Genomic DNA, 72,089 nt, shown 5'->3' on the forward strand with positions numbered 1-72,089 from the left:
GCTGGCCCAGTCTCGATCTATTTGGTATAATTTCTACAGAAAAAGCGGGCCATACGAACGTGTGCACCATTTTCAGAAGACTCATAGGGGTGGCGTAAGAAGACATTTAATACAATTCAAATAATATCAAAGCGGTAAATGACAATTAGCACATTAAGTCCACAAAATACAGTAATATCGACAATAAAGCCAAATAAAAATCGCATTAAAAAGCTCGAATTCTTTAACCCTGAACCAGAGATTCTGAGTTTGATCCCCAGCAGAGTCGCCAGAGCTGTCATACCTCCTTTTTACACCCCGCAGGGGTATATGAGCGAGTTTTTCCAATTAAAGTGACATTATTCGAAATGGGATTATTTAAATTGTCAGAGTCGCCACTTGGAATAGTTTATTTAATGTCCCAAGTCACCGGTTTATTTTAAAATCCCAAATCGAGGAAATTTTGATTTTTATTTAAAGGTCTGCGATCCAGAAATTCTAGATAAGGAATTATGTTAACCCGGGAGAAGGTGTTAGGCATTTTCGGGTTTCGTGGTTCTAGCACGATTGCTTAGTGATTATTACTTGGCTTAAATTGTTTAACTACTCATTTTAGAACCTATGTGCATTTAACTTTTTACCGCTTTTAAATCACTTCAATTATGCGTAATTAAAGAATTGAGTTACGCATATGTATACTCTTTTCTTTTTGCGTATCAAAATCATGTCACGCGAACGTGTCCATGATTAATAACGTTTTTGTTGATTTATTAAGAAAATTTGGTTGAAGTTGAGTGAACGTACACATAATCACAATACTAGTCTAAATCGAGCCTAAATCAAACTAGGAGTATTTGATATTTATTAGATCTAAATTATGAATCTAATATGAGGGCCATGTATTTGAGATTTTATTTGGCTTGGCACACCTCGATTCCAATTTTAAAGGACAACTCAAACTAAACTTTGAGGGCCATAAACTATGTCTTATTTAATATGGCATGCCCCCAATATACTTTTAAAAGCCCAACTAATTAATTAAGGACGGTTTAAAGGAATTATAATTATTCTAAACTAAAATCCGGACTTGATTTATTTAAACAAACGGATCAGTATTAAACGAAGTCCAGTCTATTTCAAAGCCTGGGCCTGAAGTGAAGCTCAATAGCCTATCAAACTTGTAAGGCTGCCCAGTCGCTGATTTCACAATAGCTTAAATTAAGCCCAACTCTGAAAACAGACCACTGTCACAAAGCTGGGACTCAGGATTGAGTCCCCTCATAGACCAAAACATCATTCGAATTCAAAATTACAAAACATGTTGTTTCATGAAAATTAAAACAACTACTGATTGTCATTTAAACAAATACCAAAGCACATTTAGTGTCAATATATCTTTGTGCAGAAGATACAATCCCACAATGACTCATTCTTGTTATCTAACATTTAATACTATCAACTTTTAACCAACATCACTACACAACCTCAAGATAACAGAAAACATCTACTAATCTAGACTCCAAAGGGAGGTTTTATATTCTAGCCTGTGTTTGTCATTCTAATAAGCTCAAAATCGGAAATAAATACCAAATGAACAACTGACTTCAGCTGAACTAACATAGATTAAACACGTGTAACTTGACTGAAAATTTTGCTGCAAAAATCTTTAATAATTCCTTTTATACAAACATCAAACTCAAACTCATGTAAACCAAATGGCCAACAACAACAACAACGACCCAGTATAATCTCACAAGTGGGGTCTGGGGAGGGTAATATGTACGCAGACCTTACCCCTACCCTGAAGGGTAGAGAGGCTATTTCCAGGAGACTCTCGGCTAAAAAAAAAAGCAACAGGAGCCGATATATTAGTACCATAAAAAATGCATAATACAATAACAGCAATATAAGAGATATGAAATACAGAATACGAAATACGAAATAAATGGCTGGTATAGTAAAACTAGCAGGTAAAGCCCTGCATCAATAGACGACCAATTATATTCTTAGTCTAACTCCTAACTAGCTAGTCTCACTCTATTGTGCTGTAGAAATATTCACAACTTTCCCTTAACCTACAACCTTAATGCTCGACCTCCATAATTCCCTTTCAAGGGCCATGTCCTCAGTAATCCTAAGTCGCGTCATGTCTTGTCTGATCACCTCTCCCCAATACTTCTTAGGTCGCCCTCTACCTCTCCGCGTGCCCACTACAGCCAGTCGCTCACACCTCCTCACTGGTGCATCAGTGCTCCTCCTCTGAATGTGCCCGAACCATCTGAGTCTTACTTCCCGCATCTTGTCCTCCATGGGGGCCACGCCCACCTTCTCTCAAATATCTTCATTCCTAATCTTATCCATCCTTGTATGCCCGCACATCCACCTCAACATCCTCATCTCTGCTACTTTTATCTTCTGGGTGTGTGAGTTCTTTACCGGCCAACATTCAGTTCCATATAACATGGCAGGCCTAACCATTGCTCTATAAAACTTACCTTTTAGTAAGGTGGCACTTTCTTGTCACACAAGACTCCCGACGCTAACCTCCACTTCATCCACCCCACCCCTATACGGTGTGTGACATCCTCGTCAATCTCCCCGATCCCCTGAATAACTGATCCAAGGTACTTGAAACTACCCCTCTTGGGAATGACTTGAGAGTCAAGCCTCACTTCAACTCCCGCTTCCGTCGGCTCAACTCCAAATTTGCACTCGAGGTATTCCGTCTTCGTCCTGCTCAACTTGAAACCTTTAGACTCAAGAGCATGTCTCCAAATCTCTAACCTCTCGTTGACGCCGCCTCGTGTCTCGTCAATTAGAATAATGTCATCAGCAAATAGCATGCACTATGGCACCTCCCCTTGAATGTGATGAGTCAGTGCATCCATCACCAAGGCAAATAGGAATGGGCTGAGCGCAGACCCTTGGTGCAACCCCGTAATAACTGGAAAGTGTTCTGAGTCGCCTCCTACTGTCCTAACCCGAGTCTTAGCTCCAGTATACATGTCCTTAATCACCCTAATATAGTCAACCGGGACCCCTTTATCCTCTAAGCAGCTCCATAAGACCTTCCTAGGAACCCTATCGTACGCTTTCTCCAGATCAATAAATACCATGTGGAGATCCTTCTTCCTATCCCTGTACTGTTCCACCATCCTCCTAATAAGGTGGATAGCTTCTGTGGTAGATCGTCCCGGCATGAACCCGAACTGGTTGTCTGAAATAGATACCGTCCTTCGCACTCTCATTTCTACCACTCTCTCCCAAACTTTCATGGTATGACTTAGTAATTTGATGCCCCTATAGTTGTTACAACTCTGGACATCACCTTTGTTCTTATACAACGGGACCATTGTACTCCACCTCCACTCTTCAGGCATCCTATTAGTCTTGAATATAACACTAAACAATGCAGTAAGCCATTCCAAGTCTGCTCTACCCACACACCTCCACAGTTCAACCGGAATTTCATCTGGCCCGATAGCACTACCCCCTCTCATCTTACGCATTGCCTTCATGACTTCATCGATCTTAATATCCCTACAATTACTTAATTCATGGTGACTGTCGGCATTCCTCAATTCCCCAAGTATAATATCCTGATCCCCTCCTTCACTTAAAAGTTTATGAAAGTAGGTCTGCCACCTCCTCTTAATCTGGTCATCTCCCATCAAAACTTTGTCGTCATCCTCTTTTATGCACCTTACTTGGTCCAGGTCCCGAGTTGTCCTCTCTCTCGCCTTAGCAAGTCGGAATAACTTCTTCTCCCCACCTTTCTTCCTTAGTTCCTCATACAGACGAGCAAAAGCTGTTGTCTTAGCCTACGTCACTGCCATCTTCGCCTCCTTCCTAGCTACCTTATACCTTTGATTGTTCTCTCTCTTCTCCTCCTCGTCATTGCTCCCTACTAACCGCAGGTAAGCCGCCTTCTTTGCTTCCACTTTACCTTGGACAACTGCATTCCACCACCAATCTCCTTTGTGGCCACCATTGTGGCCCGTAGATATCCCTAACACCTCTCTCGCTGCCTTTCTTATACAGTCCGCCGTCTTCGACCACATTGTGTTTGCGTCCCCACTACTTCTCCAAGCTCCCATTGCCGACAACCTTCCTTCCAACTCCTTAGCTTTATCCTTAGTTAAGGCGCCCCACCTAATCCTGGGGCGTCGTTGCCCAAATGGCCAAAAGTCATAATTTATCCAATATTACAAGCCAAACTTAAAACCAAAACAGAAAATCGAGCAGAACATGACAAAGAAACCAAACTAACTACAGAGATTGATGATTTGTAAGAGGCAACATTTAATAAGATGATATACTCTAGATTTTAACTCAATCAAACAAATTGTGTTCCTCCATTTCACATGTCAAAGAGGTGAGAAATACTTGGAAATAAGAAAGGAAATAAAAGAAGTGAGGAATCAGTAGACAGCAGAAGCAGAAAAGAGCCCAGCCACAGGAAACAACCAACAAAAACCAGCTCAAAAGCAGTCAATGGAACAGTAGAAGAACAATGACTCAGAACCCAATCTTCAAGCCAAATTCAAGCCATTTCTCGAACCAAAAATATAACTATGGAATTTTCAAGAGTTCTAACTAATGCAGGAGAATCAGAAATCCAAAACAAGCAGAGCTTTTGTAGTTTTTTTAACAAAGAAATGCAAGAAATTCAAGATTATTTTCAGAATCAGCCGTTCAATTTTTTTCAGTATTTTTTTTATCTCTAAAATCTAACTTGCTAAAGAAGAAAAGATGACTTTATGGGCAAGCTTTTAGGGCAGCAGAAATGAGCTAAGTTTTGCACTTTTACCCTTTTGAAATTTTCAATTTTGCTGTTCAATCCTTAGTTTAAAATTAGCCTTTTCAGATTAGTCCCAAAGCCAGCTTCTAGGAAGCTTCCCTCAGTCAGTTACACAAATATTCCCTAGCCTAAATTCCTAAATTACCCCCTTAAACCCTGCTATTTACTTCTGAGACTGAATGGGTCAAATTAACCCAAAGGTCTTGGGCTACTGTACTAGCAGACTCTACGGCCTTTGGGCTTCTGAACCCTTGAAGCCCAAATTGCGATCGAAAAGACCATAGGCCGCAAATAAGTAAACCTAGAAGTTCTGCCATTTTCGGCATCAAAGGAAAAACGAACGGGGTAGAACAAAAGAAGAAATGCAAATGACAACAGGCAACAAATGAAATCAAAGAAAATAATAAAGAAGATAATGTTAATTACACTAATATGCTGATAGTTACTAATATGACCTAAACCGTAAACATGCAACATAGATCAATTCGAACTAACGAAATAAGAAGAAACAGACAAATGCAACTTGAAATACATATAAAGACGGACAGAAAAGATAGAAGATAAAAGGGGAAGAAAACAGAGAAAGATGAACATGATAAAGGAAGAACAAAATGATGAGAAGCAAAGAGATACCTAAACTAGTAAAAACGGGACAAGGGCTTGAACGGACTTCCAGTGTTCTCCGATTTGATGCGAAAAGAAGTGTTAGTCGATTTGTTCTTGCGAGAACAAATGTCTATCACTCATTTTGGCCCGAAATCATCTTCGAAAGTTCAGAGAGTAACATGGTCGGACCTCTTAAATGAAGGATCGAAGGAGGGCACAAGTCTAGGGTTCCTGTTTTAAGATCCAAAATTAAGGAGAAGTGGAGAGGATTTAGGGGAAATCGGTTGTGGTTTAGTGTTTAAGGGACTATGGGGATTATGTGGTTGAAGTTTGGTGGCGATTTAGAGTTGTCTCGCCGGTGAAAATGGCAGATCGCTCAAGGGCGCGCTAGGTTGAGGGAGATGGTGAATCTCTGATGAAGGAGATGAGAGACAGGAATCGTATGGTGTACTAGATTAATGGGGATTTTCGGACAACTTTATTTAAGATGAGGGAAAGTTCTTGGGCCGTTGGATGAAGTAAAAAAGGATGGCCAGGATTAAATTTAAACAAACCAGCTCCAAACGACATAGTATCGGCCCATACTACGTCGTTTGGATTGTCTACACAACTGATATTTGGACTGGATAAAACATGATTCTGGGCCGGGTAATTGAATGGGAAATGAGGGTATTCAATTGGGCTTGGGAATTTAAATTGATTTGGCCCAAAATTTGATCCTTCTCATTCTTTTTTATTTCAAAAACCTTTTTCTTTTCAAAATTAATTCCTAACACAAATTATACTACCATAATAAATTAATTAACCCTAAATAAACATTACCACAAATAATTAGATACCAAATTAAAAAAATTATCAAAATTCAAACTCAAAAATTAGAAAATGCAAACATGAGTTATTTTTTATGATTTTTCCATTTTTGTAAAGCACTAATTTACTAATTAATCTAAAAATGTAAAACTAAATCCTAAATGTAAACGCAATGTATTTTTATATTTTTATGAATTAAATAAAATTAAACGTGCATACAAAAATGCAAATGATTAGGAAAATTCTACAATAATTCCTAAAAATGACCAATAATTAAAGAAAAAATCTAATTTTGGGTATTCTGTAGGAGTAATTCATGTGAGGCAAAAATCACGTGCTCGTAATAGCCTTGTACTCTAACTCAACCAGAAGATGGCACACCTTCCCAAATGCCAACCGGTACGGAGATATATCAATTGGAGTCTTATAAGCAGTCCTTTAAGCCCACAAAGAGTCATCCAGTTTCCTTGACCAGTCAGTTCTATTTGCATTGATAGTTTTTGATAATATGCTCTTTATCTCCCTGCTAGAGACCTCAACTTGTCCACTAGCTTGAGGATGATAAGGGGTTGATACCTTGTGATTGACACCATACTTTGAAAGCAAAGTGTCAAATGCCTTATTGCAGATATGAGAACCCACATCATTGATGATCGCCCGAGGAGTGCCAAACCGTGTGAAGATATTTTTCCTGAAAAATGCCACCACACTTCGGGCTTCATTGTCGGGCAAATCCACGGCCTCAACCCACTTGGAAACGTAATCAATGGCCACCAGAATGTAAGTGTTGCCACACGAACTCAGAAAAGGCCCCATGAAGTCTATGCCCCACACGTCAAAAATGTCAACCTCAAGAATAATGGTGAGAGGCATTTCATCCTTCTTAGAAATTCCACTTGCTCTCTAACATTCATTACATATCTTGATAAGCTCACCATCATCTTTATACAGAGTAGGCCAATAAAAACCACAGCTGAGAACCTTTGAAGTAGTTCTCGCCCCCACCATGATGACCACCGTAGGGAGAGGAATGGCAAGCATCAAGAATAATCATTTGCTCCTCTTTCGGGACACATCTCCGGATCACACCATCATTACAAATCTTAAAAAGATAAGGTTCGTCCCAGTAATAATCCAATTTGTCCCGTTTAAGCTTCTTCCTTTTGGTTAGAAGAGAGCTCACTCAGAACAATGCCAGTCACAAGAAAATTGGCTACATCGCTAACCAAGGCATATTATTCATAGAAACTGAGAGGAGTTGTTCATCCGAAAATGCTTCATTAATTTTGAGACCATCTTTGGGTCTCCCTTCCTCCTCCAAGCGGGACAAGTGGTCCGCCACTTGATTTTCATAACCTTTCCAATCAACAATCTCTAGGTCAAATTCTTGAAGCAATAAAACCTATCTCATCAATCTAGCTTTAGAATCCTTTTTGGTCATCAAGTAATGGAGTGTCGCGTGATCAGTGTGAACAATCACCTTGGCACCCATAAGATAAGGCCTAAACTTCTCCATTGCAAACACAATTGCTAGCAACTCTTTCTCCATCACAGTATAATTAACATGGGCATCATTCATAGTTTTTCTTGCATAGTACACTAGATGAAACATCTTGTTCACCCTTTTCCCCAAGCCCTCTCCAACCGCAACGTCACTAGCATCACACATGAGCTCAAATGGCAAGCTCAAATTGGGTGCGGTGATGATGGGAGTTCTCGTCAATCTATACTTGAGAAGCTCAAAAGCTTTCAAGCACTCATCATTAAACACAAATTTTTCATCCTTCAGTAGAACCCCGCATGCCCAAGAAAGCTCCTCACTCCTTTGACGGAAGTAGGAGGAGGGAGTTTTGATATCACGTAAATCTTCGCTTTGTCCACTTCGATACCGTTCTTTGAGATCTTATGGCCGAGGACAATGCCCTCCTTGATCATAAAGTGGCATTTTTTCCAATTAAGCAGTAGATTTGTCTCCTCACATCGGGCCAACACTTTGTCAAGATTACACAAACATTCTTCAAAAGAGTCACCCACAACACTGAAATCATCCATCAACACTTCCAAGAAGTCCTCCACCATATTAGTAAATATAGCCATTATACGTCATTGAAAGGTAGCCGGTGCATTACACAAACCAAATGGCATCCTGGAAAATGCAAAGGTGCCATACAGATATGTGAAGGTGGTTTTCTCCTGGTCCTCTGGTGCAATCATAATCTAGTTGTAACCTAAGTACCCATCCAGAAAGTAATAGTAGGAACGCCCGGCAAGTTTATCCAGTATTTGGTCGAGAAAGGGCAATGGAAAATAATCTTTGCGGGTCTATTTGTTTAGTTTCCGATAGTCCATTCATACCCTCCATCCGGTGATAGTCCTAGTGGGGATCAACTCATTTTTCTCATTTGTGACCACAGTCATACCCCCTTTTTCGGCACACATTGGACCGATGAAGTCCATGAACTATCTGAGATGTGATACACAACCCCTGCATCTAGCCACTTGATAACCTCTTTCTTGACAACCTCTTGCATAGATTCATTCAACCTCCTTTGATGTTCCACGGAGGGTTTGACATCTTCCTCAAGTATAATCTTGTGCATGCAAAAGTCGGGGCTTATCCCCCGAATATCATCTAGAGTCCATCCAATTTCTCTCTTCCTTTCGTTGAAGCACCTCAAGGGTGGCATCTACCTGCACGTTAGTAAGGCAAGAAGAAAGAATAACAAGTAAAGTTGAACAAGGGCCCAAGAATTCATACCTGAGGTATGGAGGCAAAGGCTTCAACTCCAATACGGGAGGTTCTTCAATTGAGGTCTTTGTTGGTGAAGTCTTTCTATTCTCAAGATCCAAGGAGAGTTTACAGAGATCATAGGAGTAAGAACCCATTCCGTGCAAGGCGTTGACACACTCGACCAAGCCTTCATCCTTGGTCATATCATGGTTCAACAATACCGCTTCCAAATGATCCTCTACATTGATCATGGCACTCGTTTCATCAATATCACCTCAATCACCAGATCCACAAAAAAATAAACCTCAGTATTATTCGACTACCTCATTGATTTTCACACATATAAGAAAACTTTTTCGTCATTCACCCAGAAGGTGAGCTCCCCTGCTTCCACATCAACCAATGCCTTCCCTGTTGCAAGGAAAGGTCTTCCCAATATTATCGACACCTCATAGTCGACTTCACAGTCTAGAATCACAAAATCAATGGGCAAAAAAAACTTGTCCACCCGGACAAGAACATCATCAATAATACCAAGCGGCCTCTTCATTATTCTATTGGCAATTTGCAATCTCATGGAGGTAGATGTCGGTTGACCAATATCCAAAGTTTTGAAGACAGAGTACGGCATCAAATTTATACTTGCTCCCAAATCATACAAGGCATTAGCAAAATCTGCACTCCCAATGGTACATGGAATGGTAAATGCACCAGGATATTCAAGCTTTGGAGCCATCGAGTGTACAATAGCACTCACTTGATGAGTCATTTTAATGGTCTCACAATCCATAGATCTCTTTTTAGTTACCAAGTCTTTCATAAACTTGGTGTATCCCGACATTTGCTCAAAAGTTTCCACCAAGGGCACATTTATTGACAAACTTTTCATCATCTCAATAAACTTCTTGAACTAGTTTTCACTTTTCTGCTTTGCAAGTCTTTGAGGGTAAGGTGGAGGAGTCTTTAGCAAAGAAGCCTTGTCTTTAGGCATCACCATTTCCGGCATGTCTATCACGTGTTCCCTAGATGGGTTTACGTCATTTTGAGTCTCCCCCTAAACATCCTGAATATCAGTTCTCACCTCACCATCCAACTTCTCTTCACTCACTTGCTCAACAAATATATGATCATCATCATTTTGCACTTCAACCTCATCACTCACAACTCCCTTTTGCTTGGAGGTACTTGTTTCACCACCTCTATCGCTCCTAGTGGTCACCGCCATTGCATGGTCGGTATTGTTCCCAACCTTCAGGTTTACTACCGTGTCACTAGGCAGTGCCCCCTTAGGGCGAGTGTTCAAAAATTGTGAAATCTTGCCAAGTTGGACCTCTAGATTGCGAATAGAAGTATTATGGGACGCCAATTGGGCATTGGAGTCGGCGTTCTTTTACATCATTTGCTCAAACATTAACTCAATCCTTCCATCTCATTATTTGACGAGCTAGGACCTTGGGACGGAAATGGAGGTGAATTATTTGGTTGTTGAAACATTGGAGCCTTTGAAAACCCGGCTCCCGATTACCTTGATTACCATTATTCCAGCCTTTTTGGTTGTTGTTGCCACCCCAATTGTTGTTGTTTCCCCAGTTCTGATTATTGTTCCCCCAATTGTTGGAATTGTTGTTGTTATTGTTCCAATTTTCTTGGCCTTGGTTGCCCCAATTCTAATTATTCCCTTGCGATTTCCATTGTTGATTTGGAGCATTACTGCGTTGTCCTTGATAGTTGTTGGCATACAAAACCTCTTCACTTTGCTCACAATACCTATCATCCTAGTTGTAACCACTACCACCTTGATCAAATTGATCTTGATTGCTTTTCACTTGTTGCCCAGACTGACTCCTCTTCTTTACCAATAAATTAACTCATTCCATTGCGTGTACTTACTTTGGTCCCTGAATCTGCTGAAGCTGTGCTTTGCCTAACTGGTTCATGGTTGTTGTCAACTTAGCTATGGCTTATCCGTGGTCTTGAAGTTCCTTGTGAAGATTTATGACATGAGGATCCCCCTGAGGAACATTCGCCCGACTCTGCTAGGCTGATGAAGTGTCATCCATCTCATCAAGAATCTCGCAAGCCTCATCATAAGATAGCTTCAAAAAATTACCCCCTGCTAACTGGTTTACCACAAGAGGGGTTGCTCTAATGGTAAGCTACCTCCACTTCCAACCAAGAGGTTATGAGTTCGAGTCTTCCCAAGAGAAAGGTGGGAAGTTCTTGGAGAGAAGGATGTCGGTGGTCTATTTGGAAACAGCCTCTCTACCTCAGGGTATGGGTAAGGTCTGTGTACACACTACCCTCCCCAGACCCCACTAAGTGGGATTATACTGGGTTGTTGTTGTTGTTGTTGTTGTTGTTGTTGTAACTGTTTAAGATATTGACTATAATTTTTACACCTCGATAAAATGTCTGTTGAATCATTGCTTCAATCATATCATTGTTGGGGCATTCCTTGACCATAGTTCTATATCTATCCCAAATTTCATGAAGGGGTTCATTTAGTTCCTATTTAAATGCTAAGATCTCATCCCTTAATGCAGCCATATGTCCTGGTGAGAAAAACTTGGCTATAAACTTGTCGGCCAACTCATCACAAGTAGTGATGGAATGGTTGGAGAGTCTTTAGAGCCAGTCCAAAGTTTTCCCTCTAAGTGAGAAAGGGAACAATCTCAATCTCAATGCATCCTCCGACACATTTGTTTGCTTGCTACCCCAGCAGGTATCCACAAATCCCTTGAGATGTTTATATGCATTCTTATAGGGAGCACCTGTGAAGTACCCCCCTTTGCTCCAATAAGGTCAGCATGATATTTGTAATCTGGAAATTGCTCGCCCGGATCCGAGGTGGGACAACTGCACTTGCGTACCCTTCATTTGGAAGCACCCAAGGAGCCACTTGTAGAGGAGCTGGGGGAGGGTCAGGAATGTTTTCATTGGCCTGGAGGCCTCTTCTTTGACCTTGAGGTACTAGAGGCACCTCATCGTCACCATTATCATCTACCTCCTCCCCCGGGATAACATTTCCGATAGGATCATTGTTTGCCATTTTGTACCTAAATCGATTAACTCACACAAGTTAGTAAAATAGAAGGAAAGAAAAATGAAAGACGCCACTAGTTAGATAGATAGCCAAAAATCATTTAACTCCCCGACAACTGCGCCAAAAGGTGATCGGCTCTAACCCTACACCACAATATAATGGCGAGGAGTGGTCGATGCGGCTTTTACCCGAAAGGTCGGGATTGAATCCACAAAGAGTTAATATTGGTTTGGAATCGGGTTTCTATCTAATCTAGCTGTGAGTTGTTCTTAATTGCACTTCTAAACATGTTTGGGTTTGTTACTATTCTAATTTAATGCTAATGAATGCTGAAAAGAATCTAAGTGCAATATTTTTTTGTAAGGGGCTTCTCAAGTAATAAAAGGCACTAGGGAAGTGACTTACACCTAGGCGAGTATCTAATGGGATCTAAAATTTAGGACAAGCTTGTTATATTTGGGGTCGTGATATAACCATTACACATAATTATTCACTCTATACCTCTTGGTAGTTTGAGTGATTTTGCCCTAATTGGCTTTCTCAAGCCCAATTGGGTGTTCAAACAATACAAGCAAAATTGGCTCAAGTCTGGTATTACTATCTCTAGATTTAACCCTTTAATTAGGGCTATCAATCTGTGAGTGCACCCCAATTCCTTGTTAGCCTAAATTTTCTAGACTTAGTCCCTCTTTCTCAAGAAGAGTCTAAGTCATAAAGGCATAAATCAGTGTTTGCAACCACCAATTCTACAATTAAAGCATGAAACAAGCTAAATATCACTAACCCATAAATAATTAAGTCCTAAAATAGAATACCCATTAAATACCCACACTAGGGTCGGGTCACAACCCTAGCTAATGGGTTTAGCTACTCATAATAAAGGTAGAATCAAAGATGGAGATGAAATATAAGCCATAAAAGTCAATTATAAGAAGAAAATCTAAGATTAATGACTAAAGATGTTCTAAAATTACTCTAAGTAGTAAAATATGGCTGCTCACGAGCTCCACGGTACAAAAGATAACCTAAAAATCTGAAAAAGATCTATTTATATACAGCTGAAATTACTGAACAAAAATGCCACTACGGAGATTTTGCTGACAGTGGAAAATTGGTCGCCTCAGTGCTTGGACTTTTGTGGCCGCGCAAAATCAAGCGCGGACCGCAGTTCTTCTCTTCTGAGCTTGGTCTGGATTTGATTCTGCTAGGAGCGGAAAAGAAACCGCCTTAGCGTTATTTTCAACCACGGCCGCAAAATATTTTTGCGGACCGCACTTTTCAGTTAAGCTCCAATCTCCAGTTCTCTGATTCTCAATTTCGCTGAGGGCAAAATTTGGACTGCGGTCGCGTCAAGTAATTCTTCTACCGTGCTACTTCACCGTGATCAGCAGCCTCTGATGCCTTCAAAACTCCTTCTCTGAACCTTACTTCCGCTGGGAGCGTAATTGTGGCGCCCCAGCAGTTGTCCTTCCGCGGCCGCACACTTTCATCGCTGTCAGCGCTTTTTCTCTCAGCTTTGAACTTGTGCAGATTTTACTCCTTTATGAGCTGGTTATGACTTTCTTGCCTCATTTTGACCAAATCCTGCAAACAAGCACAATAAGTCAGTTTTCGAAAATACTTTTACATATTTTTTATCCATAACCTAAGCAAAAGAGAGCATAAGATAGGCTAGAATCCATAGTTATTAGTAATGCAAATGGAAAGACTGTCTCATGAAAAGTTACATCTCTTGAAACATGTATTTTTCTTGTGGCGCTAGGCTGAGACCCTTATATCCTTCTGTTGTGGAGTGTATGGGCAGGTTTTCTAGTGTGAGATCCCTTTGGTTTGGAAAAACATGGTTATTTCAGTATTCACAAACTCTAAGCCATTATCAGTTCTGATGGTCTTTATGGAGGTATTGAATTGGTTTTGGACCATTGTAAAGAAAGACTTTATAACATGTAAGGCATTGCTTTTGCTAGTTAGAAGATGTGTCCAAGTACATCTACTATAATCATCAACTAGGGTAATGAAGTATTTGTGATTATCATGAGTTGGTGGATGGTAAGGACCTCACATATCCATATGTAAGAGTTCAAATATCTTGTTTATGGATGTAGTTCTTTCTAGGAAATGAGATCTATTGTTTCTGCCATAGGGCATATGGAACATAGAAAAGGTGGTTTGTTTGCAAAGCTTATTGGTATAGAATTGATGCCCTTCATCATGATAAAAGGTACATGGCCCAGCATGTTATGCCACAAGAGATCCACAAGATTTTCATTAGAAGTACATACACTGCACATTGAGTTTATCTTATTAGAAGAGTGTCACACCCCAAAACCGAGGAGCACGACCGACGCTCAACCGAGTAAACCCGATTGAGCAAGCCTGTTAGGTTTCATTCTACCCAAACTAATTCATGAACAAATAGGAGATGGACTCCATTAATCATACTTAGTAAGTATTTCATTAACAACTTCCATTTTATTTCCATTAGCAGCTTAAATCATAATTATCAAAATATTACAAGTTTTATAAATCCTTGCCAAACATCAAGATTTCTAACTCAATTTTCCATTATCAAACACCACCCACAACCTGTCTACGGAGCCTCTAAACACAACTGAAGAGTAATGTAATATGGAAATGATGGTAACAAGGCTCCGGCTATACCTCAAAATACAAAGTACAAGATAAACAGATGAAACAGGACCCCGAAACAAAGTGGGGCTCACCAAGTCAGCTGAAAGGATGATGCGACACTAGCTGCGACCAACACTGCCTGCTATAGAAATACCTACATCCATTTTAAGACGTAGCGCCCTCTGCAAAAGGGACGTTAGTGCCATCGAATAGCACTAGTATGTATAACTAAACACCATCTAGTTATAAAGAACTTTCATACAAAAATAAGAAAATCACAAGTATAACTCCAAAGCTTTAAACTATCACAACATTATCAATATAAAAGAATCATACAATTTTCACATCATGTTTCCGTAGCCTTTAGTTTGGGGCATTTCATACTGTTCAACATTGTTCACATTACCACCGCTATCTTGAGCGGAGTCCGATCTCGACCCGATCGGCTAGGTTGCCTCATTTGAGACATTCACTTCAATCACAAACACATTACCACCATGAGCGTAGCATGGCATTCGATCTCGGACTGATCGGCTAGGCCGCCTTACCAAGGTGTTTCCCTTTTCCATCAATCATCTCATTTCAATCTTTGTTTCCCATAAATCATTTCATAGGCACTTAGGGCCAGAGATGTCACATCATATATTTGGCACTAGGCCACATCTCATATCATTCCCCAATTTCAATGTTAGATTTGTAATTTAGGAAAATATGGGCATACAAGAGCAAATAAGATTGTAGGCGTAGATGAGACTTCACATAGATGGCACAACAACGCAACTTCAATCTCAATTTAAGGTCTAAGCATTTCAATACATGATTCATAGTCCTTGCACCTTTTCAAGTTACCAAGAATAACACATTGACCATATTGAGACATACCCTCCACGCATATAAGGTTGCAACACCAATTCAAGTGAAATAACAATCAATATAACAATTCAACTTTAATCTTATCGTATTTACACAAACACCGATGAAACTCAATTTCTAAAAGACAGGGTTTTAGACATACATACCTCAATAAAGCCTTCCTTAATTCTTACAAAATTCTGGGACTCTTAGCACTTCAATCTTTTTAGGGAGAATACCTAGCAACTCTCTTGACAATCTTCAAGATTTTGGGGTGAGAGTTGGGTGGGGATTAGATGAAGGTCACTCCCTCTCTCTCTAGAACTCCTTTTCTCACTCTATCTTCAGTAAAAATAACATAGAGAAGGTCGGATGGGGTGTTTTTAATGGGATGGGGTCGGGTTTTAAAATTAGAAAATAGGAGACCCTACTCAGATCTGCGATCGCATATCTAACATGCGGCCCGCAAAAATGGTCCTAAAAACTGGACACACAGCCCGAATATGCGACGGAAATGCAGTTCACATACTTGTTCTGCGGTCGCATAATGCACCGCAGAACTGCCTTCACAAAAAATTTAAGGGAATTATGCGATGACTATGCGGCCCGCATACCGATTATGCGATAACATAACTGGCCGCATAGTTAACCTCAAATTGACCAAAACACTGACTGGTTTTGCGGTGACTATGCGGTTCGCATACCTATTATACGACCGCATAATGGATCGCATAATCACACATTTTCTAGAAAACTTAATTTCTTAACTTTCTAACGCACAGATCAATCCAAAAGGTCCGAACCACAGCTCGCAAGCTTTCTGCAAAGAATTTAATGAATTTCTAACATATGATCCTAACTTGGTACCACAAGACTCGGGTTATTTTGAGCAGAAATTTCACGGGCCTTACAAAGAGATTTTGTTGGAACTCAAAACAATTTGTACACCTTTATTATCACAAACATAGGAAGAAATGGATGCACTAGGAGCAAAATCACAAGTGTGGTGTAGACAGTGTACATTATTGATATTGTGACTGCATGAGATGGGTGCACTAGGTGTAGAACTGTATGTGCATGATATGGTGGAAACTTTAATGACAGCAGAAGAATTGTTTTTTCCTGAACTTGAGCAATGAAAGTAGAGACTGCACTTAGCTTTACCAATCTCCAGGGGCCTCCTCAATGAAAGATCATGTAGAAGAATACATGAGAATTTAGTGAATATGATGATGCAATCAAGCTGAACTATCAATGAGTGTATAGAAATCAGATTAAATCTGAAATTGGACATATATAGGACTCTTTTTAGAGTGAATTGAGGACTGAGAATGACATCTCCAATTATTTTCACCTTTACTTTAAATCTATTTGGTAAAGAGACCAAAAAGGGGTAAACTAAAGTCTTAATATTGCTTACGGAGGCCTTGTTATATGTCATATGGTTAGTGGCTCCTGAGCCAAGAATTCAGGAATCAGTATTTTCTTTAAAACTTTCATAAGACTATTTATTGGGCTCAACAGAGGTGGTACAAGCAGTCATACCTGCAAAGTTAATGGCTCCACCAATCATGTTAATGTTTTTCGAGTTGTCTACATTGTTTCCATTTTTAAAACTCTCCAATATGCTCAGCAGTTTCCCATATTGTTCCTTGCTCAATTGTTGCATGGCTCGACCTTGCTCCTGAAGGTTTCCTCCTTCATCTATCATATTCATCCTATCATTTGTTGTATCAAATACATTTGTTGCTAGTTTCTTTCCCTTGTTACCATTGTTGTACTTCAAATTCTGAGGGTATCCATGAAGTTTATAACACTTGTCCTTGGTGTGCCCTGGCCTCTTGCAGAAGTCACAGAATGGTCTGGGTCTATTTTCCATATAGCCTCTTCCATAGCTATTGTTCCCAGAAGTATTCATGTGTTGGTTGTAGTTTGTTCTAAAATTGTTGTTCCCTGGACCATTGACATTCAGTGATATGGATTCAATCATGAGTTGTTGATTGTGTGGTTTAACTTCCCTTTGTTTCTCTTCTTGTATGTGAATAGAAAAGGCTTGTGCAATGCTCGAAAGAGGATTCATCATCAGTATGATCCCTCTCACAACAGTGTATACGTCATTCAACCCCATCAAAAACTGTATCAGTCTTCTATTTTGCTCAGCCTTATGCATATTGGCTTTAGCTCCGCAAGTACACTAGCAGCTGTATTGTGCATGTGCATTCAGTGTATTTAGCTCTTCCCATATCTTCTTTATTTTTGTATAATAGCCCGTTATGTCAAAAGTTCCTTGACTTAGGTCATTAATTTTCTTTTGAAGTTGATAGAGTTTTGCACTGTTGGTTTGATCATACCTATCTTCTAATTCCTGCCATAATTCCTTTGCATCATTCACATATTGTAAACTATCTGCTAGGTCTTTTGAAAGAGAATTTAGAATCCATGAAGTCACCATATATCATCACATCGCTCCCATTGATCAAAGGTCGCATGTCCAATTATTGGTTTTTGACATTTTCCTATTATGAAGCCAACCTAATTCTTTACTGAGAGGGCTCTAAGTACACCTCTTCTCCAAGATCTGTATCATGTGCCTTCAAAAGCTACAAGAACCAACACTGACCCTGCACTCTCCAATGGGTGCATGTACATGGGACTCGAGGTATCCAAGGTATCCTTGTCTATAGCACTTTCCTTATCTCTAGCCATCGCTCAAATCGTAAATCACAATTGATTGAACCGTCAATCGAAAGCAAAAACAATTCAACAGAAGCAACACCGAAAAACCACACAATTTCAAGAGAATCACAAGCTGAAATTGCTATAAGTCGTTGCTATCAGACGAAGTCACAAAGAATTACAGTTTCGAACAGAACTTCAAAATTGATTAATGATCTCGACGAAAACCTAGATCTTCAATTCAAATTTGAAGAGAAAATAAAGTAAGGAACCGTGAATTACCTTAATAGATGAAGCCTACGCTCTGATACCATGTTAAAACTAAGAATTAATCGAGAGAGATTTGAGCTGAAGCTCAACTGCCATGGCTGAAAGCCATAGAGCTCAAAAACGGTGAAGAAGCTTCGAGAGAATATTAGATTGAGAGAATCATTTTCATTAATTAGAAAGAAGAAGTAGTGCGCCTATATACAAGATATTGTACCTGTACAGCTGTTATCTACCACTAACCGCCTAAACTACCACTAACTAATAAGTTGACATCAACTAACAACCTAACTAACTAATTGCAATAATAGCCATAGCCAATCCTAACAAATGTGGCTACTAGTTAAATAACTTAACAGTATGAACATTCAAGACATGTCGATTGTAGCAGCTGACTATGCGTGTTACTTTGAGACTGTTATCTCAAACGTTCTGGCCAAATTTTGCCTCGTGCAAACTGAAAAGCTGGTAGCACATTTTGAAATCCTTTCCTGTTTTTTTTTTTTACAATGATGGACTCAAAGCAACGAAGCGAAGCATACAATGATACGACAAATAAAGAGAGACACAATTGACAAGAAATGCCCTTGTAGAGAAAGGACAGAAGGAAAAGACTCTTTTGAATGCGATGATCAGCTATAATGATTGAGACATGCATTTTGGATTAAGCAGCCTAATTTTCAAACCAATTTAACTTTTCTCTTTATCATTCCTCCTAAACTTGGTTTTTGTGTTAACCCTTGGATCAGGCTCGGGACCCTTTAACTAATGGTGCTCCAAGAGGTTTTCACCACAAGCTTCTCTTATTTATTTATCTTTATTTACCATCGTCTTATAGTGTCTGTAAGTATTTTCACCAATAAGACTCTCTTATTTATTTTTTATTTTTTTGCTTTCACCATAAAGAGCGAATTCCTTTCTTCTTTTATTTGGACGAAAATGAGGTTATGAGTAACCTGGACTACGGATTTTTCCATTGGTTGATCCTCGAAATCACATCTTTGTAGAAGAAAAGAAAAAGGCCCTTGTGTCCTTGTAATAATTTGGAGACCTCCGCTATTTTGGAAACTCGTTACTTGCATAAATAAATTTAATGCTGTAATAATGATTTTCCCATAAAAGATGGATGCCCTATATATTTTCCTTATTGAAATTTGTCACAACAGGGTCAAAGCCTGTCATTAGCTTTATATATCGACCATAACAAAGCAAATACAAATCATAAAACTCAAATGGCTTTGTGCAGATCCTCCTACTCGTGTCTTCTCATTGTATTTCTAGCTATCATTGGTTTGGCTATTGCAAGGAATCATGGTAACACTTTTTCCATTTATCTTGCTCGTTCTTAACATTTCATACTGGTTCATAGCATTTAGAATTAGTTAATTAAAAAAGATTACATATTTTTTTTTTTTAATTGTTAAATGAACAGGTCGAAAACAAGTGAGTTCACTTTGCTATGAAGAGTGCACGACATCATTTTATAACGACGAGTGCTTGGCATTTTGCATAAAGAGATCGTTTAACGATGGCTCTTGTGTTATTGCTGGCACGTGGGACTTTTATTGTTGCTGCAAGATGTGATATCCCATAGTTCATCTCTCTTTTTCAATGTCACCTACAATGATAATGAGAACTAACTTTCTAGGAGAGCAGTTCTTCTATCTTTCTCTTTTTTTTCTTTTTCTTTTTTGTTGCTTAGTTTGCACAATTTTACTGGGTTATATTTACTATTTGGTTGTTAATACTGTTTCTTTCTTTAGTATTTTTTATTATATCTTTTTTACTCTTGTATTTCTCAAACATGTTTTGAAAACGCTTTTCTTGAGCCAAGGATCTATCAGAAACGGTCTCTCTATTACACACAACGGTAAAGGTAAGGTCTGCATATATCCTATTTTATTTTATTTTGAGACCGACGAGCAAACTCACACAAACGGAGTGAAATGATAAAGAAAGAGAGAGAAAAATACCCATCGTTTTATCATCTTCCCTTTTTTTTCACAGAAAAGGAAAGAAGAAAGACTAGATATTGGTGTAATTCCCACCTCCACCGATGCTGTTTGAAATTCAACCTCGTATTAAGTAGATGCCACTTTTTATCGAAATCGAGAATTGACAATTTTGTGTTATTTTTTTCTCGTTCGTCATGTCAAAATGAAAAATTCGATAATTCTAATGGTGGTACTTTGAAAGGTGTACTGTAATAGGTTTGAGTAAGCAATCATTGTTATGTTGGGTTTCATCAATGTATATTATTGGTTATTATCAATTCAATATAAGTGAGGCGAATCTATGATTTGATATTTATACAGTAAGGTATTTATAAATATTTATTTTTTAAAATATATATATGATTAGAGTAAAAGTTACTAGGCTCTGACACCTATAGATTGTGGTCTAGATCCACTACGTTGTATAACATTTTAGGGTGTACGAGAAGCTTAAAGAGGAGTGTCTTGCAGTTACAAGATTTTGTGGAAGTTCATATGGAGCGACGACTCTTAAATTGATAGTTTAGTCCTTACTTATTTTGTTAATTTCACAAATACCATATTAGTTAATTTGTTATTTCTCACTTATTTTTTTTAATCTAAAGTTAATATACCACTAGGTAGAGTGTCCTGCCTAGTGGCTATTTTTATTTATAAAAATCATATGCTCCTTACATCATGTAAAAGATATGAACATGGCAAAAAATTTTAAAAGCTAATACCAATAGTCGCTCACTTATTTTTGATTTCCATTCTACATCTTTTCTTAAACATTTTAAACGGAGAATTGTTTTCAGCTTGTAAATGTTGTAGGAATGAAATTCCTTCTCTTTCCCATAATCTACCTTAGTCAAAGCAAATCCATATTTTGTCCAAATAAAATTCAATCAATTATATTAGTACCATAAAACATATTAATCCTATCTTTTGTAAGAAGCAAATCATTCTATGGTTTCATGAACTCAAACTGATCACAAGACTATAATCTGTTTGAATCTTTAAACAAACAAATCTCGTAAACAAGAAACCAAATACTATTAGCTATAAGTCACAAGCTATTAGCTATAAGTCACAACCACATCTGCCCCCCATGTACACAATCTTTAATCACATTCTTGATTTTAGTTAGTAGATTCGAATCAAACAGATGAACTACATCACACCAACAGCAGCAACAGCAGCCCAGCTACCACTGCATCCCTTAGCTGCAGTATCGACTGAGCACCAGATTTCATCGGTGGGGTCCACGATGGGGTCGGATTATTAAAGCTTCCACTCCTTACTGGCTCTGCTGGTGGCGGAAATGACATGACAGGAGGAGGGTCTGCCACTACAAACGGTGGGATTGTGACATTGGGACAATGGGGCGGAACAGGTAAAAGTGTAGAGTTATGATAATCAGATGACAAGGTGGTAGGTTCCAGGACTTGATCAATGCCATGGCAAATGATAGAACCAGATCCAGTACATATATTGGGACTAACTATTCTGGCATTGTTGAGGAAGAAACTTTTCCTACCAGAATTGTTCGCCTTAAGTACAATGTCAGGTTTGGAAGTTGGTATAATAGAACCTGTAGGAAAATGTTCGAGGTGTTCGAAAAGTAAAGGGGAAGGGATAGAATGTTGGAGCAAGAAATCTGAAACATCATTTTGTGAGATTAAGGTTTGGGAAAGTGTCTTGTCTTTTGGCATCAAGAAAGTGATGTTTTCTTGAATGAAGTCAGGAGGGGCCATGTTAATGAGCATGACAAAAGTGAAGTAATTGGCTTTTCTCATTTCATCAATGGCTTGTAAAATGTCTATGGTTTTTGAGCTAGTGTTTGTGGCAGAAACTGAAGAAATCACTATTGTTATGAGTAAGAACAAGATCATAGGATTGTTGGCCATGCTTGGTTTATTGTGTGTCAATTGAGTTGATATGACTTAGGATTCTTTAAGGAGGAGCATTAGATGATCTTATTTTATCCCGCATAATACAAATTTTAGGTGTTCTACTTAGATGGGAAGTTAGCTAAAACATGCAATTTTGCTGCTCCAACAACTTTACCTCATTCCGCCGGCATGACACACACACACACACACACACACACACACACACACATATATATATATATATATATATATATATATATATATATATATATATATATATATATATATATATATATTTTATTTTATTTTTTGTGTATTTGAGGAAATTGAAGAATTTAGGTTATTTCTACCATCTAAAGTCCTCTGACTAACAAGAGAATTAACCAATATCACATGATTCAAGTTCTCAAACAGAAATAAAGAAGAAGACAAAAGAAAAAAAGAAAGATGAAGAAAGAACTCAAGTTTTAGAGAAAAATTAAAAGGTTTTTAATCATACTTCGGAACTCTAGTCAATTTACTCCAGTCTCAGTCAGCTTTTATGCCAGAATTTCAAATTTTTATGATTAACAGAAGAAAGAAGTGAAGAGGACTCTTCAATGACAAAAATGTCTATTGCAATTCCTTAACCATCAATGGTATTGTAAACTAAACAATTAAATGAATATTCCGGTCCAAGATGATACAAAAAATGCTGAATGTTCTCTATCCAAGTCCAACTCAACTAAACTTGCTTAGTTCTGCTTCCACTATGCTAAAAATAGTTGAGCAGCTTGTATGACACCAATTTCATTGGTGAGATGAAAAAAATATAATTCCAATTGATATGTAGTGAATCAAACATACCAGCACTTTTTGCCACGATATTAGCGCTGCTTAAACTTCCGAAAGCAAGATGATCAAGGGAACTGGAATGATCCTCCAATTTGAGTAGTGCCTGCTGGAGGATTAATTGCCACCCAAAGAAGGGAAATGGTGATAGCAATAAGTCCTGACCATACAAAGACAATGGTTGGTGTCCTGCCTCTTCTGCCCATAAGCCCTTTAGCGAAGGGATAGAGATGTGCCAAAACCCAAAAACTGAAGAATACACCCCCTAGTAAACGGCTCCACTGTGGTATAACACTATATATTGTCCTGCTAAAACCAACTGCTATTGCTATCAAGTTTACCATCATGATTGTAATGGGTGGGATCATGAGGGATGTCCACTTAACCATATAGAGATCAGCAAATTCATCATCTTCGTCATCACCAGCTGATTTTGACGTCAAGGTGAAAGAAATTTCGATGCCAGCAACAACTTTCAGGAGCCCCTGAAGCACAGCAGCTAAGTGAGCACTTGTCCCTCCAATCAGCCAGAACTGCTCGTTTCTCCACAACTCTTCCAACTCGATGCCTGACCACTTGACCTCGAGCACTGCAAGCATGCAGAGGGTGACTGTAATAGTCAGGAGGTACACAAGGAAGGTGACATTTAGTGTTTGGACAATGAACTGACCGGAGAACAGGGAGAGTGCTGGTAAGAAGCAGTAAACAATTAAGAAGATTGATGTGAAGGGGTAGATTCCACAATTGAGGTAAGCAATTTTCTGTAAGAATTTCATTTTTGAGCTGGCCAGAAGGGCATTGTTTCGGGAGAAAAAGATTTCAACTGAACCAGTAGCCCATCGAAGGACCTGATGGAGCCTATCAGTGAGATTAATAGGGGCTGTCCCTCGGAATGCATCGCGTTTGGTAACACAATAAACTGACTTCCAACCCCTGTTGTGCATCCTGTATCCTGTGACAACATCTTCAGTAACTGAACCATAAATCCATCCGACACGTTGTCCCCACTCTGTCTTTTCCTCGTACCAGCAGGAGATGACACTGATGGCCTCTGCAACAGTTGATGCATCAAGATGCTCCCGAGGAATTGTCAAAGCACCAGGCGGCCGTCCATTCTTCACAGCTGGATGATCTGCCAAAGGACGACCTTGGAACTCCGCCACAGGGATTGAATCAATAAGGACTGCTGAGTTCCCAAAAGCCTTGGGAGCCAGTGAGAGGTTCATTTCTTCATCGTCCGAATCACCTAGTCGCAAGGCCCGATGCTCTTCTGGTGCATTAACATGCTTTCTTCTGCGACCAAAGCAGCAGCTACAGCAACCGGATTGATGCTCCTTGGAGCGAGGAGGGTCAAAACCATAGAGGGCTACTCTTCGAAAGAGACATCCAGTTCCCACATACATTGGACCCTGTAGCCCATCAAGGGCCCTCATGTTACCATCAAAAAATACAGTATTGCGATTGGCATACCTATCAGACGGGTCAATGCCCTCAAATCTCTGTGGGAACTGAACATAGCAAAGACGATCTCCTCCCCTATCCATCATGAAACACATACCTTCCCTGATAGCCTGGGAGTTGTAAATGTAATGGTCACAATCAAGGTTAAGAATAAATGCACCATTGGACATGATCGCGGATGCTCGAACCAGGGCGTTCATAGCACCTGCTTTCTTGTTGTGATCATAGCCAGGGCGCTTTTCACGAGAAACATAAACAAGCATGGGAAGACGAATATCAACATCAGTCAGGTCCATAACCCCATCCTCACTGTTACCATGCAGTGGATCATCACTTGGAGGTTTCAACATCACCTGCATATTTGAAAACATGGTCATATTAATAGCTTACATAAACCTATCAATTTGTAAACGTGATTGTAGGTGGAATTCCAAAGAATTCAGAGTAGAGAGTTAAGAGAATTTTACTTGTATTATTCCAGCATGATCACCCTTGGAATGCTCAGGTCCAGAATTCAACCATGTCCCAGGCCAATGGGTTCCATCTGCCATCCACGTAGCTTTTGGGATCTTTACATTCTCTACAGGTTCATCCTCAGTCTTCTGCCTCTGTTGCTTCATGGCCTTAATCTCTTCCCTTGCATGATAAGCGTCAGACCTACGGCGAATGGATTCTGGCAAGCCATTGATACGGACCTTAAACTCATCATACTCACGCTTTGCCCGCCTACGATCCTTAACAAAGTCTTGCTTTACCTTGTTTTTGTACGGATCCTTCTTTAAACTGAAGTAACTGTCTGGATTTCTAGGTTCAATATTATGTTTACGACAAAATGGTACCCATAAATTAGCAAAACTTGCAGCTTCTGCCATTGCCTCAAAAGTCAAAAGAGCCCCTCCATCATCAGAAACATAGCAAGCAAGCTTTTCCACAGGATAATCTGCAGCTAGAATGGACAATATAGTATTCGCAGTCACAAGAGGAGGTTCCTTCTCTGGATCAGCGGTAGAGACAAACATATCAACGCCAGGGAGATCAGATCTCCCAGTAGGATTGTTTGGGCTAGGTGATTCAAATTTGTCTTTCAAGACACCAAGATCAGTTGCACGGTTGATAGGGCAAAGCTTGGGCAATTGGTCAAGAATCCATGAGAAAGCAAACCATATTTCACAAACCACGGACATCCCCCACAACCAAATTGCATCATTGTTGGGATGTTGCACTCTCCATGTTAAGAAAAGCCCAAGTACAACAAACCGAACAGCAATCAAAAGTCTGAACAGAAGAAACATAGGAAAAGAAAGTAAATATCAGCTCAAAATATCTGGAACCTGTAAATTGTCATTGCATGAGATAAACGCTAGGCAAAGCAATAAACCAATTTTTCTTTCCGTCCAGTTTATTGACTAGGGTCCTTTGGATTATCAAAGAGAAGGCATTTCACAGTAAACACTAGAACAATAGTGATAGCAGTATTCAGGTGAGGAGAATAAGAAACACATTCAGATTTTTCTTTTCTTTTTGTATCTTATAACAACTAAAACATTATAAAGATAGTAGTGATCTTTTTCCTTGGAAAGTAGAAGTTCATTAAAAGATATAACATTCGATATCTGCACCCCTGAATGGTTCAAGTAGTAGCAACCGAATAAAGGAAAAGTTTTGCAAATATACCAGCTATGTGTCATTCAAGACTAACCCAGTTGTGAAATACACATAGCATGTGTTAGGAGAAAAATGCAACAACAACAAACCCAGTGTAATCTCACAAGTGGGGTCTGGGGAGGATAGCGTGTACGCAGACCTCACCCCTACCTTATGAAGGTAGAGAGATTGTTTCCGATAGACCCTCAGCTAAGGAAAAGCATAGTTACAACATTGTTGAAAAGAAATACGGAAATGGAGAAGCCATGGAAAAGAAGCAGTAACAACATCAAGATAATAAAATAACCGAATCAAAAGAAACCAGTAGTAATACGAGAAAAGTGCACGCATTTAAAATTTAGTGGAGAACTTAGAAATTAATCGATCGATTAAAAGGTAGCTGAAATCAATGGAAAACTACGTGTCAGGGACAAATGAAGCAAAAGTAGAAGAGCAAGCAAGCAGCTAGTTATTCTTCAGACCCCCAAAAAGGGTGATTAAGTAGAGCGTACAGCTATTAGTATCAATCTAAAACAACGCAGAGAAGGACTCTGAAGAGTAAAAGCGGAAATAACTTCTTACCTGTAAGGACTTAGGATTGCAGCAGGAATTTTCAATTTGCGCGTAAGTGGCCTCCATGGTTTGTTCATCAGTTCAGTAGGCTCAACAATATCATCATCTTTTCCATTTGCAAATCCACCTTCTTTTGGCCATATAGCGTTTCCATACCCATATGTGCCCCTTGTTTCAAACAGCCAACGGTTGTGATCAAAATCTGCAGTATGGCTCCTAATCAATGCCGACTTAGTTGATTTCATAATTGACAACCTTCTCTCCATCTTTGACATCCCAGCTGGCGCAGGCAGAGGAAGCGGCCGATCATTTCCATTCGCTTCGTCCCAATCGGTGACTTTATATTGCTCCTTACACCCCGGACATATACCATCACCAGTTTTGACAGCATCCAGGTAACAGTCTCTGCATATCTTGAAATCACATTCACACGGAACGATGTCAATGCCTCTTTCATCACTCATCACTTTAGCATCACATCCTGGGATAGCACATGACGACCCTTTTGCACCTGCCATTTGGGGATGATTTGCCTCTGATTCAATCACCTTGTCCATGAGATGAGCTCGTGTAACAGAATTAAAACCACCCGTGAACAATGAACTTGATACATACTGCTCTTCAACCTTCTGAGAAATAGAATCCATGGGCTGATTGTCAGGAGTCGGAGGGAGATGTACCATATAGTTCATATAGTCACTGCTGCTAAGTTCACTATCAAGATCATCCCTTGAGTAGTTAACGTATCGGCCTGAGGAAGTCCGCCGCTGGAAAGTCACATGTGGAGGAAGTGGAGGTTTGCCGTGCTGCGAATCAGGCAAATCCGAGGAATTTGACACAGATGATCTACTAGCTTTGAATGATTTTGATGCCATTTCCAAAGACTAATTAGGATTTAAAGCCAGATCCTGAAGAGAGAAAACATTAACCTGGTTCAAATTCCGAATTCATAGATAAATATCATTATCAACATGCTCTATCGTTATCCTTCCAATCCGGGGGCAACAACCAAATACTCAGATGTAGACATCTGGAGATCATAATTCACTAAGCATTAAGAAAATATAGTATGCTAATGATGAGAAATGATTAAAAAAGCAGAGCTTTTAAGTCTTGAAGTATTGGTAGACTAGGATTCCAAATGTTTGCTTTCTTTCTTTTCACAAACTTGGCAACTATAAGAAAGATGCACAAATTTTACATGAAGTTCAACTGAAGTCAAACTTCAACTCAATTGTACACAAAACAGCTAGAAAACTAGCACAATCACGTTTCATAATCAGATTAATGAGATCAAAATGAACAGATCCAGAATAATCTTTTCATAGATTACCAAAACCCAGATGTAAATAACAATTAGCAACTAAAATACATAAATAAATAACAAAATCCATTTACTTCATTGGTCACTGCAAAAATGTAAAGACCTTTATAAGACTTATAGGGAAAGCAGGTTGTACCTTTATAAGAAATGCTAAGCCATCATTTTGAGAATTGAAAATTACAAGAGAACTGAATCGCTGCAGCAAAACCAATTTGTTTACGCAAATCTTTACAATCCAACGCTAAATCTGAAAGATTTTCAAAATCTGTAATGTGTTATGCAACTGTCTTCACAAAGCTTGAAGCTTTTTCAGAAACTACGAATGGGATTTCGTACCCTTTAGCTTGAAATGGAAGAATTAAATAGCTCTGGAAGTAAAATAAAGGAACTTGTAGTCGAATGCCGGCTCTCTACTTTCAATTTAAAGCTTTTTTTTGCTCTCTTTTCACTTCAATATCTGTTTATAGCTTTAAATAATAAATAGGAATAAGCAGAAGATTTGGAAAATTTTACAGGGAAAAGTTTCCCTGTCTGCCTTACTACAGGATGTTCTGTAATGGCGTGTTTTTGTCCTTTTTTGCCTTTTTAAATATTTTGTAGGCTAAGACGAAGACGCAAAATTTCGTCTATTTTGATTCATTTTCTCAAACGTGGTGTGGGGTGTCGGAAAGGGCAAATCAGATATTATTGGCACTGTGGAGGTTATTCTTGTATCTAGTGCTGACTCGGATTTTCAAAAAGGAAAAATGATATTCACCAAAAAGGGGAAAGTAATAAAGGGCCTTTGACATGGAGTAAAAAGTGCTAAAAGCAAATTGGATTATTATGATTTAACGGTAAAGTATTAACAATTGATTACACTTATTAATTCAATTAAAACCATAAGATATTTATTTTTAACTGCCGGTGTGTTCACTAAAAAATTGGACCATTTCTCGATTTATGCGTGTCATTCTTACGCAAGGACATGTTAATCTTCTCTGTATCGTTTCAATTTTATCGGATATCCCTGAAGGGACTCCAATGTGTTCAATAAAATGAATGCAAACGCTTTTAATCCTACACAAAGTTAGTCCAATTTACCTATCAAAATATACAAAATTGAATTTGAAAAATTATACCAAAGATTTATTTAAAGCAAATGCAATTGGAATTTGATAATGTCCTAACTCCTAATTGAGAAAAATGGCCCTATTTAGGAAAAGAGGTCATCTCTAATCAGTAGTGGCTCGTCGTGAAAAAGGCACATCCCGTAAAATAAAACACCTAGAGTTGCACTCTAATTGCAAAAGTGCCACACAACATGGGCGAGATGATGGTAAACGCGTAATTAGCGGAGCGCATGAGGACTTCACGATCACCGTTTTGTCTACCTTGACGATGGTGGCCCAATTTTAATGGTATTTTTATACGTTGTTTGACGCGGGAACATTGGCTGGCAACAACTCTTTACCCACTTTTAAACGTCATTCATTTGCTCTCTTCATATCCTACTTTTCACACTACATCATTTGTAATCGTCTACGCATATACTGTTGTGCCAATTTTTGCTAATTGCAGTCGTGGCTTCATTATTTTCAGAATGTCGCTTTCTCGATTTTAATAGTTAACCCACTGTACCGCAGTTATTTGAACCAATAATATGTTGGATATTCTTTTTGTAATAACATTAACTCAAAATCCAAATCAGACTGGCAGTTGAAAAACTTTCCCACAAAAATAGATTTTGGGTGATTGAAACTTGATCCTACGAAGTTGAAGGCGATTTAAACAAAACAATAAGCACTTCTTGAACTCGCACCCTTTGCCCTCCTTAGACCCAGTAGTCTAGGACTGTAGTTTTGATTAAAAAAAACCACTGATGGTTAGCATGATTAAGAAGGCCTTTTTACATTTACATATGCCTTTTCTCCTATAGTATAAGGGAATGGCTACACTAGTACTGAAGTTGTCCAAATCTGATGGCGAGATACCTCTGCGGAAGCAATGATTTCTCATCGTGCGGAAAGGAAGGCAATAAGAGATGGGGCCAGAGGAAGAAATTGGGGGTTGTTGGGTGGGGTGGGGGTTGGGGGGGGGGGGAGAAGAAATCAAGTAATATGATGGGATCTAGAAACATAAGAAGGTCGGTGACTTGTTGCGAGGAAACTACACAAATGCCAGTGACACAGCTCATGCAACATGCGAAGGCAACCATCCAAAAACATGAGCACGATCATCATTATTCCATTAATAAAACAATTATCTTCATATGTGCTTCCCACGTCCCAAACCTTAGCCTTGTCCACCATCATTGCACCCATCTTCTTTGCTACTACCATCCCACACTACACACTTGCGGGGATTTAAAAAAAGAAAAGCAAAAGCATGTGCACTCCATCTGCCGTCACATGTGGATACTGTTTAAATCAATACTCATGTTCATAATTTTTTCCTTTTTCTCATCCTGTATTTACATATGACTAAGCAGTTCGATATCTTAGGGTTCTACTAACTGTATCCATTACCTGATATTCCCGAATAGGAGGTAAAGATCTGTAGGATAACAATAACAAACATAACCAAGATTACACAGAGGATATAAAACTACATGCTTGGATTGTGAAAGCCACGAAATTATGTCCCAAGTATCTAATAAAGGAAGTGGGACCAAGATTACACAGATGTCCCCACTCCCAAAAAAGAGTTGCAGCATCAAAAAATTCAAACAACCTCAACGTCTTAAGCCCGGTCAATTCCATAAGTAGCAACTCACGCCATCACAAAGTCGAGAATTCTTCAGAAATCCACTGAAGGTGTGTATACAAATTGCATTTTATCGTTCTAACATCAAGCTACCATAATTTTCTTTGGGCAACATTTGACACAAATAATAAATCAGAATTTGCTCACTTCTGCTTACTGAATCACATATTGCTAAGTCCCTTAGAACTACATCAAATTTTTGAAGTGAAAAAAAAAACGAGTAAAAAAAACTGTGATCTACAATCAAGACAATGGACCTGGGCTTGTAACATTGGGATGGCGGCACTCACAAGTACACACGCTTCTGGATCCTTTCACCACCCGCTGTGACCTTCTAGTGTGAAGCTTGATGTTGACCAGCTTACCTGCGATCTATGAATCACCAGAATACAAAGGAAAGCAAATTTTAGGACTCTATTACCTCATACTACAACTTACAGATGGCATAGTCAAAATAGACAAATCCCTCCCCCCCCCCCCCCCAAACCAAAAAAAAAAAAGCAAACCAAAAGATAATAATAGAAATACTAAAGAATAGCTCGTACTGCAAAAAGAAAAAAAGGATTAGTGAAGAAATTTTTCATTATACACCATTGCATGGATAAGTATTTAGCAATGAGCATCACGAGTGAATCAAAATGCATAAGAAGAAATAAAATGAGTACTAAGAATGACCAACACTATAAATCTTAACACTTGTAAATGACTGCAAGGAGTGAGAAGAATGTCAAAGAAATGATGGGACGTTCAGCCTAGAGAATCAATTTGATTATATCATACAGAGTGTTACACCAATTTCACCTGAATGAGCTGTTCTTTATGCAATGAGTTCAAAGAAGTGGAGTCTTGATCCATAGAGAGATAAACAAGAATTTGGGGGGGGGGGGGGATGGGGAGGTTGGTTAGTTTTCATTTGTCCGACATGATTTAAGGCTAGAACTGCGGATGTACTGGTCATATATGGTTCTACTAGATTGCCACTTGCAATACAAAGCAAGTATTTAGCTTCATGATGTTAATCTCCACTCTCTAAATCCAGGAATTTAGCCACCCTTTGTCATCATCGTTATAAAGAGCAATAGCCCTAGAGGTACAGGGATTTTGTTGACAAAATCTCCTTGGGTAGATGACTCAGCCCATCCAAAGGGAAAGAAGCAAAAGAGTTGGTAAGACAACATTCTCTTGTCCTTCCAGATATTCCCCCTTTGCCAAAGTCATAAAGAGAAATTAAGAATGTCATCAGTTATGACATGATTGAAGGAATGATAGGAGTGGAAACCAATACTTCGAAACAATTTAGTTAATTAAACCCAACAAATCCAGCTATCGCAAAGGAAGAAAATCAGCACTTCACATAGTGAAGAGAAAATGACAACCAATTAAAGAGAAAAAAATGTCGAACCATTCTCCAAACCAAGTCCTCAGGACCTAAGGGTTGAGCTGGATGAGAATAAAGAAAATGCCTTGCATACTGCATCCACAACGAAAACATTCAAAAATTAGATCAACCGAGGAATTAGTATAACTCCTGAAACAAGAATTTGACCAAAACATCACTAATAGGAAAAGAATACAAAGTTATGCAAATATCTCCCTAACCATTCTATGAAATGCAGACAGTGCTACTTGAAGAGGATAATCTCAACCTCAAAGATCTACGAACCTTAGCTAAGTTCATTTGCATCCGTTTAATTTGAGCTGCACTAACACCTTTGAGAAATGATAAAAGCCATCCTGGCTGCAAAGCATTACTAGAAGAGACAAACAGAGCAATCTGCCAAAGAAAAAAAGAGTAAGAGCCTTATACATAGTAATAGTGTGCAATTTCACTTTCTCATCCCTTCCCTCCACGTTCAATATCCTTTTAAAGAGAAGAAAGGAACTTGAATTCCAGTTTCGCTGCAATTGTCGTGTGGCACTTAAGGAATAGGTAGTTATGATAAGTGATGGGAGGGCAAGTACCGACCACACACCAATTTTCTGCTGAAGCTTGATGTTCCCTTGAAAACTGTTATAAATTAAATGATGTAACTTCCTCTTAGACAACCAAAAACTACCTATTATGGGCTTCCTATTAATCATCTTAACTTTGCATTAGGGGTTTCACAAAAGCCTAGGCCAAAGAGATCTGTTCCGGAATGAGAGCATTAACATAGCCACCTTTTTAACACTTCTCCTAGAGATCAGAATAAGAATTGCAAAGTCACTAGTACCTTTCGATAATCAAGAATCCCCTCAAAAGGAAGCTCTAGTTCATCACTGACTATGACAGGAATGCAACCACTGACAATTGCATCAAACAACCTGGCTGATGATGGGGTGTCACCAGCTGGACTTAAGCAAAATACACTCCTGTTTATGCGAGGAAATAAATATAGAAGCACTCAAGTTATAGTTTGAACTGATAAACAACCTTAAATTTCAGAATTTAAAGATCAAAATCAGAGAGCCAAATCTTACTTGCGCATGCCACTCTGTGCTGCTGCTTTTCCTCCTTCTCCTGCAGTCCCCTCCTCAATGAGTACTCCATCTACACCACGGAGCTCTTCCACAAGTTTGGATCGTATCTTTCCACCCTGAAAAGGAAGATATCAGATAGACACAACCATACCATAATTGTTAGAGGTGGCAAAATGGATTTAAAAAAACAATTATCATCCGTATTATCCACTAAAAATGGGTTGCATAATAGACTTTTTAAAAATGGGTAAGATATGGATAAGATTCATATTATCCACTTAAAAAATGAATACTTAATGGATGACCAATGGATTTAACTTTTACATTTGCAGGGACTCAAATTAGGGGTTCCTCAAATATGGGAGACTAGAAATTCTCCCAAAAGTGATCACATCAAGAAGCCATGAATAATATGGTATCCATATTATCCACCGGTTAACCCATTTTCTATCCGTATTAAATATGGGTGGGGTCGGATATTTTATCCGCTTTTGCATTATCCATTGTCGGCTTATATCTGCCCCTGTCTATAACTTTAGTTTATAGCTGATACGTAGTTTGCCTCTGCTTAGTCAGAACCCTTATTAACACCTTGTGTACCTGTAGGTTTCTGTTTAGCTTATTCTTTTGTAGTCTATTTTGTTTATAGCTTTGTGTTGGTCTAGTGGCCGCGCCGAGCTATGATAAAGTGAGGGCATGTCCTCGGGGGAAGCGAGGGATAGAGGGGAAGGGTTGCGCGGGGGGGGGGGGGGGGGCACCTTCTAGGTTAAGAGTTGGGTCCTGGAACTTTAACGGGAAAGTCAATAGAGTTAGCAAAGATTCTCCATAAGAGGAAAATTAACATAGCTTGTGTCCAGGAGACTAGATGGATGGGGAACAGGGCTCGAGAGGCTGATGGGTTTAAGTTGTGGTATTCAGGGAGGGTGAGAGGGAAGAACGGGGTAGGCATTTTAGTTGATAAGGACCTAAGGGAGCTACCGATTGAGGTTAAGAAGGTGAATGACCGGTTGATGGCCATTAAGATAGTCGTGGGTAGGTATACTCTGAACGTAGTTAGTGCATACACGCCTCACGTAGGTTTGCTTTATGGCCACCAGAAAAACCCTTTGAGACCCCTAACACCTCTCTCGCCGCCTCTCTAATACAATTTGCTGTCATTGACCACATACAGCTCGCGTCCCCGCTACTCCTCCCGGCCCCCAGAGCCAGCAAATTCTCCCCCAACTCCTGGGCCTTGTCCTTGGTCAATGCACGCCACCTGACCCTAGGAATACCAGACATAGCCCTCCTCTTCCTCGTCCGCCTGATCTCTAAGTTCATTATCAAAAGCATATGCTGGGTCATAAGGTTCTCACTCGGAATGACCTTTCAATCCGTGCATAGACCTCTATCACATTTCCGGAGAAGCAGATAGTCAATCTGGGTCTTGGCCACCGTACTCCGAAAAGTTATCAGGTGCTCCGCCTTCTTCGGGAAACACGAGTTAGCAATCACTAGCTCAAAAGCTTTAGCGTACTCCAACAGCGAAGTACCTCCTCCGTTTCTATCTCCAAAACCGAAGCCACCATGCACACCGGCATATCCCCTAGGCGACCTCCCTATGTGGCCGTTAAAATCACCCCCTATAATAAGCTTCTCGGTGGACGGTATACCCTGCACCAACCCATCCAAATCCTCCCAGAATTGTCTTTTAACCTCCTCGTCCAATCTGGTGGTGGAATGAAGAGGTGCATGGAAAAGTGAAAGCAAAGAAAGCAGCATATTTGAAGCTAGTAGAGAGTATAGACGAGGGGCAGAAGAGTGCCAACAGGGAGGGGTACAAAAAGGCTAGGAGAGAGGCGAAGTTGGCGGTTACAGCAGCTAAGGTCGCGGCGTTTAGTCGTTTATACGAAGAAATTGGGGTTAAAGGCGGGGACAAGAAATTGTACAGGCTAGCTAAGGTGAGGGAGCGGAAGGCCTGAGATCTGGACCAAGTGAGATGCATAAAAGACGAGGAGGGAAGAGTTTTATTGGACGGGGCACAGATCAGGCGGAGATGGCAGGCATACTTCCATAAACTCTTGAACGAGGAGGGAGATAGGGGCATCACATTGGGGGAGTTGGAGTACTCGGAGCGGCAACGAGATTTTGGGTACTGTAGGCGCATACGAGTGGGGGAGGTGGAAGAGGTTATGCGCAGGATGAGTAGGGGCAGATCGACTGGGCCGGACGAGATCCCGATGAAATTCTGAAAGAGTGTGGGCAAGGAGGGCTTGGAATGGCGTGCTAGGTTGTTTAACGTCATTACAAAGAAGATGCCCGAAGAGTGGAAGCGGAATACGATGATCCCGTTGTACAAGAACAAGGGGGATGTCCAAAACTGCAATAACTATAGGGGTATCAAGTTGTCAAGCCATACGATAAAAGTGTGGGAGAGGGTGATTGAAGGGAGATTGAGGAGGTGTGTGTCCATTTCTGAGAACCAGTTCGGTTTCATGACGGGATGGTCGACTACTGAGGCCACACACATTGTGAGGAGATTGGTAGAGCGGGATAGGGCAGTGAAGAAGGATTAGCATATGGTGTTCATTGACATGGAGAAAGCCTATGACAAAGTACCGAGAGAATTTCTATGGAGATGTTTGGAGGCTGGAGGTGTGCCTGTAGCATATATTAGAGTGATTCAGGACATGTATGATGGGGCTAAGACACGGGTGAGGACAGCAAGAGGAGACTGACAACTTTTCGGTTGAGATGGGGTTGAATCAGGGATCAGCACTCAGCCCGTTTTTGTTTTCCCTAGCGATGGATTCTTTGACGCGTCACATCCAAGGGGAGGTGCCTTGGTGCTTGTTATTTGCGGATGACATAGTCCTGATTGATGAGAGGCGAGGTGGCGTTAACGAAAGGCTGGAGGTCTGGAGACATACTCTAGAGTCTAAGGGTTTCAAGTTGAGCAGGACCAAGACAGAATACTTGGAGTGCAAGTTCAGTGGTGTTACCCAGGAGGCGGACGGGGATGTGAGACTCGATACGCAAGTCATTCCCAAGAGAGAGAGTTTCAAATATCTGGGATCTATAATTCAGATGAATGGGGAGATAGATGAGGATGTTACTCACCGTATCGGAGCAGGATGGACAAAGTGGAGGCTCGCTCTCGGTGTCTTGTGTGATAAGAATGTGCCGTTGAAACTTAAGGGTAAGTTCTACAAGGTAGTGGTCAGACCGACTATGTTGTATAGGGCAGAGTGTTGGTCAGTCAAAAAGTCACATGTCCAGCATATGAAAGTAGCGGAAATGAGGATATTGAGATGGATATATGGGCATACTAAATTGGATAGAATTAGGAATGAAGTTATTCGGGACAAGGTGGGAGTGGCCTCTGTGGAGGCAAAGATGCGTGAGGCAAGGTTGAGATGATTTGGGCATGTTAAGAGGAGAAGCACAGATGCCCCAGTCAGGAGATGTGAGAGGTTGGCCTTGGGAGGTGAGATGAGGGGTAAAGGTAGACCTAAGAAGTCTTGGGGTGAAGTGATCAGGCAGGACATGGCGCAACTTGAGCTGACCGAAGACTGACCTGATGATCCTAGATAGAAGGGTGTGGAGGTGGAAGATTAGGGTGGAAGGTTAGTAGGTAGTCGGGCGTTTCCCTTTGTCTTCCCTAGTTCGATAGTATTAGTGCTAGTATGATACCCTTTTTTCCTTAGTTTGCTATAGCCACGTGTCCTGTTCTGTTACTACTTACCTTCGGTAATTCCGTAGTTTGCTAGCAGGACTTCGTCATATTCTCGTGTGTTGCCTAGGACTTATCTGTCTAAATATACTATCTTGATATTACTTGTTATCGGTACTATCTTGCTATTCTTTGTTGTTATCTCCGATTTAGTTTTCTAACTATTTGTCTTGTTATCACTTGCTATCAGGGCTTCCTTCACCTTCTTTAGCCGAGGGTCATTCGGAAACAGTCTCCCTACCCGTAGGGGTAAGGCTACGTACATCCTACCCTCCCAGACCCCACTTGGTGGGATTATACTGGGTAGTTGTTGTTGTTGTTGTCATATCTGACCCACCAGCCCGTTTGCCACCCCTATAATTGTAATCACTCAATGGAAGAATATTCTCATTCAAAGGAAGTCCATTGTTTCTAATTGTATCTTTGGCAACTTCCAACAAACTAAACCTAATAGACCAATACAAATTAAAAAAATCAAACCATATAGTATACCTTAAGTTATAAACAGTCCATACAACATGGATTTCTTTTTGATGAAACATTCATTTATCATCAAGGATGTCTTGTACCGTTTATATATAACTTTGGAGGTTACAAGGTAACATCAACTATAGTAAAAACTTCAGTTCTTTACTTTATGACGGGACTATTAAAAGAGTTAATGGTATTACAAGATTGACTACCCATGTTCTGCCCTAGCAAAATTGAGCAACCGGTTCCTAACAAGATTTAACAAGGAGTTCCTACTGCAAAATTCTCTTTAGATGGAAAGAAATAAATAACTTATTATTCTAGGATTTCGCAATTGCATAGAAGTTAATATCTTACTGTGTCATCACCCGAATGCTCTGCAGATGTCAGGAAAATTACTAAAGCCAGCATGGTAGCATACAACCCACTTAGTAATCACTAGGAGAGCTCCAATTCTTTTCAAAACCATCATAAGATATCGTCTTTTAACTAACTCAGTACACGAGCAATAGCAAGAAATTAACATAAAGTGGCAAATGAACTAAATGAGATATTAATCTTACAGCATTTCTTTTAAGTCTCCCCCGGAAAAATAGCAGTGTAGTTCTCTTTGATGCAGATAAACATTTTGCTTCACATAGATCAACGTTGGCAACATAAGGAAGTATCAGGTCTTTCTCGAGATAAACTTGCCCAGGCTTGTACCTGAAGTTCAAAGTAGCCACCATAGTTGATGTTAGAGCTGGCAAGTGGCAATAATATTCAATTGTTGTAGAAATTAGCAGTGAAGATATTAACCAGTTCCCTGTTGAGTCCATATCTGGGAGCAACCAAATAGCTTTCTTCATAAACTTGCGGACAGACTTGAAAGACCAAGGATGATGAACTGGAAGTATGTGATCTCTTCCCTCAGATCTATTCCAAGCTGGTTGATCCATAACCCATTTCAAAGCTTCCTACATTAAGAAAAGTAATAAAAATATTGACTTGTGACAAAGAGAAGGCTACACAAAGTCTAGCATAACAAAGTCTTTAATCATGGCTCAGAATTCCAAGTTCTATTAAACAATAAATAGATACCAAAAAGTATCAAATTTAAGATATCTATTCAGGTGTTTAACCATAAGGATGTGCAAACTAGAAAACTGGCCAGTTAATCTTTTGAATTTGACTCATCATATTGACTTATGACAAAGAGAAGGCTACACAAAGTCTAGCATAACAAAGTCTTTAAACCTGGCTCAGAATTCCAAGATCTATTAAATAGATACCAAAAAGTATCAAAATTTAAGACATCTGTCAGGTGTTTAACCATAAGGATGTGCAAACTAGAAAACTGGCCAGTTAATCTTTTGAATTTGACTCATGATAGGCTATATCAAAAAAGTAAAGGCTCTAAGCTCTGCTTCTTCGACTAATTGTTCGCATCGGATCTCAGGTTCTCTATTGTACTCCCTAAAAGGGGTTCTTTTCACCTTATTTGTGTAGGTAGAAGTTCCAAGTATGGTAAATTGAAAAGGGGAAAGGGACAAACTTTTAAGAATGCAAATAAATACTAGTTTCCCCACTCAGAATTAACCAATAGTGGAATAATTTTACAAGTGCTTTCCAACAGGAGGGTTTTCTTTCCTTTTTCCCCCAATTCCGCAAAGGCGCAAACAGAGCAGCATGTCTGCTACTAAAATTTGTACCTTGTTGAGATGATAATGCTAATGTGCTTCATACAAGATAAAGAGTCCTAAGGTAATACAGAAGAAGGCAGCATCCGTGCAAGCAGCTTCAAAGGTATGTTAGAACCTCGGGGATAATAATGAATGTCGCCGTTTGTTACCAAAGAAATTGCTTCTTTACTCATTTCACAATATTATTGGATGCAAGTCCATTAGCAAACACGCTGTAAATGCCAAAACTAGGTTAAAGAGCTGAGAACCCCAATGCAGTAGAAGAATTAGTGTGCCTAAGAAACAAGAGGGAAGAAGAAATATAGCTATGATTGCTATTAGAAAAGTGGGCCATAATGTTCCCAAAACACTTTCAAGATTGTGCTTCAGCCAAAACAAAAAAGTTTCAAACCACATGTAGTTTGAAGTAATAGTAATGGAGAGAATGATATCACAAGAAGCAAATTTCAGTGAGAAAATAATTAATTAAAAAACAAGTTGCTAAGCAAGAGAATGTCTTAGGGTTCGAACAGAGCTAGTAAAGAAACAATAAGAAATGAGGAAAAAATGATGTAGACGAAATGCACTCACACCCTATAAAGAGCCTTGCATTGCTGCTTCTCCATCAAGAAGAAGCTAATGGTAGTGAAAAACGGAATGTAGAACAGATCAGCTTCCTCCTGCTTATGCACTCTAATTACATTCCTCAATAGCCTCTCTGATTCTGGTGCTATTAAGTCCGCCCATAACCAGTAATCAATTGAATGCTACACAAAAAAAAAAATCTCTCCATAATGAGCTAAACAAATGTAATTAGACGAATAAATGATACTTAAAAAGAACACTGCAAAATTACCTGTTCAATCAAGCGGTGAACAGGACTACCATTAGAGGTGAGATTCGAAGTCTCTCTATACGTGTTATGAAACAACCAGAGCAAATCATAAGTGAATTTCGATGGCATTTGGTATACATAAACTTTGAGAGGCGAAAAAGCAGGGTAAAACGGCTCATCATAAAGCCTTTGATTCTCATTTTTCCAAACGGAATCGTCCAGGTTCTTAGCATCCTCAACTGACGTTGTTCCTGAAACTGTATCGTCACCGGCCGTCGGGGATCGCGGAGATTTGGTTAGGAATTTCTCGAGTGAAGCTACAAAGGAGTAATCGATCTCGGAGTTAGGGTTTCGGGAGGAATAGTGGGACGGGGAAGAAGTGGAGAAGCTGGAGAAGATGTAGAAGAGAAGGGTGAGAGCGAGAAATGAGAGGAGGAAAAGTAGTGCCGGAGATCTGGGTTTGAAGGTTCCAGAAGCAGCACTGTAATGTCTTCCGGCCATTTAGATAATTGAATCGCTGCTCAACACCACAATGACAATCGTTCAATCGCTGATTCACACACCTTAGCTCGGAGTATATGTTAGAAAAATAGGAAATAGCAGACTGATTACAGAAAAATCTGCTCGTGTAAATTGCCAAACCCCTCTCGCTCCTCTTTTTCTGAGCTTTTGACCTTTTTATTTCACCTCAACTTTCACTGCATCCTTACGATATCCCACTTAACTGAAACATAACTTTAAGTTTTTCAAACTTAACCGATAACATCCTTCCGTTAACTTTTCCATCACTTTCTAACCGAGCTTTCTTTTTCTCATGTGCATTGCTTCTTCTTCATTTCCCCCTACCTCCAGATAATTTCCAGCAAGCTCTTTAAAAATAGAAATAATTGACTAGTTAGTCGTCCGACATCTAACCAGCAACACACCTTCTCCAAAAATTTCTCCCTTTTATGTTCAAAACCTCACAGATTCAACCCATATCACTAGATTCTTCGTATGCAAGGCTAGTCCATGTGATAGAGAGTAAGTTTTTTTTTTTTTTTTTGCCTTTTTGGGAGGAGGGGGAGCGGAGGGGGGAGGGAAGAAGAATCACCAGGAGTGAATGAAGAAGAACAACAAGAACCTGCAGGAAAGATAATATGAGATTTGATCTCTAGTTCCAATACTCTAGGAGGTCCTTTGGTACAAGGTATAAGAAGGTATAGTGCTGATATAAAAATTAAATATCACCTTTGTTTACCTCGAAAATACGAGTAATAATTAAATTTGATTAGTGGTTTTAAAGACATGTGATTTGGTCCAATACCAATTAATAATCAAGAAATATGAAGTAGAAATGAACGACAGAATTGAATCAAACCAATGTTACTTAGCAGCAGTGACCTCGAGGTGGCTCAGGGCAGTAAGAACAATTAAATAATAAAAATAAAGTAAGAATAATGGAGTTAAAGGACAATGTTGGTAGAAAGTATATTCTTTTCACAGCGATGATAAGATGATCTTATAAATGATTGGGGTCCCCTTTATATAATAGAGGAGCCCTAAATAAGGAATATTCTTGGTACAACTGTCTAACCGCTTAGTACGGAGTCATACAATCATATTTTGTGATTTGCGCCATGACTTTGGGGACGTGGCAGAAATCTAACTTGTTCTGGTACAAATCCATAAAGTACTATTTCGAGGTCGAGAACACCTGACATCGGGTATGCATCATGCTTCGCCTTCGAACTCGGGTCTGGTCCCTCAAGCTCGAACTTGGTCTTACCCGGACTCGGACTTTGGACGACCTCTCAATTATCTAGATCGAAGGCATTCGATCTCAACCGTATACAACCTTAATACTTCGTTTGGTTAGCAAATCAGGCATAAGTTATTCCAGGATTAAAATTAACACCGGGATAACTTATACCTTATAGAAGGTGGGGTAATTAACACCGGTATAACTTATACATTCTTCTTACAAATTATGCAATTGTCATATTTAATACAACATACCAAACAATGGATAAAAGACATTCCCAGCATAACTTATACCAATATAACTTATCACGACATAAGCCGTATTCAAACCAAACGACCCCTAAGTTAATATCTTTTCTGTTGTTTTATTAATGGGTTAGTTTCTTCAAAAAGAATATAAATCTCTTAGTGGAGTAAATTAGTTTTGGGTGACTATAAAATGTAAAGCATTTCACGAACAATTAATTTGGCAGCCTGCTGATGAAAATAAGAGTCGTTCTCTATAACCAGCCCAACTCTTTACAAATAATATCTGTGACGCATTTGTGATGCAAGAGTGCTTCAGATACAGAATTTCAAAAAAGTTTTCTACGGTGGAAAACATGAAGTGCACATGAGAAAAAGAAAGCTCCGTTATAAAGTGATGGAAAAGATAACGGAAGGTTCTTGGTTAAATTAGGAAAACCTAAGGGATGTTTTTAGTTAAGTGGGTTATTATAAGGATGTAGTGAAAGGTGAGGTGAAACAACAGGGATGAAAAAGGTCAAAAACTCTCTTTTTCTTTTGTAATTTCGGTTTACTTGATTAGTGGTCTCTCGTCACTTTTTTTTTTTCTTCTTAAACATTGAAAAAGACTAATCGATTTCAGTAAGCTACATATGTTTCATAATTGTCTTGTTTGGCTTTCTAACGTATATTTACCATTTTCAATAATAGTCTTACAATGTTATATATATGTTTAGTGGCGGAGGCACATATTTATTAAGGTGATTCAAAATATTAAAAAATAAACACATAAATAAGCTAAGTAAATTTAACATATGGAATAGTATATATATGGGGAAAAATTACCTAATTACACAGTATAAGAGTGTCAATTGACACCCCATGAACAAAGGTGGTTGTGCCACTGTACATCTCCTCCACTTTGATAAGCTTAATAGCAAATAGGTAGTCTATTTTTTACTTTTAATTCTTTATATCTTATTTCTTATTTGTTAATTTTAGCCTTTTTTGGATGTTATATAATTCTTCTCGATAAAATTTTATCCGCACCGATTGCTATCACCATCTAATAGATACATAACATGCGTTTGTAAATAAATTGATCTCACTTAATCATGATTAATTAATACATATTTTCACCTATTCAACTAAATACAAAAAAAAAAAAAAAAAAAAAAAAAACTTGCTCTACCTCCTCCTCTTTCAATTCACTACGACATCAACACTAGTATTTGTGACAGGTAAGTTGAAGAAAGTTCATTTCTTAATTGAATGTACAAATTGAAAATAAAGTGTACTAGTTTTCTTGAGATGGCAGGAACAAAAAAAAAAAAAAAAAAAAACGGATGGTGGGACAGGATAACGGATCGTCATATGAAGATTGAATTGTGTGAAAAGACTATTTAACCGCATGTTGTACAAACCTGAGTGACTTGAGATATTGAATCTAACACTACTTAGCAAATTTGTATTGGACCAACTAGGGATTGACATCGATTGATTAATTGAACATTACTAAGGATATGTTTATGTTAATTTTATGTCCTTAATAGGTGTTGATACTATCTAATATGTTGCCCCAAATCACGGAAGAGTGTCCCTATATTTGAAGTCTTATGGCAAAGATATATTTAAACATTTTCTCATAGTACAAGGATATATTTGGACATTTTCCACATTCTCCAATATATATCTTAATTCTCAAAGGGAAGTTCTAGAACAACTGAAATGGAGTCACTACTGACATGTCTCAAAGCACTGACACGAGATCAAGAACAAATATCATCCAATATCCATGAAAAACAAGCAGGGTATATCTTTTTCAAGCAGTTAAATCCCAAAGTTCAGACATTAAAACTATAAGTAATTCAGGTATATGTGGAGACCAAATCAACAAAGTTCTACATCCATTTATGAAGGTTCAATCATAAGCACAAGAGTTGGTAGAAATTGAACAAGCCTGATATTAACATCACCAAAGCCTGTGGATTCCAGTATTAAGTCAAGTGCACGGGAAGGAATTCAAAATGAGATGAGATCATCTTTTGGCGATTGCTGCTTCTTTGTGTCATGTCTTGATTCAGATGTGCCATCCACTTTTTTACCAAAAATCATCTCATCAAGATCATCCATCATATCATCATTTCCTCCGTGGACTGCAGACCGGGAGCCTGATGGTTTTCTGATCAGAGCATCTTCTTTTCCAGCACGGGGGGACTCATCGGGCTCCACAGCAACTGGAATCATGGCAGGTTCTGGCTCTGATGAAACAACCATAGGTTTCTTCAATTCGTCATACTTCGAAAGGGCCTTTTGAACTTCATCATTTATATTCAGGGCTTCAAAAAGGAGGGCCTCATTATCTCCAGCAGTCTCGATGATTCTCTGAACAGTATTGAGGGACTGGCGACACTGTTGTACTAGCGTAGCTGACAAGTCATCCTGCAAAAAAAAAAATTTGAGAGGTAGGCAACAAATTAGAGGAATATGACCCCGGTATTCAAGGAGCTAAATCCACAACTGCGAATTTCTCTAAGGAGATTGCTCTATCATGCAGCAACAGCGTGACAAGGGGTGGCACAAAAATCATTTTCCATCTATTAGTGGGGAGAAAAATAGTGGCCTTTTCTGAGTAGCCCCTTCAACGAAACATATACCAGAATATATTTCAAAATCTGGCCAATAGTTATCCAAAATAATCGAAATCCATAAAAACCTTGACAAACTCTGGTTCAAATAATAAGAGAAATAGTAAAAGTACACCCAATTCCTAAAGGAGGGGTGAGAAACGTGAAAGCAGAATTGGACACTGAAAAGATATGCATGCTGATGACCAAACGGAATAATGTTGAGGGGTTTAAAAAAAAGAACTTCCATTAATGAGTTACTTAACAAAAATCTAGCCTACTACATCTTCACGATCACAGTGCAGCTCAAGCTGATGGCCACTACTTTGAGAATAGAGACATGACTAGTGTCTTCGCTGTTTTGCAGGGTAGCTCCTATGGTTAATCTATAAATCTAAATATTTGCTCATATCACTAATTTAAGATTCACCTGTTCAAAATGTCCACACAAGTCTATAGCACTTTAAGAAACTTGCTTTTTAATTAAAAACAAAGGCTATAGCACTTCAAGAAAAGCTCATCAACGACAGTCAACTCAAACATAAATTTCGGCACAAAGTGATGGAAGGCTAGCTATGAACTTCAGACTGTCAAACAGCACTAGCATTCATCCAATTCATGCAATTGATGAACATCTATAATAAGAAAAAGACTTTGGGCTCACTAATTGTTTTGCACCTAAGGTCGTATGCGGCCTATTTTACTCTTCTCAATAAGGTCCTTTTTTTCTACTTATAAAAAGAAAAGGCCCTTTTTCTTATTCTGATCCTTAAACACCAAAATAACGTATGAGCCCCATGTAATCGCATAACAAATAAACAGTAACATTGTCAACTCTTCCCCTCATAAAAGTGTAAAATAAAACAGACCAATGTGGAGGGAATAAGAAAGGAACATAATACCTTAATGATAAAAGAAATATATACTGGTGGTGGGAGGTAGCAGGTACCCCGTGGATTAGTTGAGGTGCGTGCAAGTTGACCCTCACGGTTGTCAAAACAAAAGAATCATATACTAATTACTAACTATTAGCTACATCTTGCCATATTTCAATTGCAAACCAGCAAAATTATAATATCTACCCGCTAAAAATGCGCACCCAGTTACCAGCAAAGTGCTATGACGCACCTAGAGACATGTCCTTTGTAGAAAGCCATGTGAAGGAAGAAACTAAGAAACCAACGTGCTATGACGCACCTAGAGACATGTCCTTTGTAGAAAGCCATGTGAAGGAAGAAACTAAGAAACCAACGAAAAGAAATGATAACCACACTTGCAAACAATCTTATAACATGCGTAGTGGCGACAAACTATGCACCACGATACTAAAGTTTTCCTTTACCTAGGACTTGCACCGCCTTTTTAAGCCACTACTTACAATAGTGGTGGCAAAATGAGTAAAAGAAAACAATTATCCACCCATATTATCCATTAGAATATGGGTTGGATAATGAACTATTTAAAAACGGGTCAAATATAGATAAGCACCATATTATCCACTTAGAAAATGGATAACAAATGGATAATTAATGGGTTTAACTTTTACATTTGTAAAGCCTCAAATTGGGAGTTCCTCAAGTTTGAGAGACTACAAATTCTCCCAGAAATGATCATATACAAGAAGCCATGGATAATATGGCTATCCATATTATCCGATGGTTAACCCGTTTTTATCCGTATTAAGTATGGATAGGGTCGGATAATTTATCCGTTTTTGTATTGCTCGTTTTCGACCGGTCCCATATCCGACCCAACCGGCCCGTTTGCCACCCCTACCTTACAATAATATCCAGTGGAATACTACCTGAAGGTTTAGAGTAACATTCGATCTCATTATAAAACAACATACAAGTACATATACGGTCACAAAAAAAGCACAGTTAAAGTACTTGATGATTCTTTTCCTTGTTTCGAGATAAATAAGAAAGTATTTAATGCTACACCATGTAGATGCCATTTTATGAAATTACATTGTGCAAGTACACACTAAGCCTCCCAATATCTAGCAAACCGTTATAACAGGTTAAAATTCCTGCTTGCAGGAGTGCTTGATAAATCTTTCTATCTATGCATTAGTCCGATGGGTTCTAATATTCAGTTATTTTAATCCAGAAGATTAAGCTCAAACACTATTAACCAGGAAAGAACATATATTCCAATCCTAAATTGAATCTCTGCCCTGACATGAAAGCTTGAATTTTTTTAAATTGATCTCCTCTACACCTGAATGTCACTCGCTAATAAGAAGTGGCCCTCATCAAAACGCACAAGCAACAATAATTCCATCACAGCATTCCAACACTAAATGCACCAAGTATAGCAAGAGAAAGCTTTAAATGAAAAGAACAACTCGGTCTCCGGTTGGAGGGCACAATGTGTTCAACTGCATTCTAAAAACCAACTAAAAAATGCACGAGTAACCTAAACAGCTATTAAACTCTGCTAGTCATAAGAGCACCAACATTCAGAACTTAATTGGTAAAAACAGCAACTATTGCATTGGAAAACTGAACATAAATCTTCAACTGCAATGTCAAGAAACCAGCTAACATGGCTGCAGTAAGTTGACAATTTTAACATACTGTAAATCCTTTCCGCTCATTAAATGGATAACACTTCTTTAAGGGGATTTTTTTTATAACTGACTCTTATTAAGTTTTTGGAACAAAAAGATGAGAGCAAGAAAAATTGATGTCTCGTTCTTCATTATTGTCCAGTAGTTCAATTTTTCCTTCCAAACATAACTCAGAATCTTTATACATCGCCATCATCCATTCATATTCTTCTTCGCTTTCTCTTCTGTATTAATTCACGTTGATCTCAATCAAATTAATTGTACGTCAATCACAGATGAGCTCGGATCTGCTATATAAATCCTCTGTATCCATTATAAAGATTAATTTTACACTAGCAATCCATAAATCATTGCTCAGACAATTGGTCAAGAGGTGAATTCGTTGCATAAAACAACATCACTATGTAAGTATTTGTACTGGGCAACAATTTTACCACTAATTTTGCAAATCCAACCAGCTCATTTGGACTTGAATACAGCTATACTTGATACTTCTTAATAGAAAACAGGCTACACAGACCTAGAGGGCATGATATACAAATGCATAAAGCACAAAGCTAGAAAGATATTATTACATAACAAAAAGATGAAATTAAAAAACCCCAGTTTTAGATGTTTAAGCTTTGCTTGAGTAACACATGAACTAAGCACATTAAAATGAATCTTTAAGTTGAATTTGAGCTTGACTGACATAAATTTTGCAAAATTTGAGCTCATTGGCTAGGAACACCAAAATCCCCTAAGGATGATCGAGTTTGAGCTTCAAACTATATGTTTATTCTAACTATTTTAGGATCACATTTCAAAATATTAAAAAATTTGCCACTATTAACACCAAAAATATATTTTGATTTTGTGGAAGAACATGAGCATCCAAGGTCTTGCTATAGTGGTAAGAGCGCATTCGAGTAGTGTGTGGGTTAGGCGCATATCACAGTTCGAATCATACTGCAGACAAAGCTTGGTATTTAATTGGAGAAATAGAGGGGCGGGCCCACTATCCACAGAATATCAAAATCGTGCATCACATAGCGGAAGCTTAGTGCACTAGGCTGCTCTTCAGGATTTCTCAGTTCTCAGGAAAAAAGAATATGAGCATCGAACAAACATCTTAAATCAAACTTCATTGGAAACCCTTAGACAACTCATGAGGGAAAATCTGATTTTGGGTTCGCATGTGAACTTTAATATGGAGTTACCCGTGTAAGAATGACTTGCCAAAGGTTTGGCTTTGATATATATGAAAAGAAAAAACCTGAGCATCCACACATTAAAGTAATGGGTGAAATAACACAAAACCCAGTGTTATGAAAGGCGAAAAGCGCAAAAAAGCTCTAAGGTCCGTTGGGGCTTTAAGTGCAAAGCGCAAATAATGTGTGGGCTTTAATGAAGAAAGGCGCATATGGAAAAAAAATACAAATATGTATGTGCAGTCCAAGACTAATAGTTTTTTTTTTTGATAAGTAGTCCAAGACTAATAGTTATAAGTTTGAATAACAAATATATGGACAAAGAAATTGAAAAAGAATTACGATAGTGAAATATCAATTGTTTAGTGTCGCTTCTTTAGAATTACGCTCATTGGCAAGGAAAAGTATGTCTTAAAGCCTTGATGACGACACTGAAGCGCCCACAAAGCGAGGCGAAGCGCTCAACATGTTTTGAGCCTCGCTTCAGGGCTTAAGCGCGCCTTTGACAACACTGACAAACCTTTATAAACCTGTTTCAAAACTCTTAAATAACTCATATGTGCCAATTATATAACTTGACTGATTTAGTCAATAGTATGACTCTCCATCTATCTCAAAAAGCAGTCCTACTTTCGTTTGTGGTCAGCCTTAATGGTGTCTGCTTCCTAATATGACATAAAATGCATTTCTCCTCACAACACAAAATTTTCCTCTATTTTACTTCACGAAACCACAAAAGTCAACGATAGACCCCAAATGTTTCCCCAACATAATAGTCCACACTGATACCCTGAGAATGTATTAAGACGATATCTTCAGATCCTGAGATTGACATGTTGATAGGAATAAAACAGAAGTACCTGCAGAGCATCCTGCTGAGGTGAAGAGGACAAAACAGTTGTCAGAAGCTCTACACTATTTCTAGCCACATCAAATGCCTCCTTTGTCTGTTCAGCTGAAAAGTTCTCCCGTGGAATTTCATGTTGGATTTGCTGTGCCAGAGTAACATCTGGTTCTGCAGCTGACACTGTTCTTGGAGGAGTGAAGATCGGAGCTAGGCTTTCATGGTCACGACCAGGAAAACGTACCCCTCTGGATCTCAAACTCTAAGACAATAACAAAAAGACAGAGATATCACACAGGAATGTGAAGAAATGAATATCAGAAAGTATGTATCTACTCTTCCATTGCTGAAAGAATCATTCATGTATTTGCTACAATGCCCTTGTCTAAAATGTAGTACTTTGACGGTTGGTGATGTATATTAGAGAAAAGTCCAGGCTAGTAATCTATTTTGCCAAGTCAACAAAAACAAAGAGACAACTGAACATTTGACTTCTTAAGATTTTTATGAAATGAAGGTGAGACTGAACATCTGTAATGATACCTTGTAAGTCTCTTCATACACAGGTAAATAGCGAAGCTCGCTCGATGATTCTCCCCAAGCTTCAATTAACACCAGGGCCTTGTTCCGATTGTTAACAACAGTTTGAGGGTCATCAATCAACTTCACCATCTCATCCAGAACCCTCTCAGCAGCAATTTCGGAGAACGCCTTCTCGCAATTCTTTGCAATAGTTTCAAGTAACACCAACCCTAAGTACTGAATCCTGGGGCTCTTCAGCATTATCCTTTTCTTCACGCCCCTAATCAGTTCAACACTATTGATTCTATCGTGATTAATCATGTCACAAAGCTCAAGATTCATAGCCCAATCAGGTTCATCCAGAGTTTCAGCTGTGGCTTCCTCGACAAGCTTATCAGCCTGATTTGGGCCTTGGAAAAGTTCCTTCATCTTGAAACTCATCGAGCTCATTCCAGCAGTGATCTTTTGCCCAACCTCCGATCCCCCAATCTTCAGGCGCTCCCCAAAGGCGCTGACTTTATCCAACAAATTGTTGTCACTCATTTTCGATTAGATCTTACGCAACTCACTCCTTCGACACTTCCTAGCTTAAATTCTTCAAATCCTTGCCTCTACACTGTCTCCGGCTAAACAGGCTCAGACTTATACTGAAAACGAAAACAAAAGAAGAAGCACAAATGAATGACCTCAACAACGATACATAAGTTTTCTTCTTATCGATTAACCTTGCAGGAACCATGTAATTATATTTAAATCCATAGATTACTGGGATACCATAAATACCTAATATAGTCTATTGCTAGGGTTTTACTAATATAAAAAAAAATCGAGAAATTAAAAAGTATCCACGAGACTCGAACAAACAAAATAGACAACCGGTAATGGACTATAGTCATTGGAAATTTGTTATCGTGAGAGAAAACTACATGAAAAGCATCCCACAAATTAATAGTAAAAAAAAAAAAGCAATTCGAAGTGCAGCAGAGTTGCTAGGAAATAATTTGTACAAGTTTCGGCGAGCTGAATTAAGATTCAGGTAAGCAGATCAATTTTTCCGATATATAACTCTGAAATTGAAGTATATTAGGAACAAAATTCAGCAACAAGATCGCATGAAATTCTACCTTTTAAAAAAACACAAGAAAAAAAAAAGAATACGGCGATCACGAAAGAGAGTGCAAGGACTGAGTGACTTACCTTGAAACTTAAAACCTTAGGATCGAAGACTGTTCGATTGCGTGTTTATGAGAAGATGACGCGTAACGCGACTGGCTTCTCTCTCTAGATGAAGGAATCTTCCGATGTTCCTCGATAATGGAGACCAAAGTCTTCTACTTTACCTTTTATACCTACTCCTTTGCTAACTGTATTTCCGTATTCTATTTCGTATGTATACCAACTACGCTTTAAATGCGATTTCTTCGGTTTCTTCTCTCCCTTTCGTGAATTTTATGCATTTATTTGCATTGATTTCGTAAAACTATTTTTAAAAACTATTGATTTCGTAACCAACTACTAAAAAATCCGTAATAATATGACCATTATATCCCTTCCAAAACATATAAAAGATGCATCAAGCATACCCAGATTCAAATTCCATATCTCCTCCATCAATCCGTCTCTCCTGAGATCGCCTCACGCAAAGCAGATTTGAACCAGATTCAAATTCCAAATTCAAAATTACAAAATACATTGTAAGTATTCAAATTCATCTTCAGAGTTCAAAATAGTTTTTGAATTATATGTTTTCTGATTGATTGATTGAAGTTGTTTGACGAACTTCACTGATATGCTAAATTTGCATTCTGAATCTGTTTGACGTTGAATTCTAACATTCTAATCCGACAAATATGCTGAAATTTTTGGTTTATTTGCTAAACAAGCTGAAGTTATTTAGTTCATATCTAAAAAATTCACCAAAACGAGCTGCAAATAACACAACAAAGAAAAAATTATATTAAAACATTATATGAGTGTTATCTAAAAAAATTCACCAAAACGAGCTGGCAAATAACACAACGAAAAAAAATTATATTAAAACATTATATGAGTGTTATCATTGTTTATTTGCTAAACAAGTTAAAGTTATTTAGTTCATATTTAAAAAATTCAACAAAACAAGCTGAAGTTTTCATATTGCACAAAATTTCATTTTGCACCAAAACTTAAGCATTAGTTGCTGAAGTTTTTTACGTAATCTTTAAAAACTTCAGCAATATGAGCTGAAGTTTTCCTCCTACACTGGGTAAAAAAAATAAAACATAAATTAAAATTACATATTGCACAAAAAACTCCAGCATAGGTGCTAAAGTTTTTCAGTTAATATTTAAAAACTTCAGCAGGAAGAGTTGAAGTTTTTCTATTACACTGGGTAAAAAAAACATAAATTAAAATTTCATATTGCATAAAAAACTTCAGCATAGTTGCTGAAGTTTTTTAGTTAATATTTAAAAACTTCAGCAGGAGGAGCTGAAGTTTTCCTATTACACTGGGTATAAAAACTTCAGCAAATGGAGCTGAAGTTTTCCTCCTGCACTATGTATTTTATTATCATTTTTTGGAAAAACTTCATACCAAAAAATGCTTATGTTTTCAGGAATATGTAAAATATTTTTCATATAATTTTTTGTATGCTAAATTTTTTTAGTTCATCTGCTAAAAATGCTTAATATTTTATCGTGCAATATGTAATTTTCGGATAAGTTTTTGTTAATTGCTCTGTTATTTTCTAAGTTTAAAAAGAATTTTTAGTTCATGCTTGAAGTTTTCATCAAGCACTTTGTATTTTCGGATTAGTTTTTGTTAATTCCTGCTGAAGTTATTTAGTTCATTTCCTTTGCTATTTTTCGAATTTGAATATAATTAATATTAAAAAAGCGCACAAAAAAACTTAAAACAAAAACTGAATATTTCATTAAACATTAAAAAAGACAAATTAAATTACATAAATAACAAAAAGAAAAATTAATCGTGCATATTATCATCATCATCATCGTCGTCACTACTAGATGGACGAACATCTTCATCAGCAAGATTATCAAATCTTGCATACATCACAAGCGTATCAAGCTTGTTGTTAATTTCTTCCAGCTCCCTGTCGTACTTGCCTATGAGCTCATCCAGTTTCAGCTCAAAAACCTCTATATTGTCTTGCTTGATTTCTTCCACTATTTGCTTGATGACAGCGTCCATTTTTCTCCTTTTTGTATTTTATGTCTGCTAAAATATATGTGTTTAAGTGAATAAACTCACAAGGTATAGCGTGCTTATATAGGGGGAAAAATCTTCTGCATGGTATATGAAAAGGCAAAGATGACTTTTAAACGTTGTCTAATGAAAAGTGTGCATGAATGTGATAGAAATGTAATTATTACACTAACACATGCCCCCAACGCAATATAATTACTACTTTAATTGTGTAGGTTACTCATGTATACTGTGCAATTAATGCTGAAACATGCTCAAGTTTGTTGAATTCATTTGCTAAAACTTCAGCCCAATGTGCTGAAGCTATTTAGTTCATTTCTAAAATCTTCAGCACTTAATGAGCTAAAGTTTGTTTCCCTGCATTCATGAATCCCTGTCATACAACTTTTTCAAAAAAACTTCAGCTGATATGCTGAAGTTATTAAGCTTATTTCTAAAAACTTCAGCACTTAATAAGCTGAAGTTTTCTATGCGGGATTCATTAATTATATCATATATCTTTTTCCAAAAAGTTTCAGCAAAAGATGCTTAAGTGATTTAGTTCATTTGTAAAAATTTCAGCACAAACAACCTAAAAATTCTTCTGTTCACTTTTCTAATACTTGCCACTAAACATGAATCTGCAGGATGAGTTCGATTTGCGTTGTTATAACTTTCAATGGGAGTTGGACTCCTGATTTCAAATACTTGGGTCATGATACAAAACTTGTTCTACTTAATATGCACATATCATTCAATACTTTCCGAAGAAAATTAGTGAAGTTATAAATATTGATTCAACCAAATATGCACTAAAAGTATGGTTTGATATCAAACTAAATACAAGCAAAGAAATGCTTATAACTTCAGATGAAGAACTCAGTACTTGTATACATTTGCTTACAACTGATTCAGCCTACAAGAATTGCCATTTCGTTATCGAAAAAATACAACCTTTCGAATCTGCAGCATTCAAACAATCTCTTGCATATGCGATAGATTCAGAACCTTTTGCTGATTATCAACATGAAGTAGGACAACCACTAATGGAAGTAGACAACGAGCAACAACCTTCTAACGTTACATCTGCTTCAGACTATATAATGCTGCAACAATTACCCGCTCCTCCAATAAATTCATACCAGTTTGTCGATGACCAAGAAGAAGAAGGACAACTAATAATGCAAATTGACAACCAACACACTATTCAAGAAAGTTTTTTGTTACCTTCTTCAATTATAAGCAACAACGAAGATGAAGTAAACATGGAGCTTATACCGATAACATCAGATAGAATTGAAGAAATTGCTGAAACTTCTAGTGTTTCTCAGCAAACAAGAAAAAGAGTAAGGAGAAAGCTGAAAGAATCTCCACTATGTAAAATACTTAGGCACGATACGTTGCCTGAGAAAGTAAGAGTTGGATCAATTTTTAAGAACAAACAAAACATGACTAAATTTTTCTGCAGCTTGGAGATAAACCAGAAAGTTGAATTCACTGTTGTTAGATCATGTTCAAAGAGATACGAGCTAAAATGTATCGTCGACAAATGTGGTTGGAATGTACGTGCTATCAGAATAAAAAATTCCACACTCTTCAGGGTGATAAAATATCACAACATCCATGAATGCTCTGTTGATGCAAGAAAATCAGATCAGAAGCATGCTACATCAAATTTTATAAGTGAACAAATTATAGAACATGTTCGAGACAAAAAGATAGAGGTTACACCAGCCTTTGTAGAAAATGAAATGAAAAAGAAATTTGGAATTGATATTGGTTATCACAAGGCATGACGTGCTATTGAAAAAGTTGTTGCTTGCATAAGGGGAACACCTGAAGAGAACTACCAGATTCTTCCTTCATACCTACACATGATGGTGGACAAAAACCCAGGAACGTACACAAGCATAAAAAGAGATGAGTAGAATAGGTAAGCAAAACAATACTAACCATCATCCTGAAATTTCAAAAATGTTCCTATTTGAAAAACTTCACACCTTATGATTTGTTTTTTTGTTTTCACTGTACTAATTTTCTTACATGTTCTTTGCTCTTGCGGCATCAGTAGCTGGTTGGTCCTACTGTAGACCCGTTATTGCAGTAGATGCAACGTTTTTAAAGTCAAATATCGTGGTGTTCTATTTCTTGTTGTATCAAAGGATGCAAACAATCAAATCTTTCCTCTATGTTTTGGTGTAGCAGATTCAGAAAACAATGAGGCATACATTTGGTTCTTCGAGGAAATGAGAAAAGCAATTCAAGTCCGTCGTGAACTGGTTTTCTTGTCAGATAGAAACCAATCGATCGCAAATGTGATTAGAAAAGTTTTCCTGAAGCTCACCATGGTATCTGCTTCTATCACTTTGAGAAAAATTTAAAGCAAAGACATGCAAAAGTCACGGTAATAAATCTTTTTCAAAGTGCTGCAAGGTCATACAAACATGAAGATTTTAATCAGTTAATGTCCCAACTCAAAAGTATTGACAAGAAAACATACAATTACATAATGGAAGAGCCTCTAGAGAGATGGGCTCGATCATGGTTCCCACGGCGACGTTATGATATGCTAACAACAAACATGGTAGAATCAATGAATTCCATTTTACTAAAAGGGAGAGAAATACCTATTTTAAGAATGTCAGATTTCATCCAAGAAAAGTTGGGAGAGTGGTTTTACGAACGGAGAAAAAAGGCAAATGAAACTTTTCACAGAGTATCAATATGGGCAAAAGAAGAGGTGACTAAGAAGATGGACTTGGCTTGCAAAATGTTTGTGAGTATATTTTAACTTCAGCTTTTTATACCTATTGCAGTGATTTACTGCTTACATTTAAAAAATTTCATATTTTTTCTTTTTGAAGCAACAATACACTAATATAGTTTGTCTTAATTTTTTATTCCTTGTTAGGTGTTCAACCTTGACTCAATGTTGTTTAGAATAAATAGTGAAGGAATCAAATTCATTGTGGACTTAAAGAAGAGAACTTGTGACTACCTGGAATTCCAACTTGATGAATTGTTCTGTCCACATGCAATTGCTGCTATTAATAAGAGATATTTGCAGAAATCTGATTACTACTCAAATTGGTATTCAAAGGAAACATGGTTGAAAACATATGAAGGACATGTGAATACCGTAGGAGATCAAAAATCATGGGATATACCACAAAATGTACAATCTGAGATCACAAAACCTCCTGATGTAGAGATTTTACAAGGAAGAAGACAAAAGAAGAGGCATATACCTGCGACTGAATCAGTACCATTCAAGTCTACCAAATGCAGTCGATGTAAATAAGTTGGACATAATAGAATAACTTGCTTGTCTTCTCCAGCACCTCATCCATATTCCAAGAAACACACCGAAAAATATTCCAACCTTCAATAATCCTTGGTCTGAATTTAGACTTTCATTATTGTATGACATAATTGAAATGTGATTTTTTCATACGAATAAAAAAAATAAGCTCTTGTACTATTTTATATACTACTAAAGTACAAATCACTCATTTTTTGTTGTGCATGCTTACAGGTTTGGTTGCATTTTAAAAAAGTACACAATGACTTCTGCGAGAAAAAACTTCAGGTTACAGTATGTGAAATACATATCCTTAAACAAACACACACACACACTCTCTCTCTATCTCTCATACACACTCTCTCTCACGTACAACACACAAAAGAAACACATGTACAAACAAAAGCTTCAGCATCTCTAAGCTGAAGTTATAGAAAAAGAACTTAATAATGTTAGCATATTCTCGAATATGCTGAAGTAAACAAAAAAACAAGCATCATAAAAAAGAATTACAAAAACTAAACATTAAAACCAATTAAGAAGTATAAAGCAAATACTAGCAAATAAAAAGGATAATGCAATAGAAAGCTAAGAAGAACAAGGATGGCAATTACATTGATATAAAAAGAGATGAGAACAACACACAAAATACAAACAAAACTTCAGCTCTCTGGGCTGAAGTTATACAAAATGAACCTAAAAACTTCAGCTTTATGGGCTGAAGTAAACAAAAAAGCACAACATTAAAACATAAAAAAAGGATTACAAATACTAACAATCATCACCATCATCATCATCATCATCATCATTATCACAGTACTCCTCAATTTATTTAAATATCTCATCATCATCATCAGTATCGGAGATAACTATAGGGTACTCAGGAAAAAGACCATAAAGTCCAACGAGATCATTCTTCAACTTGTTGAATTCATCACACAGCTGACTTTGTTCGACGATTACTCTATCCATAAGAGAAAGAAAAGTCTTCAGGTTGTTTTGCAGCTTGGAATAGTCGTCCCCGATGGGAAACTTAAAACTATCAAACTGCTGCACAACCTTGTCGAACGAGGTTGAATAACCTAAACAACTACGTTCTAGGTTAAGCCTGTTCTAGAATGATTCATTGGCAAAGAACTGTGGCCTCATTCTCTCCCAATCAGCCTTTATTTGATCTCACAAAAGCATAAGATTAGCTATCAGTTTGTTATTGTACCACTCACACTTCAAAGTCTCCCACTTCTGCATAATTTCATCCATATTAGGCTTCCTACTTACGCTTGCACCAAACATTTTTTCTTTAACAAAAGCTGAAAGACTAAGGATGAATATAAATTTAAAGAAATATGATGGAAGTCTATGAATGACTATAAAATTTTCAAGTGAAGAGATTGTTAATATAAACAAAGAGTTCACCTAATCAATTTAATATTTATAAATGTAAAAGTAACTTTTTAGCTATTTTTACTGTTTTACGTTCAGAGAAATTGAATGAAACAAGATAACTAGGTGGTAAAATAAGTATGTGGTAAATGTAAAAAGAAATGTAACTTCAGCCCTAATAAGCCCACAGTTTTTCTATAATAAAAAAATAACTTCAGCCTGAAAAAATAGATAGTAAATGCAAAAAGATAAGTATCAACGTAAAAAATTACCAAAACATGCTGAAGTTTTTGTCACAAGCCTTTTCAAAATTTTCAGCCCAATGTGCTGAAGTTATTTAGTTCATTTCTAAAAACTTCAACACATCATAAGCTGAAGTTTTTCATCGTGGATTCAATAGTTTTGTCCTAAAGCTTTTTCAAAATCTTCAACCCAATATGCTGAAGTTATTTAGTTCATTTCTAAAACTTCAGCACATGATAAGCTGAAGTTTTTGTCCTAGACTCGATAGTTTTTGTCGTAAAGCTTTTTCAAATAACTTACGCAGAAACAACTGAAGTTATTTAGTGTATTTAGTGATGAGCTGAAGTTTTTGTCCTACATTTGACACTTTTGTTATGACTTTTAACCAAAACTTCAGCTTAAAAAGCAGAAGTTATTTACTCCATGCTCAAGTTTAGCATGTTGAATTTCATAAAAAAGACACAAATATATTTGAATCAATCCAAGTCAACTAAAAAACTAATTAATGCGAATAGAACAAATTTTTTAAAGACATCACATAATTCACACAAAATAATGTATATTCACAAAATCGAATTTTGTTTTCACTTACATCCTTGAAATTTTTTTTAGTTTTTTTGTTTACAAGTTATTCTCTATTCAAAAAATTCACAGAGTGTCTTCATATTCTTCATAGTCATGTCCTAATTGCTCTTCTTGGGTTTCTTAACCACATTCCATGAACCTTCACTATGTCTTCAACCGATTCACAGAAAAGGCGTTCATGCAAATTCGCTGCAGCACCATCTGCTATAAGACAGTCACGCTCCATTTCACCAAATTTAATTCCACCAAAGCGTTTTCTGTCAGACACAGGTTGACGAAATTTAGTACTATGATTTTTTAGCAACTCCCGTCTTCTTTCATAAGAAAAAATAAGAAAATATTGGCCAAAGACATGCTTACTGGTATGCAACTGGGAATTCATGGGAAGCAAAGATAATGAAGGAGAAGTCAAAACTACTTCATATGTGACAGAGAGTGGCCACATCAAAAACTCGAGCCCCGGAAAATTTGCTCTTTTTCCTAAAAGTTAGATTTATCAACTAGTAAAAAGAGCAAATTGTCCTGGAGCTTGAATTTTTGATCCGGCCACTCTCCTTTACAGATGAAGTATTTCAACTTTTCCGCCATTATCTTTGCTTCTCATAAACTCCCTGCTATACCCAATAAACATGTCTTTGCTAACATTTTCCTGTTTTTCTTTGAATACAAATTTAAAGAAATATGATATAAGTCTATGGATGACTATGAAATTTTCAAGTGAAGAGATTGTTAATATAGCCAAAGAGTGGACATAATCAATTTAATATCTATAAATGCTGAAGAGATTGTTAACTATTTTTTGTTCAGAGAAATTGAATGTAACAAGATAAGTAGTTGGCAAAACAAGTAAGTGGTAAATGCTAGTAGTTGGTAAATGCAATAACAAAAATAGTAAAAAATAAGGCCACAAAAAGTAGGTGATATAGGTGATAAATGACAAAAAGTAGCTAGAAAATGCAAAAAAGATAAGTATCAAGTTAAAAAAATACCAAAACATGCTAAAGTTTTTGTCGTAAAGCTTTTTCAAAAAAATTCGGCCCAATGTGCTCAAGTTTTTTAGTGTATTTCTCAAAACTTCAGCACCTGATAAGCTGAAGTTTTTGTGTTAGATTCAATAGTTATTGTCGTAAAGTTTTTTCAAAAAACATCAGCCCAATGTGCTGAAGTTTTTTAGTGTATTTTTAAAAACTTCAGCACCTGATAACCGGAAGTTTTTGTGTTGGATTCAATAGTTATTGTTGTAAAGCTTTTTCAAAAAACTTCGGCCTAATATGCTGAAGTTTTTAGTGTATTTCTAAAAACTTCAGCACCTGATAAGCTGAAGTTTTTGTGTTGGATTCAATAGTTATTGTCGTAAAGCATTTTCAAAAAACTTCAGCCCAATGTGCTGAAGTTTTTTAGTAATTTCCAAAAAACTTCAGCACCTGATAAGCTGAAGTTTTTGTGTTGGATTCAATAGTTTTTGTCGTAAAGCTTTTTCAAAAGTCTTCAGCCCAATGTGCTGAAGTTTTTTGGTGTACAATCGACACTTTTATTATGACTTTTAACCAAAACTTCAGCTTAAAAAGCAGAAGTCATTTACTTCATACTTAAGTTTTTTCAACAAAAATGTACTTAAAATTCATGATAAAAGACACAAACATATTTGTATTAACAAAAGTGAACTAAAAAAATAATTAATGTCTATTCACAAAATCCAAATTATGTTCAACCAATCCTCTAATAAAAAAATTCACACAGAGTCTCTTCAAAATATCCATAATCATGTCCTTCTTGTTCTTCTGGAGTTTCATAGCCGCTATCTTTTTTTCACTTTCCATGAGCCCAGAGATTGGCAGCCAATTCTCTCCTGAATGTCAATGACTGACTTTGATCGAAATTGAAGACATTTTCTTTCTTCAATCGCATATCAATTAACTTAAGAGCAAAAATACCACAATCAACACTACAAAAAACACATGAAAAAGAAATTGAAGAATAGTTAACACAAGGGGAAAAAATAATAAACATAAGATGAATGGTAAAACATATGCGAAACACGTACTTGTTAGTCTGTTGCGGTGACTTCATCCACTTAATTTGAAATTTTTCCACAGGACTTTCCCCATAAAATTTATTGTGTGCACCAAAATCCAAGCATTTGAGGCAGTGTGGGATCAACCTGGCATAAATTCTGACATGTTCAGGCGCACGTTCATATGTTACACTACCCATGGAATCATACACATATATAATTTTATCTTTAAAGTTTAGAATTCCAAAAAAGTAGTGTGTAGATCTCTGGCCCGTCCTTGGCTTAAGTCGAAATGGAAAGAATACTTTTCTGGCAGATTCTCATGAGATACCACAGGAAAGTTCGAGGCCTTTTACGTAGTTGGCCACCTTTTCATTCGTTGATTCTTCCTCAAACCAACTAAAGTCCGTAAGTGACTGAATAACCGCTTCTTCTTCAGCCTGTTATTTGGATATCCTTTTTCTCTTTGATTTGCTCTTTTTTTGATCCTCCATTCTCTTTTGCTTCCTTTTTTTAATTATCTCCATCTGTTCTACTAAAGGATGAATACCATCCAGCTTAGTCATATACTGATCAAAAAGTAAATTTGTTATTGCACATCTTGATTTTGGATAACTTGGAAGGTGATAGCAATATTTTTTGCGCAAGTAATGTATGCCCACTTCAATATGTTGCAAATGAACAACAACAAATGATAACATGTCAAATAATAACTTCAGCAGTTTACTATGAATAAATCTGATGTTTTACAAATTACAGTACAAAAACTTTACTATAAAAAATAAGGTGAACTTTTGGGAAATACAATTGAAAACCAATTCAAAAAACAAACTTAATAACTTACTTCATCCACAAGATCAAAGTCAGGATCCATAAGCTCGGTAAAGAATAATTTTGCAATATCAATCCCACCTAATCTGAATCGATTGGAATCATATTCACTGGCATCCATCTCCAACCACTCTGTAAATCTTTGCATCAATCCATTGTCTTGATTAACATAATGGAAGGGACACTTTCGTGTATTCTTTCCTACTTTCCAATCTTGCCCCCTTTGCTTTTGTTTTGTAACGACCCGATCGGTCGTTTTGAGCTCCGGCGCGTCATTCAGCAGTTTGAGGCCATGAGCAGCTTCATCTCAGGTATATTGACTTGAGTGTATGGTCTGAGTGTATGGTCAGAATTAAAATTCAGGAAGTTTGGAGTCAAATCTAAATGGAAATTCTCATTTTGAAAGCTTAAAATTGAAGAAATGAACTAGGATTGGAATTTTGAGTAAAAGACCTCGGAATTGGGATCCGAAGGTTCCAGCAGGTTCGTATGATAATTTTGGACTTGGGCGTATGCCCGGATCGGGTTTTGGATAACCCGAGAGCGTTTTGGCACCTATTGTGGAAGATAGCATTTTAGAAGAAATTGCATTAGTTTGGCTTTAAATGCATTTCAGTGTTATTGATGCCCGTTTGGAATTTCGAGACTGGGAGTAGCTCCGTATGGTGATTCTGGATTTGGGAACGGGATCAGAAGTGAATTCGGAGGTTCGTAGGTCATTTTGGAGCCGTTTGGCTAAATATAGAAATTTGAAGGTTTTTGAGAAAATTCGACTGGAAGTGGAAATTTTGATATCGGGGTCGGAATACGATTTCGAAAGTTGGGGCAAGTCCATAATGTCGAATGTGACTTGTGTGCAAAATTTGAAGTCATTCTTGAATGATTTTGGTAAGGTTTGAGACACTTAGTCTCTTTTAAGGAAGCTTAAGTTGGAAAAGTCAACCGGATATTGACTTATGTGTTAGAGCGCTCGAAATGTGAATTTTATGGTTCAGATAGCTTTGTTAGGTGATTTGGGACTTAGGAGTGTGTCTGGAATATTTTTGTGATGACCGGTGTAGAATTAAGCTAGAATAGGCAAAGTTAGTATTTTGGCGAATTCCGGTTGATAGGTAAGATTTTGATCCGAGGCTCGGAATGGAATTCCAAGAGTTGTTGTAGCTTCGTTATGTCATTTTGGACTTGTCTGCAAAATTTGAGATCATTCGGACTAGTTTTGACGTGTTTCTGACATCAGATGTGAAAATTTGAAGTTTCAAAGTTCACAGGCTTGAATCCGAGGTGAATTTAATATTTTTGCGTTGTTTTTAGTGAGAAGGAACAACTAAGTTTGTGTCATATTATGGGACTTGTTAGTATACTTTGTTGGGATCCCATGAGGCTCGGACAAATTTTGGAAGAGTTTTTGGAAGATTTTTGCCGTTTTGAGCATAAATGTAATGATCTAAAGGTTCATTTTTAGTTCTAGAGATCCAAATTTGATTCCGAGACTTCCAGAATTTTGATAATGAATTATAGGACTGATCTAGAAATTTTGGTCTAATTTCATCAAGTCGCGATTGGGTTTTTGACGCGAAACATGAGTAATTGTTTAACGAGCGAAATGGATATCGCACTGGGAAAATGAGCTCTTAATTGAGTTTTGATTGAAGGGTTGTGTTCGTATTATTATTTGTGACTCATAGGAACAAGAATCGTCTAATTCCGAGTTCGTATGATGGAGTTAGAGCCATTTTAATGAAAAATGGTTGTGTTGCAATTTAAATTGGCTGCTGGTGTATTTTTTAGCAGCAGTGAACAGTAACCCGCGCGTGAACACTACCGCGCAGGTGAACAGTAATTCCAAAAATCTGGGCAGTGAGTTTATATCCGATTTTGGGTCATTTTTCCACCATTTTTAGTCATTTGAGAGCTTTTGGATGGGGATTGAAGGGAGTTTCAACTGAGATCGATTGGAGGTAAGTTTTATGAGTTAAATACATGATTTTATTGAAGAATCATCCTTGAAATCCATGAAAACATAGCCAAATTATAAGAAATTAGGGTTTGAGATTGAAATTCTAAAATGAAGATTTGAGGGGTCATTTGAACTCCGATTTTGGTAAATTTTATATGTACGGACTCGGGGCGAGACGAGGAATCCGGTGATGTGACTTTCGTAATTTTTCGAGAAGTGGGCTCGGGGCTCATGTTTTGCAAATTTTGTGATTTTCGATATTTTTCGAGTCTTTTCGATTGGGCTATATTCCCTTAGCCTGTTGTAATATATTCCTTGTGGTTTTGGCAAGATTCGACGCGCGAGGAGGTCGATTTGAAAGGAAAGGGCATTGCAGAGTAGACTTTTGGTCGTCTTGAGGTTAGTAATAGATGTAAATGCTGTTCTGAGGGTTTGAAACCCCGGACTTTCACATCATAACGCTATATTAAGGCGTGACACACACTCCATGGCGAGTGCGGGGTCAGATACTATTGGGGATTGTGACTTGGTCTATCCCGTGTGATGTTTATACTATACTGGTGATTGATACGCATACTTCATTGATATTACTGGGCTTGATGCCATGTTTGGGGCCTTGTGCCGATTTGTAAAATCCTTCGAGGATTGATATTACTGCTTAGCATGATTTGCATATCATTTAATTTCAGTCCAAGGTTTTAAATGTTGTTTTGCAAACTCAGCCATAATTCTAAGTGTTGAAAACTTAAATGATATTTTTAAATGTATTCCGGGCTGGAACTTCTGTTTTGTAAATGCCCAAAGGGCTTCTTATATTATTTCCTGGACTGATTATAAAGTGACTTGAAACAGTGGTAACAATGACACTGTGTGATATACTTGAAACAGTGGTAACAATGACACTGGATGATATACTTGAACAGTGGTAACAATGGCACTGTATGATATAAATTGGTCAGGTAACAATGGCTGACCGGTCAGGTAACAATGACTGACCAAGATATTGCGCTTGGGCTGTAGGAGCCCCTCCGGAGTCTGTACACACCCCTAGTGAGCGTCGTCGACGATAAATAAATATGGATGGCTCGGGTTGCACGCCGCAGTGGGTACTGGAATGTACCGTCATATGCATTGCATTGCATTCACGTATTTCTATTTATACCGTTATTTAGCTGCTCAGTTCTATATGTTGTTGTATATTTGGATTTTAGCTTACTTTGTGTATTTACTGGATTTTCTTATCTTCGAACTGTAGTTACTTTTATTACTCACTGGGTTGGAGTACTCACTTTACTCCCTGCACCTTGTGTGCAGATCCAAGGCAGTCTCAGGCTCAGTAGATCCAGTTGATCAGCAGATCCAGCTTCTGGGAGTATCGAGGTAGCTGCACGGCGTTCGCAGCCATTGATCTTCTCCCTCCTATCCTATCTCTTTATTTCCGCATTATCAGACTTTGGATATACCATGTATTAGGATGATATTCTGTATTCTAGAGGCTCAGATTCATGACACCGGATCCTAGTGAGATTATATTGTGTATTTTGTTAAATTCTTCAGTACTTTAATCTTGCTTAATTGATATTTCTTTCTGCTATTTTTGATAAATTGGGTTAAGTGTTGAATAATGGTCGGGCTTGCCTAGTAGTGTGATGGGCGCCATCACGACCGGGATTTGGGTCGTGACAAAGTTGGTATCAGAGCCTAGGTTACTTGGTCTCACGAGTCATGAGCCGGTTTAGTAGAGTCTCGCGGATCGGTACGGAGACGTCTGTACTTATCATCGGGAGGCTGCAGAACCTTTAGGAAAACTTCACATTCTTGAATTCTTATCGTGCGTCCTTGATTCAGCTTGAAAAGAAACTTTTGAAATTCCTTCCGTGTGATCGTATGCACCAACGGGCGCTCAGTATCAGATGTGTCTCGATGGCTTTGATTCCCCGATCGAGGGGCGAGGTGTAATCTCTGTGAGTTTTAAGTTAAACCAGTCTGGAGGACTTGAGGCCAAATCTTTGCCAATGGCTTGAGCACCGATGTGCTGATTTTGTGAGCAAGTGTTTTGAGCTCATATGTTCATTATTGTCCTTGTTAGCCGGAATGGCGATTGGATATCCACGTAATGAGTATGTTAGTGTTGCGAGGTGTATTTGTACGACTTGGTAGTGGCGAAGAAGCCTACTGGATAGTAGATGAACTGTTAAGTGATTCGTTTCTTATTGTGATCTGTTGAGTAGCCCGAGTTATGGGCGCGTGAAGAATATTTTTCGTGTCTCCTAGTTAGATAAGTCTGGGAGCTGAGATCACTTCCGTAAATGTATTATGACGAAATCGTTGAGTCAAGGAGACCACCTTGAAGGTCGAAAATGTTAAAGAAAGAATATGTTCCTACTTGGTTGAATAGCCCAATAATGGAGAGTTGAAGGGTATTTTCTATGTGTTATGATTCAAATAGGTGCAACGCGTGTCCATGTATCAATTTAGATTTATGTAATTGATATGCATTGTGATGCTTTGTCAAGTTATGGATGTGTTGTTAGGATGGTTTTGGTGATTCTCTTGCAGGTGGATAGGACCAATTACAAAGGAGGCTCTGCCGAAATTTTTGAAAAATTTAGGACTTAGTAAAAAAAATAAAAAATAAAATTGGTCGCCTAGAGAGTGGGCTTAACTGTTGTGTGAGTAAATGCAAGAATTGCAGAAGAGTTAAAATTCCAGTTGATTCGTGTTTCCACGAGCTTATGATGGAGTGAGTTTAATCTCACCATGATATTACGACAGCAATAGAGTATATGTGTTGTGATCTATGGCTTCGAGCCAAGTTGGGGAGCTTGCTGTTGATTAGCTGATTGCACGGTTTATTACCTGCGTGAATTCTAGTTATTGGCGTATTGGTGGGTTATTGCAGCTACAGCAAAGGACCATGAGTGGTAATTTGAGTAAATGAATTGTTGGATGCATGCTATGGTTAGCCTTATTGGCTCATATTTAGACTTGAGGAAAGATTCATGATTTATGCCTCGTATAGGTGCAGGCTTCGAGGGAAGTGATTCCGTTGGGTGCTTTATCGAGATGGTATTCATATGTTATAAAATTCAGTAGAGTTGGTTGCATTCGGGGCCAAGTCAGAGCTGGGTGGCTCTCAATAGCAGTCCTAGTGAATTCAAGAGGCAAAGTGTGGTGCCTGATGATTCTGAGTCTATAAGTACAGTAAAGAGTCAAGCTTTTGAAGCAGCTTATGAAGAAAGACACAAAACGTTCTATGATGTTTTGACTTGCGGTGTAGCATTGAGAGACATGAAATGGTCATGGTTTTTGAGATAGCATGGTCTCATGATTTAAGGTCACTCGAGGTGAATGCGGTTGGAATAAGTTAGTTGTTGAAGGGAGATATTATTATTTCTAAGACAATCAAGGATAAACTGGAAGGAAGTAGATTGATTAGCCATAGTTGAGTTGGCATATTGGTGTCAGTGATCGGTTCGTTCAGCGTGATCGAGTTATGCATGTGATTTGTGGCGGTGCGTGTGAGGCTTGTCGGCCGTAGTGATTGATGTTATTCTGAATCATTCTTCTGTTAGGGCCTGTTATGAGTAGGCGGATCCCGAAAAGGGTTATGGCGGCTTGGACCACTACTTAGAGATTGGCATATTCGACGGTTATGAGAATTCGCCTGTATGTTGCTATAGTTCTCCTGAAGTGAGTTAAATGGAAGGTCTTATGTGATGAAGTATTAGCCTATCGTCGGTTCCAGAGTTGTGATGGAGAACGTGTCTATTGTATATCGGCACATGAGGTGCAGTGAGTGGTATGGAATTTGAAGTAAGGACCAAGGTCGCAGTGTGGTCAATGAATGTGATGTCAAGAGCTCGGATGAGCAGGAAAAGAGTTTCAGTGTTTTGAGTAAGATGGGTATTGGCGTCAGTATCACCTGAGATCGGTGTTCTGTGAGAAAGGCCTTGGATCCTGGTTAGGGATTCCTGATCGCTTTTTAGTGTTAGTGCAGCCGGTAGTTTGAATGTGCAAACCCGTTAATTATTTCGGAAGATGGTGGGAGTTTGTCCCACAGGAAGATTGTATAAGTGTGACATGTAGTCACTTGATTAATTAGAAATTTAAACCAAGTATGAGGATTTTTGGTAATATCATCCATTTGAGAATTTATACCTGGAGGGCACTTTGCTTATTGGGTTATAGACCTGTGAAATATTATTGGCCTAGCTTGGCACGATCAGGATCGACTTGAGGTCGGGGGATAGATTTAAATGTGGAAGTGAGCCTTACGTCAGGCCAGTTGTGTTTATTTCAGCAATGCGCTCTTTAAGGAAGGATAGTCGCGGTCTTATTTTGTGGTCAGATAATTCATGTAAAGATATATTGCGATGTATGAGTTGTGAAACGGCTTGGTAAATTCCTTATGTGTTGAGGTTCCGCTCAGCGGTGATGTTATATGAACAGGATAGCTCTTGAGACTTAGATCATGTATCGCACCTCAGTTGTGCTTGAGTTGTAGCCTATAACGCTATATGTTTCCTTGGGAATGGTATTATGCACCTAAGTGTGTTTATGATCGATATTCGGTATTTGGATGTGGTGAGCTATTCAGCTCGACGTGTATCTCCTTATGTGAGTCCTATATGTGGATCGGGTGGCACGCCGCCATGGGTATGTTGTTTGGATCGGGTTGCGTGCCGCAACAGTGTGATGTTCAGTTCATTGCCCATATTTGCTTTTATGTGTTTTGTTTCCCTGTTTTCCGAGGAAGTCCATGTTAGTGTGCGAGCTGAGTAGTTCCTCCCAGAGTTAGCCTTCCTTTTGTATTACGTTCAAATTGGTAGCCCACTAACACATTGTGGCGTCTTGTAGGATTTTTGATTATGTCTGAGGTGACTTATTGCCTGAGCAGTTCGTACTAGGTGAGACGAGTTTACTAGATTTGGGGTCACTGCGAACTGATTATATGAAGTATATTATAGAGCAAAGATCATTCTTTGGTTTGAGGCAAGGTAATGGAACTTGTCAGGAGTATAGATCCAATGAATTGTTGATTTAACAGTTGATTATGAATTTCGGCACATCTCTTCAGTCGTATCGGTGTTGTAAAAACTAGAGCAAGACCTATGTAGGTCATGAGATGCAATGGAAGCATCAAATTTGTGGAATTTCGACTATTATGTTTAAAGAATGTTATTGTGGTCCTATAAGTAAAGTGATGCAAAGTGTGAATTCAGCAAAGTTATGCAGCCATGTTGGGTACAACGTGTGGAGATTGATATGGTGGTCGTATGATGGAAACAGGCTTGGCAGGAAATTCAGGATGTTGGAATTGGACCTAATGGCTTATTTGCTTGAATAAATAAGTATATCTATAGAATTATCGAGCTAATGTGCTCAACGGAGTAGTGGTAGCATGGGAAGGTGCATGATGTGTTAAACAAGTGATTTCAGACTACTTTAGTGTAGTTCTCAGCACGTTTGAGGACGAACGTATGTTTAAGTGGGGGAGATTGTAACGACCCGATCGGTCGTTTTGAGCTCCGGCGCATCATTCAGCAGTTTGAGGCCATGAGCAGCTTCATCTCAGGTATATTGACTTGAGTGTATGGTCAGAATTAAAATTCAGGAAGTTTGGAGTCAAATCTAAATGGAAATTCTCATTTTGAAAGCTTAAAATTGAAGAAATGAACTAGGATTGGAATTTTGAGTAAAAGACCTCGGAATTGGGATCCGAAGGTTCCAGCAGGTTTGTATGATAATTTTGGACTTGGGCGTATGCCCGGATCGGGTTTTGGATAACCCGGGAGCGTTTTGGCGCCTATTGTGGAAGATAGCATTTTAGAAGAAATTGCATTAGTTTGGCTTAAAATGCATTTCAGTGTTATTGATGCCCGTTTGGAATTTCGAGATTGGGAGTAGCTCCGTATGGTGATTCTGGATTTGGGAACGTGATCGGAAGTGAATTCGGAGGTCAGTAGGTCATTTTGGAGCCGTTTGGCTAAATATAGAAATTTGAAGGTTTTTGAGAAAATTCGACCGGAAGTGAAAATTTTGATATCGGGGTCGGAATGCGATTCTGAAAGTTGGGGCAAGTCCATAATGTCGAATGTGACTTGTGTGCAAAATTTGAAGTCATTCCTGAATGATTTTGGTAAGGTTTGAGACACTTAGTCTCTTTTAAGGAAGCTTAAGTTGGAAAAGTCAACCGGATATTGACTTATGTGTTAGAGCGCTCGAAATGTGAATTTTATGGTTCGGATAGCTTTGTTAGGTGATTTGGGACTTAGGAGTGTGTCCGAAATATTTTTGTGATGACCGGTGTAGAATTAAGCTTGAATAGGCAAAATTAGTATTTTGGCGAATTCCGGTTGATAGGTAAGATTTTGATCCGAGGCTCAGAATGGAATTCCGAGAGTTGTTGTAGCTTCGTTATGTCATTTTGGACTTGTCTGCAAAATTTGAGATCATTCGGACTAGTTTTGACGTGTTTCTGACATCGAATGTGAAAATTTGAAGTTTCAAAGTTCATAGGCTTGAATCCGAGGTGAATTTAATATTTTTGCGTTGTTTTTGGTGATTCGAAGGAACAAATAAGTTTGTGTCATGATATGGGACTTGTTAGTATACTTTGTTGGGATCCCATGAGGCTCGGACAAATTTTGGAAGAGTTTTTGGAAGATTTTTGCCGTTTTGAGCATAAATGTACTGATCTAAAGGTTCATTTTTAGTTCTAGAGATCCAAATTTGATTCCGAGACTTCCGGAATTTTGATAATGAATTATAGAACTGATCTGAAAATTTTGGTCTAATTTCATCAAGTCGTGATTGGGTTTTTGACGCGAAACATGAGTAATTGTTTAACGAGCGAAATGGATATCGCACTGGGCAAATGAGCTCTTAATTGAGTTTTGATTGAAGTGTTGTGTTCGTATTATTATTTGTGACTCACAGAAACAAGAATCGTCTAATTCCGAGTTCGTATGATGGAGTTAGAGCCATTTTAGTGAAAAATGGCTGTGCTGCAATTTAAATTGGCTGCTGATGTATTTTTTTAGCAGCAGTGAACAGTAACCCGCGCGTGAACAGTACCTCGCGGGTGAACAGTAATTCCGAAAATCTAGGCAATGAGTTTATATCCGATTTTGGGTCATTTTTCCACCATTTTCAGTCATTTTGAGAGCTTTTGGACGGGGATTGAAGGGAGTTTCAACTGAGATCGATTGGAGGTAAGTTTTATGAGTTAAATACATGATTTTATTGAAGAATCATCCTTGAAATCCATGAAAATATAGCCAAATTATAAGAAATTAGGGTTTGAGATTGAAATTCTAAAATGAAGATTTGAGGGGTCATTTAAACTCCGATTTTGGTAAATTTTATATGTACGGACTCGTGGCGAGATGAGGAATCCGGTGATGTGACTTTCGTAATTTTTCGAGAAGTAGGCCCGGGGCTCGGGTTTTGCAAATTTCGTGATTTTCGATATTTTTCGAGTCTTTTTGATTGAGTTATATTCCCTTAGCCTGTTGTAATATATTCCTTGTGGTTTTGGCAAGATTCGACGCACGAGGAGGTCGATTCGAAAGGAAAGGGCACCGCAGAGTAGACTTTTGGCCGTCTTGAGGTGAGTAATAGATGTAAATGTTGTTCTGAGGGTTTGAAATCCCGGACTTTCACATCGTAACGCTATATTGAGGCATGACACGCACTCCATGACAAGTGCGGGGTCGTATATTATTGGGGATTGTGACTTGGTCTATCCCGTGTGATGTTTATACTATACTGGTGATTGATACGCATACTTCATTGATATTACTGGGCTTGATGCCATGTTTGGGGCCTTGTGCCGATTTGTAAAATCCTTCAAGGATTGATATTACTGCTTAGCATGATTTGCATATCATTTAATTTCAGTCCAAGGTTTTAAATGCTATTTTGCAAACTCAGCCATAATTCTAAGTGTTGAAAACTTAAATGATATTTTTAAATGTATTCCGGGCTGGAACTTCTGTTTTGTAAATGCCCAAAGGGCTTATTATATTATTTCCTGGACTGATTATAAAGTGACTTGAAACAGTGGTAACAATGACACTGGATGATATACTTGAACAGTGGTAACAATGGCACTGTATGATATAAATTGGTCAAGTAACAATGGCTGACCGGTCAGGTAACAATGACTGACCAAAATATTGCGTTTGGGCTGTAGGAGCCCCTCCGGAGTCTGTACACACCCCCAGTGAGCGCCATCGATGATAAATAAATATGGATGGCTCGGGCTGCACGCCGCAGTGGGTACTGGAGTGTACCATCATATGCATTGCATTGCATTCATGTATTTCTATTTATACTGTTGTTTAGCTGCTCAGTTCCATATGTTGCTGTATATTTGGATTTTAGCTTACTTTGTGTATTTACTGAATTTTCTTATCTTCGGACTGTAGTTACTTTTATTACTCACTGGGTCGGAGTACTCACTTTACTCCCTGCACCTTGTGTGCAGATCCAAGGCAGTCTCAGGCTCAGTAGATCCAGTTGATCAGCAGATCCAGCTTCTGGGAGTATCGAGGTAGCTGCACGGCGTTCGCAGCCATTGATCTTCTCCCTCCTATCCTATCTCTTTATTTCCGCATTATCAGACTTTGGATATACCATGTATTAGGATGATATTCTGTATTCTAGAGGCTCAGATTCGTGACACCGGGTCCTAGTGAGATTATATTGTGTATTTTGTTAAATTCTTCAGTACTTTAATCTTGCTTAATTGATATTTCTTTCCGCTATTTTTGATAAATTGGGTTAAGTGTTGAATAATGGTCGGGCTTGCCTAGTAGTGTGCTGGGCGCCATCACGACCGGGATTTGGGTCGTGACATGTTTATGAACTATGTA

General features: G+C 38.1%; 4 protein-coding genes and 1 non-coding gene across 6 annotated transcripts; all 5 read right to left on the reverse strand.

Annotated features, from left to right (window-relative positions):
* Positions 1-21,459: 21,459 nt before the first annotated feature.
* Positions 21,460-22,451, reverse strand: LOC107808577 (uncharacterized). The gene has a single exon (XM_016633104.2). The coding sequence runs from the start codon at positions 22,277-22,279 to the stop codon at positions 21,548-21,550; it is 732 nt and encodes a 243-aa protein (XP_016488590.2). The 5' UTR covers positions 22,280-22,451; the 3' UTR covers positions 21,460-21,547.
* Positions 22,452-22,859: 408 nt separating this feature from the next.
* Positions 22,860-28,655, reverse strand: LOC107808578 (cellulose synthase-like protein D3). The gene is made up of 5 exons (XM_016633105.2): positions 28,434-28,655; positions 28,234-28,344; positions 26,783-27,681; positions 25,024-25,831; positions 22,860-24,909 (listed from the first exon to the last, which is right to left on the reverse strand). Exons 3-5 carry the CDS (start codon positions 27,646-27,648, stop codon positions 23,164-23,166), a joined length of 3,420 nt encoding a protein of 1,139 aa, XP_016488591.1. The 5' UTR covers positions 27,649-27,681; positions 28,234-28,344; positions 28,434-28,655; the 3' UTR covers positions 22,860-23,163.
* Positions 28,656-29,014: 359 nt separating this feature from the next.
* Positions 29,015-29,116, reverse strand: LOC142182456 (U6 spliceosomal RNA). The gene has a single exon (XR_012711277.1). It is a non-coding gene; the product is annotated as a U6 spliceosomal RNA (small nuclear RNA).
* A 1,745-nt stretch (positions 29,117-30,861) lies between these two features.
* On the reverse strand, positions 30,862-41,122 carry LOC107811952 (putative arabinosyltransferase ARAD1). Its single transcript, XM_075255652.1, has 9 exons — positions 40,003-41,122; positions 39,740-39,913; positions 38,284-38,441; positions 38,049-38,190; positions 33,303-33,418; positions 33,056-33,194; positions 32,506-32,616; positions 32,245-32,313; positions 30,862-31,214 (listed from the first exon to the last, which is right to left on the reverse strand). Exons 1-9 carry the CDS (start codon positions 40,480-40,482, stop codon positions 31,086-31,088), a joined length of 1,518 nt encoding a protein of 505 aa, XP_075111753.1. The 5' UTR covers positions 40,483-41,122; the 3' UTR covers positions 30,862-31,085.
* A 2,717-nt stretch (positions 41,123-43,839) lies between these two features.
* Positions 43,840-51,130, reverse strand: LOC107811951 (TOM1-like protein 1). 2 transcript variants are annotated; one of them, XM_016636941.2, is made up of 4 exons: positions 50,905-51,130; positions 49,729-50,354; positions 49,202-49,447; positions 43,840-44,391 (listed from the first exon to the last, which is right to left on the reverse strand). In XM_016636941.2, exons 2-4 carry the CDS (start codon positions 50,248-50,250, stop codon positions 43,972-43,974), a joined length of 1,188 nt encoding a protein of 395 aa, XP_016492427.1. In that variant the 5' UTR covers positions 50,251-50,354; positions 50,905-51,130; the 3' UTR covers positions 43,840-43,971. The 2 variants fall into 2 exon arrangements, with proteins under 2 accessions (XP_016492427.1, XP_016492429.1); XM_016636943.2 differs by lacking the exon at positions 50,905-51,130 and adding an exon at positions 50,832-50,893.
* Between the last annotated feature and the right edge of the window lie 20,959 nt (positions 51,131-72,089).

This window comes from Nicotiana tabacum, chromosome 6 (assembly GCF_000715075.1).
Source record: "Nicotiana tabacum cultivar K326 chromosome 6, ASM71507v2, whole genome shotgun sequence".
Lineage (NCBI taxonomy): Eukaryota > Viridiplantae > Streptophyta > Magnoliopsida > Solanales > Solanaceae > Nicotiana > Nicotiana tabacum.

Bases quoted from the DNA above. Each gene is read 5' to 3' on its own strand.
- LOC107808577 (XM_016633104.2), bottom strand. From the start codon at position 22,279: ATGGCCAACAATCCTATGATCTTGTTCTTACTCATAACAATAGTGATT.
- LOC107808578 (XM_016633105.2), bottom strand. From the start codon at position 27,648: ATGGCATCAAAATCATTCAAAGCTAGTAGATCATCTGTGTCAAATTCC. The intron at 25,832-26,782 runs GTAAGAAGTTAT...TCTTCTGTTCAG, and splicing joins GCAATCCTAAGTCCTTACAG to ACTTTTGATTGCTGTTCGGT. The intron at 24,910-25,023 runs GTAAAATTCTCT...TCAAATATGCAG, and splicing joins ATCATGCTGGAATAATACAA to GTGATGTTGAAACCTCCAAG.
- LOC107811952 (XM_075255652.1), bottom strand. From the start codon at position 40,482: ATGGCCGGAAGACATTACAGTGCTGCTTCTGGAACCTTCAAACCCAGA. The intron at 38,442-39,739 runs GTGTGAGTGCAT...TTCTTAATGTAG, and splicing joins AATGCAAGGCTCTTTATAGG to GAAGCTTTGAAATGGGTTAT. The intron at 31,215-32,244 runs GTTCGACATTTT...GGTGATTCATAG, and splicing joins AGGACTTGGTTTGGAGAATG to ATCGCAGGTAAGCTGGTCAA.
- LOC107811951 (XM_016636941.2), bottom strand. From the start codon at position 50,250: ATGAGTGACAACAATTTGTTGGATAAAGTCAGCGCCTTTGGGGAGCGC. The intron at 49,448-49,728 runs GTATCATTACAG...TTATTGTCTTAG, and splicing joins TGTATGAAGAGACTTACAAG to AGTTTGAGATCCAGAGGGGT. The intron at 44,392-49,201 runs GTACTTCTGTTT...TTTTTTTTGCAG, and splicing joins CTCAGCAGGATGCTCTGCAG to GATGACTTGTCAGCTACGCT.